The sequence below is a fragment of the Bidens hawaiensis genome, unplaced genomic scaffold (genome assembly GCF_021521415.1).
Source record: "Bidens hawaiensis isolate Kalapana, Puna unplaced genomic scaffold, B.hawaiensis_p1.1 tig00025760_1, whole genome shotgun sequence".
Classification (NCBI taxonomy): domain Eukaryota; kingdom Viridiplantae; phylum Streptophyta; class Magnoliopsida; order Asterales; family Asteraceae; genus Bidens; species Bidens hawaiensis.
Window position 1 is genome coordinate 15965 of NW_027505059.1, and position 66348 is coordinate 82312.

At 34.8% G+C, this 66348-nt stretch overlaps 4 protein-coding genes across 5 annotated transcripts; 2 read left to right on the forward strand and 2 right to left on the reverse strand.

Annotated features, from left to right (window-relative positions):
• Positions 1–14912: 14912 nt before the first annotated feature.
• LOC143610353 (3-hydroxy-3-methylglutaryl coenzyme A reductase 1-like) lies at positions 14913–19940 on the forward strand. Its single transcript, XM_077084857.1, has 4 exons — positions 14913–15853; positions 16789–16970; positions 17965–18311; positions 19617–19940. The coding sequence occupies exons 1-4, from the start codon at positions 14913–14915 to the stop codon at positions 19854–19856; spliced, it is 1710 nt and encodes a 569-aa protein (XP_076940972.1). The 3' UTR covers positions 19857–19940.
• A 14661-nt stretch (positions 19941–34601) lies between these two features.
• LOC143610343 (AT-hook motif nuclear-localized protein 27-like) lies at positions 34602–36124 on the forward strand. The gene is made up of 2 exons (XM_077084847.1): positions 34602–34970; positions 35704–36124. Exons 1-2 carry the CDS (start codon positions 34604–34606, stop codon positions 36078–36080), a joined length of 744 nt encoding a protein of 247 aa, XP_076940962.1. The 5' UTR covers positions 34602–34603; the 3' UTR covers positions 36081–36124.
• A 3700-nt stretch (positions 36125–39824) lies between these two features.
• Positions 39825–46337, reverse strand: LOC143610352 (pyrophosphate--fructose 6-phosphate 1-phosphotransferase subunit alpha-like). Its single transcript, XM_077084856.1, has 19 exons — positions 46254–46337; positions 44733–44905; positions 44451–44563; positions 44270–44344; positions 44070–44183; positions 43907–43974; positions 43724–43807; positions 43402–43455; positions 43081–43161; positions 42906–42999; positions 42627–42700; positions 42335–42445; positions 42209–42253; positions 42066–42122; positions 41875–41979; positions 41441–41557; positions 41231–41340; positions 40976–41141; positions 39825–40154 (listed from the first exon to the last, which is right to left on the reverse strand). The coding sequence occupies exons 1-19, from the start codon at positions 46335–46337 to the stop codon at positions 40041–40043; spliced, it is 1839 nt and encodes a 612-aa protein (XP_076940971.1). The 3' UTR covers positions 39825–40040.
• Positions 46338–50428: 4091 nt separating this feature from the next.
• On the reverse strand, positions 50429–55484 carry LOC143610331 (signal peptide peptidase-like). Of its 2 annotated transcripts, XM_077084835.1 has the most exons (13): positions 55389–55484; positions 55226–55310; positions 54120–54197; positions 53895–54010; positions 53662–53813; positions 53483–53568; positions 53248–53375; positions 53002–53052; positions 52811–52897; positions 52633–52702; positions 52414–52550; positions 51748–51825; positions 50429–50651 (listed from the first exon to the last, which is right to left on the reverse strand). In XM_077084835.1, the coding sequence occupies exons 3-13, from the start codon at positions 54157–54159 to the stop codon at positions 50571–50573; spliced, it is 1026 nt and encodes a 341-aa protein (XP_076940950.1). In that variant the 5' UTR covers positions 54160–54197; positions 55226–55310; positions 55389–55484; the 3' UTR covers positions 50429–50570. The 2 variants fall into 2 exon arrangements, with proteins under 2 accessions (XP_076940950.1, XP_076940949.1); XM_077084834.1 differs by lacking the exon at positions 55226–55310 and having other exon boundaries at positions 54120–54184.
• Positions 55485–66348: the final 10864 nt, after the last annotated feature.

Sequence of the window (66348 nt, forward strand, 5' to 3'; positions counted from 1 at the left end):
AATCTACATATTTTAGTTTATTGTTCATATTTGTCAAGTTCCATGGTATTGGGTATGTGGTGACTAGCCTCGGTTTCATCCCGAGTTGAGAACCGAACCAAAAACCGAACCAAAAACCGAACTTTTGTTTAAAAGCATTATTGTTAACTTTTTGAATGTAAAACTCGAGTATTATTATTTATAAGTTATTTTACAAGTTCAATGGTAATTGGGTATGTGGTAACCATCCTCGGTCTTATTCCGAGTCAAGGACCGAACCAAAAACCGAACTTTTGTTTAAAAGCTTTATTGTTAACTTTTTGAATGTAAAACTTGAGTATTATTATTTATAAGTTATTTTACAAGTTCCATGGTAATTGGGTATGTGGTAACCATCCTCGGTCTTATTCCGAGTCAAGGACCGAACCAAAAACCGAACTAAACCGAGTTCACTCGCTTAAGACACACAAGTGTGTTTTTAGCCACCAAAACTCATATTTTTCTTCAAGATTATATTTTAAATCAATTTTAGTTAATTTCTAAACATACTTGGCATATCGGTAACCAACTTGATCTTATAACAAGTTCGAACCGATAAGGTCGTATACTCGCTTAACGAACGTTAAGGTTCTTCACAATATAACTACATACTTGGTTAAGTCTATTTTGATTTTATTGAGTTATCTCATAACATTTATTATTTTGGGAAGTTAACTGTGAGCTTGGTCAATTATCAAGTCTCGAACCGACAAACCCGAACACTCGTTTAAACCTCGTTTTGGTATTCTTATAACCAAGGGTTTTGCAATATCGCATTTTAACCCACATTATTACTTAACATAGGTTGAGTAAAAAAAGAAAAAAACTAATGAATAGAATACCAAGACCCGGTTTCGAGTAAACTTATTTTACAAAACTCGTTTATTTAATTTCTCAAATATTTACATTTTAAATCCTAAACTTTATTTATTTACTTTATTTGTCATGTATTTTATTTTAAACCCTTCCAAGACTACCTACTAACACAAGACCCGTTTAATATAGGCCTTGCTCGTTAAACCGATCTCTCCGATTATTCACGACACTATCTTTCAAATTACTTGTTAATGTGAGTAGTTTTTTCATCCCCCGTTTTCCATCTTGTGTTTTGGGAGTGGCATTGCATACTTATTCAAATTCAAATGATTTATACTTGAGTCTTAAACAACAACACGTATTGTATATGTTTACTTAAATAAATGCTCGATTTGGTGTTATATGCTTTACATGATTATGTGCAAATTCTTGAATGCTAAGGCGGGTAGCCTCTTGAATGCTAAGGCGGGTAGCCTCATCAAAGTATGATCATACGTTAATTCCGAGTATGTATGGTATCCCCATATAGAAAGGTGTCGTCAATGTATTCTTATTGACGATTTCATTATTGTCGTCAATGTATTCTTATTGACGGTTTTATTATCTAAATTGTTGCTATTATTTATTGTTTTCATATACTAGTTGTGGATTTCATACTATATACTTATTGTCCAAAACTATGAAAATTGCTCACCAACCTTCGTGTTGACAAACTCTATTTTATGCAATGTTACAGGTTTGATGTTAGCTTGATTAGATTACTTGAAGAAACTTATTATCTTGGTTTTAGAATATTAGAAAATAAAAGAACAAGTTATTTGTTTATCTATCTATTTGGCATTTTGTATGAACAATTTGTTGTGTTATTTATGATGATATGGATTTAAATGAGTTGTTTAAATATTGTAACTTTATAGTGTCATTGTGCAATGAGCAATCATGTCGCGCCTCGACGTTTCCGCCTTCATTGGTCGGGGTGTGACAACTGTAAAGAATAGAACTGACAGGCACGACTGATAGAAGATTGGAGACATAGTCATTAGAGGTGATCTGATGGCTCAGATATTTTAGTTAAATATTGTAAAGAATCATATTTTGAAATAACAGGTATTGAAATAACAAAACGGGTATTCTGACCCGACATTTTATGAATGAATATTAAAAGGCTTCCGCTCATATTTTGTCAAATATTGAAATGGGTAATTAAACTCATTATTTTATTATAAAACTATTATTTAAAGACTTCCGCTCAAACAAACCCGCAACTCTGATATATTTTCAAAACATGTACCAACTAACGGGCGTCGCACCCAGGCCCTAAGTCGGGGTGTGACACTTTCTTTTCTGTTTGACTCTCCTTCTCAGGAGATCCACAATTGTCAGTTTTATGATTAGATAAATTAAAAAACACCTTTAAACTCATTTTCCTTTTCCCAAACCTCATTCTAGCCGTTCCCTCAGCACAATTAATAATAGCCTTTGTCGTTGCTAAGAACGGTCTTCCTAGAATAACAGTCGGTTGTGCATTTTTTACGCAATCAAGCACTAGAAAATCCACAGGATAATAGAATTCACCGGCTTTTACAATGACATCCTTTAAAATCCCCCTAGGACACGTAGGAGTTTGATCAGCCAACACCACTGTGGTTTTAACTTTTTGTAGTGGCTCAAACTCATACTGATCATACAAACTCCCCGGTAAAATACTCACACAAGATCCAATAAAGCCATGTCTAATTTAAAATCACCTATTTGTATTGAAATAATAGGTGTTCCTGGATCTTGAAGTTTCGAGGGAAGGGTACCCATCAAAACAGCGTTCACACTAGCAGTTAAATCAAGTTGTTTAGGAAATTTGTGACGTCGTTTTTGGGTACTTAACTCTTCTAAACACTCAATATGATCAAGACTCTCTTTAATTTTTTCAAGCAACAGTTTATTGATTTTCACTTTTTCAAAACTCTCCCACCTTTCACCCTTAGGTGGTTCCCGTTTACTTCAATTTTTCGGTGCAAGTAAAGCTAATGGAAATGGAACTTTCACATTCAAATTACTACTTTTAGCAAACTGGTTATTTGAATCGTTTTTAGATTTTGTAAAACTTTTAATTTCCTGATCATGTTCACCCTCACACTGAGACTGAGTTATATCATTCACCCCACCCTCAACACATTGTGATGAATAAGTTTCAACAACTGAAATTTCAGAAAGAGGACGAGTACTTGCCTCATTTATGCGGACACTCGTCGTGTTAGAGGATTTGTGAGCTGGACATATATGAGTATCACTACAAAACTTACCTTGATCTCTTCTGATGTTTGCCACTTCTTTAGTTAATTGTGTAACCTGCTGTGACAATGCCTTGATTTCCTTCTCTCTCATCTCGTTGCCTTTCTGAATATCCATCATTAACTCAATAATTGTATCCAAGTTTTCATTGATGGAGTTATCATCCAACCCATGCTGACACTCTTGCCAATTTCGTGAAACTGATGGACAATCTTGATAGTGATACGGGCCTTCACAATAACAAAAATCACCATCATTGCTCATGGTGACAATAGCGTTCTCGGGTTTATGGATATTTTGTTAAAATAAACCTGCAAAAAGAACTAAAATACCCAAGGTAAAATGGAACAGAAATAAATAAAACAAAACACGAAAATTCTTTTTGTATTTTTGATTTTCGTATTATTATTATTTTTAATTTTTTTTAGAAAGCTCAAGCAAACGATATAACACAAAGCGCACTAGCTCCCCAACAACGGCGCCATTTTGATGACCGTCGTTTTAGTCATGCAAAAACCTAAATAAACTATATAGATAGAGTAAGTAGGGTATCGTATCCACGAGGAGCATGTGGTCAGTGTTACAAAATTGGTTTGATTATTTACTCCAGTATTAACTAACTAAGGTGGACAAACGATATCAAGCAAAATTTGAAAGATTAATTTTAAAAACAATTTAAGTAAAATGCAACCTCTTCTGGGTTTCAGGTTCTAGGTGTCACACAAAACTTAATTTAATCAATTAATTAGACACCACATAAACATGGTGCTGGAAAGTTGGTTAATTTAAGTGGTAATTAAAAATAGGTTTTTGTCATCAAATATTTTACTTCTCGATACCCTATTTACTAGTGTGAATCAACCTACTTTATGTCACCCAACAAGCTACTAGGTTTTGTCATCAACCGAACAAGTCGTAAAGCAAGGATTACTAACACATGCAAATAATTTAAATAAACCAACACATTAATTTGTTTATACAACGCTGTCAATGTCAAAAACAAATCCAAACATGAATAAAACTGAGAAAAGCGTTAAACCCTAGACGAACCATTCACCAGGAGGAAGTTACCGTAAGATTAGCCCTGTCTCATCATGGTTATTGCTCATTGATTTGCGTGCCCAGCATCAGCAGGGGCTGTTGCTCCCTTTGGCGGCTCCACCCCCTCGTTGCCCAAAACTCCTGATAATTCCCGTGTCCCCAAAACCTCCCGTATGATATGCCCTTTTCTTGTGGGCTGTCATTTCCTTCATGTTGGGCCGGTGATGATTTAATTCTACAACCCACTTGTTCTAGTCGGTTTAAGTGCACAAATTATAAAACCATATTATATGACCACATGTGGTCATCCACTATTGCATCAAATGTTACCTGCTCAAATAAATTAATGACATAATGAATTCATCTCCACAATAATTAATCAAACTAGATTTACATTCATATTCAATTCAACATATATGATGTGATCAAGGTTACAAGTACCAATATATAATAGTGAGTAAAGTTTAAACTTTTAAGCATCGTTTTAGCTTGTTTACTCTGTAACCTATGAAATATAAAAACCACTTGTATAAAGATTGTTTAACATAAAATTATGAATAAAAGCATTCATTAATATATATTTGGAATGTGTAAAACAACCACTCATCACAACCATGTTTAATAAGTTGGATACGCTTAAGAATGATTGTTTTCTCAAGGTCCGTATATTGAAGTTATTGCGTCTAAAGGCCAATAACAAACCCGGTGAATGTTGATGAAGGAGAGATGTTTGGCACCTTAAAGGTTGATATGTGATGGACGTTTTTTTTTTGCCTTTCAGTTTTGGTGTGTTTTGTTTTCTAGGACAATTTCTTCATGTTTCTAATTTGTTTTGATTTGTGTTGGATATTTATATATCGTATAAATTTATGGTTTGCTTTATAATTTAGTTATTTTATATTCTAAGGTAATATGTCAAAATCTAAGTCTTTAACATACCCGGTGTTTGGAAAAGTAAATGTTTTTTAAATTTGTTACACTTAATTGTTTTAATTATCTTACTTTTCAAAACATACTTTTATAACATTTGCATTTTGTTATCTTTTTTGTGTGGTAAAAGTTAGATTACCCATGGTATATGATTATCCAAATCATTAATAATATTAAACATTTTATTGAAGTAATATAGTGATCACCTCGATAATTTGTACTCAACATGTTATCTACTATTTGTTAATCAACAAAAAAATTTTTATACTCACAAAAACCATGAGTAATGAAAATGGATTATTTATCAACTATAAGGTGTGATGTTTATAACAAATTTTTAATTCATGTTGGTTAAATATGTAGTCCGTTGAGCCTTAGTCAATTTTTCTTATCAAACGTCTCTTTGATTTCCTGGTTGAATATGAATATGAACTCATGGTAGACACATGCCTTGCTTTACGCTTACTACACACTTATTAGTTTATGAATTTTAAATTTTTAACTTTTAATTGTGTTTCTAAACATTATACTTCGTATATTATTTTGGTTTATCTTTATGTCTGACAATAATTTCCTTTCATACCAGTATTATTTACAACTAAATATCATGTTGTCGTACTATAAAACATATTACAAGTTACAATATAATATAAAATTATATATGTTTGTTAGACGATTTCTATACGTCCGCCCGTGTCGTGCACGGGTTAATAACCTAGTTTGATATAAAAAGAAAAATAAAATAACAAAATTTTAGTCAAATAATTGAGCATGGATTAACTCATCATTAAACCAATTAAATTGATTTTAAAAACAATTAATAAAATTTAATTACAATGTTGAAAATGAACAAAATGAGTTGAAGATTTCTTCACATTTATTTGACTATAAAACTAAGCTAAAGGAGGCTAGAACACAAAAAAACACACATCATTTTCCAACATATTGATGAATTATATCCAACATATTGATGAATTATATGCTTGGTGGTTAACTCCGGCATTACAACAAAGTGCTTCTTGCTGTTGTATCCTGTAAAATAAGTTTGTGAGTTGGTGAATATTTTTTGAAGGGAGTGTGTCAAACATGTGACCTCAACAAAAGCTTTCATGATATTGTTCGTTTAATCTTAGTAGATGATGATTATGATGAAAAAATCAGCTAAAATTTAAAAGTACTCAGGATTCACCCAAAGAGATGTGAGGATGGCGACTAATTTAGACTCAGTCTTATGAGAGGTTCATAATTATTTATACACACACACACAATTAGCAACTTAAGGTTGCATAGATAGTTGTAACGTATGCTTAAATGATTGTACTTACTTTTAGTTCTTTTCATTTTTACTTAAAACTTTTTACTTTTTAACCATCATACTTGTATATCTTTTACAATTTAAGCTTAACTTATTTCACCTTCAACTTTGGTCTATATACTTTTCATCTTTTACAAATTATTCGTTTTACATTTAGGTCAAAATTTTGCGTGTTAAAATGCCACAACGTACAGTGGCGAAGCTTGGATTAAGACACCAGGGGGGGCGGACTCAAATTTTTGGCCGAAAACACCTAAATTTACACTACACATAAAAAATTTTGGATGAAAACGGGTAAATTTACACTACTACGCGAAAAAACCGGGGGGGGGGGGGGGGTCTCCCCCGGCCCTAAGTAAGCTTCGCCATTGACAACGTAGGTGTGTGGTTCAACGCGTTTACACATATTTTTCCCGTTTAACGGCTCCTCCACAACCCGCGGGTCCTATATTAATTTAATTATTGTTTTCTATGTTTTATGTGTTTTTGCGTACTTGGTTCACCTTTTTACGTCTACTTTTCGTTCTTACTTTAACTTAGTTGTTGTTTTCTATGTTTATCTTCTTTTATTTATTTCTTTTCTATATGAGCCTTTCCAGTGTTAGTGGTCAATGGCGATGGTGTGGCATTGGTGATACTTGGCACAGTTTAAGTCCCTGGTTTTTATAATGGTTCACGAAAGTTACTCACTACGAAAGAGAGGACGTTAAATGAAGGACAGTGATGATGAGGATGGTGATTTCATGTTTTAAATGAAACGAATGTGCAAATAACGGTTTTACACTAGCCGTCGCAAATAACGGTTTTACACTAGCCGTCGCAAATCAATAAAGATTTTTCTTAGTCTAGAAAAGTTTTCTAAATCCATAAAACATTAAGATGACAAGACGCCAAACAGGCACAGAGTCACACACACAGAGCTTGACAAAAAACGTGGGATTTAAGTCTTTTAGTGGACTAAATCTTCACACACGTCACCATACAAAAATCGACAACTGTTATCTAAAAATTATAAGTTATATATTTTTTATTAATAGTTATTTTGATTACTGACGGGTCACTGACCAATCCAATATTCACTATTTCACGTTCAAGTGTATGCTTATCATAGAGAGAAAGCCGTTTAACTAAATAAATACCTGCTTTTCTACAATAGATGAGACTATAACTCAATATATCCTGTTTTATTTTTAATAAAATTAAAAGCATTTTGTTCGTAGTTGCCACCCCGGGTTAATGTCATGAAACCTAAAAGCTCCTTCCGGACTTGCTAACCAGGGTGTGGCAAAACTGCTTCATAGTCGACAACCACCGGTTGTGTGTGGTTAGTATACAATGCACGATTTTCACAAGTGTTGTGCATGGTTTCATGAGTCTTCATTGTGTGGCTCAGCATTTACATGAGACTTTAATGTCATGTCTTTACTTCTTTGGTCGATATTTTGCATGAGACATCAAGAGAAATGTCGCATTCAATGAGGATAACATGCTTTACAAGAGACATGGTTGGTGTAATGAGATTGAGACTTGAGAGTGTAAGAGAGTGTTTTCAACGGCTCTTATAACCCTATACGGCACTTTTAAGTCTCATGCAAAATATCGACCAAATAAATAGAGACATGACATTAAAGTGTAAGAGTGTACTAAGGGGACAAAGAAACAATTTTTTTTGCAGCCTATACGGCTCGTATAGGGTTCCTATATAGCCCGTATAACCCTATACGAGCCATATATGTCTTTAACAGCTCGTATAGAGCCTAATACAACATAAAACCTATACGACTTGTATAGAGTCTATACGACTGTATAAAAACTTTCAATTAATTATATAAAGTATCCATACGGCTCACATAGAGCTATACGAGGCATCATAAATAAAAACCGACAAGTTCCGACACAAACTGACAAGACTCTGACCCATACAAGTTGTATAGACAAAAAATGATGTTTGAAGATACAAAATGATATCTGAGGATACAAAATGATATATATTAAAAGGGCAAGTGATAAAGTTGTTTTCTTTAGAAATTTGCCACTATACATTTCTTATTCCAAATTTTGCTACAAAAGTTTTGTGCATTTTGCATTCTATGACCCTTCTCACCGTAGTTTATTTGTTTTAAAAGTTTTGGCACCAAAACTTCTACTAAGCCAATTTAGTTACTTTCTTTAATTTTTTCATATATTAAGTTCAGTAGTTTTAGAGCTCGTGTTACACACGGGATAATTCAAATTATAAAATTATAAGTAAAACAAATAATTACATGACGTATATAAAAAAAATGTATTACATCTATGCTTGTATCTATACAATGTGTACATAAATTGATTTTATTTATATCACAAAATGTTTTTTTAAATGAACTTAATAAAAAAAATGTCCGTGCAAAATCGTACCCGAGAATGCTTCTTTCTATTGAAAAATTCATTCTCGGTGTCATATATGTATAATTGAAAGAATTTTGGTTATGAACCAATTTCGAAAATAAGACTTCTCATACGATAGTAGTTCTAACCACTCAGCCTAAATACAAAAGAGGCATTATCTTTATTGATATATTTATCAATTGACTACCCATCAAAAGAAAGTAGGATATTAAATTGTAACAATGGATGTTCTTCAAGAACTATGTTTTTATGAGCTGCACCATAAAAAAATTTTTGATAAGTTTCAGAGAGCTTCTCGACTTTGTCATAATGACAACATAAAAAATAGCATGTTAACCCATTCAATTTTGTGAATATTTTGTTTCATTTGAGCATAGTTTTGCATGACATGCTTCCCATACAACGTTCTGATCACCATTGAAGGAAAATTAATGTTAACATAAATAATTCAAATTTGATAAAAGTTAGAAGCATTGATAGGCATGGGGGTGGCATGTCGAAAGTGTTCACAATCTTTTATTAAGTTTTAATAGTTGAGGGAAAAATAGTCAATTTGTCAAATCCCATACCTTTTAATTATTTCAAAAAATGCCCTTAAAAATAAACTTGAAACCCGAATCATGTTTAAAATTATAACTTTCATACTTTTGACATTTTAAAGTCAACACTTTGAACACATAACAAATTTGATGATAAATCTATTTTGCATTCTCAAACTTTTAAAAATACTCAAAATTTTCATTTTTGACCCATAACAAAATTTGACCTAAATGTAGTTAACTTGTACCAAACAATCTATTTACTAACTTTTGACCCATAAAATCAAATTTAACTTCCACAAAAAACCCAAAACAATTTTCATTTGAGAAACATGATTTGTTGTTGATTTTTGGAATTCACCAAGTTTTTTGAAATATATAATAAAATAATATGTTAATATTTATATTTATAAAAATATATAGATATTATATAAATATAGTGTAAAAGGAAAGTGAACAATTATTGATTTATTACATATATTAGGGTATATTAATTTTGGAGGGAAAAAATTATGAGAATTAACCAAAACATGACAAGTGTCCCTATTTATTTACTTTATTAGAATAGGTAGATATGTATCAATATTTATAAGTATACAAAAACACTAACCATCAAATCGTTTATTGATATTTAGTTTCTTTTCGATTTTGATGTAAAACACATGCTAACATCCTTTTGAGCATATCATGACTTTATTGTTTGGGTTTTCTTTTCCGGTTGCCATACCAAGTGTCGTTACCGTATTGATACCGACCCCCCTCCCCGCAACACACAGGATAATTTTACTTGTTTTATATAGAAATAAATTATGTCATATGAGTGGGATCATGTACGCATAATTTATTGTGAAAATATACAAAGTGAAGAAAAAAAGGCACGGTGGTAACCGATAAATATATCAAATTTAGTTAAAGTGTAACTAAAGTAAGTATCATTGCAGTGTGATTGTTATAGTTATAAGAATAGTAATTACTATTGTTATAACTAACGTAATTGTTAGTATAACTAGAGTAATTCCACAAACAAATCATAAAATATTATTCATACTTATATACACACAAAAAAATTACTGAATTGAACTTCATTCTAAAAACATAAAAGCATATTTCCAGGAAAATTTAATTAGTTTAAAAACATTCGGATTGTAAGTTCTGTTTCAGTTTTTTGTTTCAGTTTCAGTTTGAGTTTAGTTTATCTGGTTTATGGTTTCAGTTTCGGTATTATTTTGGTTCGGGTTTTTATTATTTTGGTTTTTTGATGCGTTACAGTTTTAGTTTTTTCAGATTTCGTATTTTGTTTTTTGTTTCTTTTCGTTTAGGTTTCAGTTTGCTCGGTTTTTTATTTAGGCTGCTTTAGTGCTTGGTTTTGTTTCAGTGTAAATTTTTTAGTTGTTGGTTTTGGTTCGGTTTCAGTTTTTATGGTTTTTGGGTTCGGATTATAAGTTCCATTTCGGTTTTTTATTTTAATTTCAGTTTGGTTTCAGTTTATTCGGCTTTTGGTTTCGTTTTGGGTTTGATTTTCTTAAGTCTTTTTGTGTCATTTTGGTTTTAGTTTTTAATAGAACCATAGGAAACTTGCAAGAATACATTCAAAATAGCAGGTATTACCGAAGGTGGCATTTTCAACCACAACTTGTATGACCGAGGAGACCGTTAGCTGCAACTCCATTGTCTTATGCATGAGACTAAGAAGATCATTAGCTGCAACTGCGTTGTCTTGTGTCTGAAAATGGAGTTGGTGATAGGTGGCATTCATTCTTAAGGTTGTAGCCATAAAAAAAACACCAAATACTACCCAACAGCTACATAAAGAAAAACAAACAAAATAAAACTCATATACACAAAAGAATAGTAAAAAAACAAACTAAAAATTGGGGTAAATTGGTGTATAATTACCAGGAAACAGGATGGCATTTGGTGGTAGTTTATTATCATGAACAACAAGAGAACTATAACATGAAAGATGTGATAAGTGTAAATTCACTACAACCATTATTTATGAAATGCAACATAAAAAGTAAGTTATAAAACTTCCAACATGTAAATGTGACAAGAAATGAGTTTGTATTAACATGTCTAGTTGTATGGATTTGCTGACAATAACACTAAAAAAATGTAATTAGAAGAATATTATGATTTGATCCATGAATATATAACAAAACACTTAATTTGCATGATAACTAAAGGCAAATTTTACCTCAGTGACTTTAACCGGTGATCTGTCTCATGGAACAAAACTATTAGAAATCCGAAACCTAAAATTCGATAATGTACCTGGTGTGTCCATAATGGCTTCTGCTGGGCTTATAGGCTCTACATCACAGTCGTAACCTCACTCCACCATCATCGGTTGATCTCACTCTGCCATCGTGCCTGATTGAAATTAAGCAGCGGTGGATGAGATTGATTTGATAACGGATCGTTCAATTCATCAATCAAGTATTATGATTGCAAAATAAATTCAATCAATTACATAAGCGTTCAATTCAATTGATTCCACATTGATTGCAATTGAATGCTAACCGGATATGAATTGTAACTTATCGCCGGAGATGAATTGTAAGACGCCGTGAATTAAATTTTAGCGGCGTCTCGTTTAAGGGCGTCTTAAAGGGGTAAATTACAATCTTGTCCATCAAATATGTTTATATGTAAAATATAGATATAGATATAGATTAAGTTACCGACAAAGGGGTAAACGACCAGACCAAAAACATGGGTTTAGTCTTTAGACGAGATGACTGAATCTCTACACTAATCGATTGTCATCGTACATAAATAGATACATAAATTCTAATTTAAAATATAAACAAAATTTATATATTATTATATGAAATTAGTTGCATAAAAATTAAATAGTCCATATCACCATTTGATAAGGCTTGATACAAACATTACCTGATACGCAAAAATGATATATGAAATGAAACGAACACTTGTGAAAAATGAAAAAAAACAATTTGATTAGTCAAACGCTATTGAATCAACAAATACACAAGAAAACTATTTCACATAAACAAATCAAAACATTCATCTGTACCATCTTTTTTTTTTCTTTTTCTTTTTCCATTTCATATAATCTTTCAAACTACTTTCTCGACATCACCATCTAACCATCATATCCGCCATCGTCGCCACCACCACACCCTACTTTCTCGACACAACCATCGTCGTCGCTGCTACCACTGTCACTATCACCGCCACTACCCCCACCCCAATGCCTTACCACCACCAACACTTTTTTTGTCTGTTTCATTCCCTCGTTGATATCATTACTCCATACCAAATAAAACCTAAACTTTAAAAAAAAAACTATCGTATTATTTTAACCTTCACGACACTCTAAATATAATATTAATATTATAGCACAAATATTATTTTAGTATATATTTATTAACAGTGAGTGAAAATATAAAATATCTTCATATGAGAGGCACAAACTAACTTTAAAAAAATATCATTGAGTGGTTGATTTTGAAAAAAACAAAAAAAACCTCAAAAAGTCATTTTCAAGATTTTTAAAAGCATGGCTAGTTTTGAAACTAAGTTGTGAGCAAGGTTAATTTAACATGTTATGATTAAATTGATAACTTTTAAAATACCAAATAGATAACTAATTGTACATTTGAATAATTAAGGGACACAGCCATTATAATCTTTATTATTATAAATGATTAGTGGAATTTAAAAGTATATTACACCTAACAATTATTTTATGAAATAAAAATAGTGGGAAAATAGGATGTTACAACTTACATATTTATAGAAAAAGTGCAATCAATTTAACATGTGATCCGTCACAAAAGTAATAAAAGCGAATCAAAGGACACGAGGAACCATGAATCCATGAACATCATCTTATTATCATTTTTTACTTTTTCCTGTTAAAAGTCGAGTCAAATTAAAAACCGATTTTAACCATTTTGATCTGGTTCGGTTTAGTTCACGTAATCTGAACGATAATCAAAACCAAAAAACCCACTGGGAACTAAAAAAAGTTACACATTTTTAGACTTGTGATATATAACGAGCTTATTAAAGTTAAAGTTAGGTCTCACAGCGGTCAAGTAGTCGACCTTGGACATAGCCCTGAACATAATATGTTTACACGTGAGATTCTCAGCCATTAAAAAAAAAGTTTTATATCATAAAAAGTTTGAAACGAGTCATGCCCCAGATAAAGTTCGTTTAGTTATCCAACCAAACCTAAGCCATGAAGATGGTTTAGGCTTGTCGAACCTTAATGAGTCTAGTGTATTTTTATATTTTAACTCCTTAACGAGCTCAAGCCTTAGTTATGTTTCGATTCCTTAGCCATGCTCGAGCTAACGTATTTTTAAGTTTAATTATGTAATGCAATTTTTAAGTTTAATTATGTTTTAATTTCAAAGCTCAAAAAGGCATCTCCGAGCTGAACTCGAGCTTTAGAAAAAGGGTTAGACCGTTTAGCAATAACCGAACCGAACCAAAAATATAATCAAATAAACATAATAGATTAACCAAACACCGAATGATTCTTTCGATTAAGGGTGTGTTTAGGATTCCTTATTTAAGTTGAAAAGGCCTTTTTGTGATAAGTTGAAAAGGACTTATGACTCTCTAAGAAGGAGTTTTTAAAAAAGTGTTTGGATTAACTTATGAGCCAATAAGTTAATAAGTTGTTCTTTAAAAAATGTTTGGTTTAGCTTATTGATGTAAGAGTGTAATGGTTAGAGAGAGCTAGGTAGAATGGGTATTCCAAACCTATAAGTTGATAAGTTACCATATACCAACTTATTGAAACCCCCTTTTTAGCCTTGTTGATAAGGAGAAAAGTAAAAGTGTTTATGTGTTCCCAAACACTTTTTAAACATAAAACGGACTTATTGAACCTTCATAAGCCAAAAATAGAGGAAAACAAGGAATCCCAAACACACCCTAAATCTAAAACTAACGAAATCAAAACTAACCAAAATCGGTTATCAACTATTCTTTGTACCCTCGATTAACCTTACCAAACCCTTCATATTTTCACATATATCTAGCTTTTATTCCTTAATTTCATATTTTATACCACAAATTTCATGTACTTACACAGTTATACCTCTCCATTTCTCTTCTTTATACATTCTTTGACGAATCTATCCACCCGTTTCATTTATTTTTTTAGTAAAAACTGCCTAAATTTGATTTTGATTTTGATTATTAACCGAACCGAACCGAACCAAAAATATAATCAAATAAACATAATAAATTACAAAAACTGATTGACTGTATAAGTACATGATTAAGTCTAATAACCGAATCGATTCGTACTCGCCCGCCCCGTTCAAAAATAAATAAAAATAATATATAATTGGTTAAAACGACACCCGTGCCAACACTCAGAAACAAACTTCTGGTTAACAATAGCAGGTGGGTGGGTGCACACCATGTGTACCCTATCAGCCTAATGATAGTGACACGTCCATCTGTCCAAACACACGGTACAGCGCATTTTAGCATCAACCCTCACACTTTTTCCTATTTATACACCACCAACCGCCACTCCTACCTTCATAACACCACATCGGCGCATTTTAGCACCAACACACCCAATGGATCTCCGCCGTAAACTCCCAACAAGGCCTCCGTCATCCTCCTCCACCAAATCCGCCGTTGACCGGTCAACGTCACCGGTCCCTAAAGCTTCCGATGCGTTACCGCTTCCGTTGTATTTAACCAACGGCATTTTCTTCACTCTGTTCTTCTCCGTGGCTTATTATCTTCTTCATCGCTGGCGTGATAAGATCCGCTCATCTACGCCGCTCCACGTGGTCACGTTATCCGAGCTGGCAGCCATTGTCTCGCTTATCGCTTCGTTTATTTATTTACTTGGCTTTTTCGGTATCGATTTCGTCCAGTCGTTCATCGCCACGTCTCCTCGTGGCGATGATTGTGACGAGGTGGACGATAGTTTCGATACCGTGGCGGAGCAATCGAAAGATTTTATTAATATGAAAGATCCGAATTACATTATTAATACGAAAGATCCGAATTACAGTTACTTGTTGAGTGAGGACGACGAGCAGATCGTGAACGAGGTCGTTCGCGGATCTGTCCCGTCGTACTCGCTCGAGTCGAAGCTCGGCGACTGCTTTCGAGCAGCGTCGGTTCGGCGCCGGGCGTTGGAACGGGCGACTGGGAGGTCGTTGGTAGGGTTGCCTTTAGACGGCTTCGATTACGAAGCGATTTTAGGACAGTGTTGTGAGATGCCTGTAGGTTATGTGCAGTTGCCTGTAGGGATAGCTGGCCCTTTGTTATTGAATGGTTGTGAGTATATGGTGCCGATGGCGACGACGGAGGGGTGTTTGGTTGCGAGTGCGAATCGAGGGTGTAAGGCGATTTTCTCTTCGGGTGGTGCTACGGTGATTTTGTTGAAGGATGGGATGACGAGAGCGCCGGTTGTTAGGTTTGCCACGTCGGAGAGGGCTTCGCAGCTGAAGTTCTTTTTGGAGGATGCGGTTAATTTCGATACGCTGAGCGTCGTTTTCAATAAGTAAGGTTTACTCTTAGATACTTGTAGTCTGAGAATTTGTTACTTCTAAGTAATAATGGGATATATGATGAATATACCATGATGCATTTTGCTTGGGTGAGTAATTAGTTAGGTGAAAACGAACCGGGAGTACCCCGATGGGCAACCATCAGGAGTAAAGTGAACAATATCTTTAAAGCGATTTACTTGGGCTATTACATATGTTACATTTATACTATTTGTGTTTGGGATTCCTTATTTTACCTCCTTATAACTTATTTAAGGCATAAGTTATAACTTACAAAGTTGTGACTTATACCTTATACATTTATAACTCATACCTTATACACTTACAAAACCTAACTTTCCCAACTTTAACCCATAAGTTATAAGCTATAAGGCCTTAAAATAAGGACCCATTTAGTGATTGTATTTTCCAAGTTAACTTGAAATTTAAGTTGCTAGAAAGAAAAAAATGTTATGTAAAGAAAACAACTTAACTTGCAAGTTAAAAGAACACATGAGAAACTTGGTTACAGACCTACCGGTAAGATTTTGTTTATCGAATGGTTCTTATTTTAAGCAAACAAACATGCATTGAATTTTGTATGGTTAAGTTTGCATTCGACTACATAAGATGGTTAAAAAGACTTTTAATTATGGTAAATTTAGTGTTAGAAAAAGCTCAAAATATGAGTTCTAACATAAGTCTCAGTGTATGCCTTTGAGGCTTAAATGATTAAATTAAATGATTAAATACTCATTTACATATCATTTTTGAAACATTGTGATATGTTGAGGTGACAATGCATGAACACTAATTATTTGAGGTGATGGTAGTCAGTCATTTAAAGCTAGCATGTGACGGCAGTGGCGCACACATGTATGCATATATGATGTTGATAGGTCTGGTATTTGTATTTTGCGGTTTCTGATTGATGTTACATTATAAACAGATCAAGTAGATTCGCACGGCTCCAAAATATTCGATGCTCAATTGCTGGGAAGAATCTATATATTAGATTTACTTGCAGCACGGGTGATGCAATGGGGATGAACATGGTTTCAAAGGGTGTACAAAACGTGTTGGATTTTCTTCAAAATGATTTCCCGGACATGGACGTGATTGGTATATCTGGTAAGTCTCGGTTACTCTTTATCATATTTTTTTAGAAAGTAGGATTTGGTGTACAGGAAGCATAATTTTTCAATGCATAATGAAATGGCAATTTTCTTGGGGAATTTGATATAAAAGTTTATTGATCAGATAAAATGGGATATGAAGATATCTGAAAATGTGCAAATGTGCAATCTACTTGTCTTTTTTTATTTTTATACCATAATATTATCTCTTTGCATACGTCATTCAATACCTCGGTCGAATATCTGGCTTTTTAAATGGTCAAGATAAGAATAAAATCATGAAAATTCTAGTAAATAGCATGTTTATTTACAGATATAACTGATTAAAGTTCATTTGAATATAATCAAAATTTACTTATTTTTAGCCAAATATTCGGACACTCATATGTATTAAAATCTGTTGATGTGGGTTATGTTTTATTCCTAATGGGTTGTACCGTTGTAAAATCAAGAAAATAAATTAAAACAAAATCGGGTTGAAAGCCCTCTAAATTGTTTTTCTTGTGCATACAAACCTCTCAAAACAACTTTATTAAGAAAACAAATCATTGTTGTAATTATATAGTTTTTGTAATTATATTTAAAACATTAGAAACAACATATTTTCACATTTTATTGTAAATAGAATAAAATCACTAAATCAGTTGCTTATAACATGTATCAACATATAATGTCATCTTTGATTAATTATTGTGCTTATTTGTGTACTATGTTGGAAGGGTAAATATTATATTACAAAATTTAAAAGGACACACATATATATATATATATGTGTGTGTGTGTGTGTGTAGATATATATAGATATATTCTACCAAACTTGTTTGTGGGTCAAGTTCACCCACATGTTTTTGACAAAAAATGATCTGGCCAATTACCTTATGAAGTGTATGAGTGATTGATTGACAAGTTAGGTTCATTTGGGACCATTTCTTTTGGTTTCAATTATTGTTATTAGCTGGCAAACTGACTCATGTTTTTTGGTCAAACAGGAAACTTTTGCTCAGATAAAAAACCAGCAGCGGTTAACTGGATCGAAGGGCGAGGGAAGTCTGTTGTTTGTGAGGCGGTCGTAACCGAAGATGTTGTAAAAAAAGTGCTTAAAACCACAGTGCCTGCACTTGTAGAACTTAACATGCTTAAAAACCTTACGGGTTCGGCAGTCGCGGGTGCCCTTGGTGGCTTTAACGCTCATGCCGCCAACATTGTCTCTGCAGTCTTTATAGCCACCGGTCAAGATCCCGCCCAAAACATTGAGAGCTCTCATTGCATAACCATGATGGAAGCTGTTAATAATGGAAAAGATTTGCATGTATCCGTCACCATGCCTTCAATCGAGGTATCCATGCTTATTCTATCTTAATAGCCTTTTTATCTTCAGTTCTCGTATAGGGGATTAGGTGCGTTTAGGGGTGGCAAATGTGACCCATGGGTTGTATTAAAATGTAGATAATGGGTCAGAATGGGCCAAACTAGAAAAAGAAAATGATTGAAACGGGCCAAAATGGGTTGACATTTTTTTAATGGAACAAGAAAAACATATGAAACTTTTTAGTTTTTTTACTTTTTAAAACCCCTCATTAAAAAATTCAAAAAAAATAATTAAAAAATCATAACTCGAAATATAAATCAAACGCTTAAAAAGTAAAAAACTAAAAAGTTTCCTCTGTTTTTCTCGTTCCATTAAAAAAAACTCAATAAATGTCAACCCATTTCAATCGTTTTCTTTTTTAGTTTGACCCATTCTGACTCAATACAATTTTAATACAACCCATTCAACCCATGGGTCACATTTGCCACCCCTAGGTGCGTTTGTCTGTTGGTTTCGATGTTGGCTTTCAAATTGAGTTATGTGATATTAAGGGCGGCGTTTGGGATGGCTTATTAAAACTGCTTTTTTGAATAATAAGCAGTTTGATTTTGGCTGTCCTAAAACTATTTTTAAAGTTATGTGATATTAAGGGGGGCGTTTGGGATGGCTTATTAAAACTGCTTATTTGAATAATAAGCAGTTTGATGTTGGCTGTCCTAAAACTATTTTTAAAGTTAAGCATCAAGAAAAAAAGTTATCAAAAGGGTTAAAAGTGTAGGGCTGTTCACGACTTCACGTCCAGTTTTGACAAAAAGTTTTGGTTCGGTCAAAATAAAATGCTAACAACGGTTTTGAAGAATGACACAAATAAACGTCTGGTTTTATCGGTTTATAGCAGTTTGAACATATATTTTTAATTATTTTCAAAACATTAGTTTGTATTCAAGTTTTCAAAATAACTGTAGAAATTACGGAAATCATCTTTACGTTTAGGGTTTTCATGGATTTCGTTCTTTTAAGTAACTGGCATGTGATTTACTACTAAATTGCTCGTTTCTTGGTAACGAAATCTGACAAACTCTAAACGTAAAAGATGATTTCTGTAATTTTTGTCCTTAGGAAACCTTAAGGACCAAAATTGTATTTTTTAAGTTAAATGAACGGTTCGAAATGTCAAAACCGAATCTGTAAACTGCCAAACCTTCAAAACCAAATTTGGATCTCAAGCCGGCCCTTTTTGCTTCGGCTAGGACGATTATGCATCTTTTCGTGGTTCATAAACACGCTCGTTTAAAACACTATTAACCGTTTTTGGTTACCTATTTGTTTTAGGTTGGTACAGTTGGAGGCGGTACACAACTAGCCTCACAGTCAGCATGCTTGAACCTACTTGGAGCCAAGGGTTCAAACCGAGAGTCACCAGGGTCAAACGCTCGGTTGTTGGCAACAGTGGTGGCTGGTTCGGTGCTAGCCGGTGAGCTGTCGTTGATGTCTGCAATAGCAGCCGGTCAGCTGGTTAAGAGCCACATGAAATACAACAGATCAAACAGGGATATTGCATCAACAGTTTGAAAGCTTGTTATTGTGTGTATCAGTCAATGTATGTATTAAATTCCAGTTATTTATAAATTGGTTATTTTTTTTAATGGAACTTCATTTTTTTGGCTATTAGTTTTGGGATTTGTTGTTGTTATTGTTATTATTATTATTATAAATAGTTTTATAAAAACTTGTTTTTTATAATGGTTTGTATGTTTAACTAGGTTTATACCCGTCTTAGTCCAGGTAGCGCAATGTACTTATACGATAATGTGTGAATCGGGTTGTGAGGTAGTGACCTTGGTTTGATGAAGACATCTCTTGGTGCTTCCATATGTCCGCTCTACGCATTTAATCTTGGCTCTAGGTTTTTGACTGTTATTGGTTATTGTTTGTCTGTCCGCATTCTTAGGTTTGCCCTCTTCCATGCATGGGTAGAGGTGCACAAACCAGGTACTTTTAGAAACCGGAACCGGGTATGGTCAACAAGAGTCAAAACCAGGTTCGGGTATAGTCGGGTATTTGACTGGGTTTTTTCGGGTTTCGGGTAGGGAGGGTCGGGTTTTGACCGGGTATTGGTGAAACCGGTTCCACCAGGTCCGGGTCGGTTCTGGGTACAGCTCCAGGGAGAAACCCAAAGCCCGGTCCATACCCATGGGTAAGGTAGGGTCGGGTCCCGACCTTTTGTTTTTCATTATTGTGTGTAGGGTTTTAAATTTTAATGCGTTGTCGCCTGCCACGTCTCATCAATCCTTTAACGTTATCCTTATCCTTGTCACCAAAACTGACCTCTGTTTTTTGCAGTTTTTAGCTGCATATTTAATTAAAGCGACTATTATTTTGTTAATGAAGAAGCATGAAATGAATCTGACCTGATCCATGACGATGTTCCCCGGTCTTCGAGATGAACGAACCACGACTCGATCTTCTTCTCCGGTAGCTTGAGATCTGGATCGTCTTCTCCGCTCATATCTGCAATGGCTTTTGGGGGTGTGGAGGTGACTGCTAAGAAATCTCGAGGATCTCTTGTTTACAGACACAAAAATGGTTATGGTGGTGGCTCTTATTGAGAACAACAACAACCCTTAATAAGGAGGTGGAGACCTCCTTATATAGGGAGCCTTATGGCCATCATCATGGTACCCTAATGGGCCTAGCCCAGTTAGGGTTACCTCCACAAAACCCCATCAGCCCAATAATATTGTATTAGTCCATATAATAAAATAAGCCAGACATAATAAATAAAGGTCATAAGCCGGGTTTAGTACCATACCCCTACAAGCCCCCCAAGTCAAGTGTTGCTCCTAGGCGTGCAAGCGTTTAGGTGGAGCGCTGGACTTCATAAGGTGTGTTAGGATATGAGGCGGTTTTTTTCCCCTTTCTTCGGCCTTGTCTTTATTGTCTTTTAGTTTTGAGAGGTTTTCTCCATGATGGTGACATGTTGTGATCCTTATGATAATAATGGTGCACTGGCATGAATAAGATATAGCACGCATCATAACAATAGTGGCGCGGGGCCTGATAAAAGATAGAGCGCGCATCTTGATAATAATGTAATGCAACTTGCGCGCGAGGCAGCTTACGAGCTATAAAAATAATGAAGCTTGCGCGCGAGGCGACTTACGAGCTATAAAATAATGAAGCATGCGCGAGTTGCGGCTTATGAGCTATAATATGATGATAATGACTGGCCCACAAGGGCCTCTTCTACGCAGGATGACTATCCCGGCTTGTCTTCAAAATAATAATGGAGTCACAAACGGCCAGATAATAATAACAATGTCATAGGTGCTTGTGCCACTCGTAGCCGAACCTGCAAAAACATATCAACTAAAAGTGGATGTATTACAAGGTTCCCAGCCTCGGGAAAATTATGAGGTGTGCCCAACCTACGTTGGCGCGTGGCCGTTTGGGATATTATTAGGCTCCCGACCATTATGTTTGGCGCGTGGCCTTGTGGGATATTATTAGGCTCCCGACCTTTATGTTTGGCGCGTGGCCATGTGGGTTTATAAGGATTCCCAACCTTTAAGTGTGGCGCGTAGCCGTATGGGTTTATGAGGATTCCCAACCTTTAAGTGTGGCGCGTAGCCGTATGGGTTTATGAGGATTCCCAACCTTTAAGTGTGGCGCGTAGCCGTATGGGTTTATGAGGATTCCCAACCTTTAAGTGTGACGCGTAGCCGTATGGGTTTATGAGGATTCCCAACCTTTAAGTGTGGCGCGTAGCCGTATGGGTTTATGAGGATTCCCAACCTTTAAGTATGGCGCGTATTGAGGACCCGCGGATGCGCATACATGGCAGCAGAATGCTGATTCGCGGCGCGCATGCATGGCGGCATACTAAAGATCCGCGGATGCGCATACATGGCAGCAGAATGTTGATCCACGGCGCGCAAGCATGGCAGCGTAGTGAGGATTCGCGGGTGCGCATGCATGGCAGCGTATTGAGGACCCGCGGATGCGCATACATGGCAGCAGAATGTTGATTCACGGCACGCAAGCATGGCAGCGTAGTGAGGATTCGCGGGTGCGCATGCATGGCAGCGTATTGAGGATTCGCGGGTGCGCATGCATGGCAGCGTATTGAGGACCCGCGGATGCGCATACATGGCAGCAAAATGCTGATTCGCGGGGCACAAGCATGGCGGCGGAGTAAAATTGTCGAGAGTGCGCATGCGGCCCGCTATGGCGGGGTAGAATCGCCGGAAGCGCGCATGCGACCCGCTATGGCGGAGTAAAATCGCCAGGAGCTCGCATGCGACCAGCTATGGCGGAGTAAAATCGCCGGGAGCGCGCATGCAACCCGCTATGGCGGAGAGTAATCGCCGGGAGCGCGCATGCAACCCGCTATGGCGGAGAGTAATCGCCGGGAGCGCGCATGCAACCCGCTATGGCGGAGAGTAATCGCCGGGAGCTCGCATGCAACCCGCTATGGCGGAGAGTAATCGCCGGGAGCGCGCATGCAACCCGCTATGGCGGAGAGTAATCGCCGGGAGCGCGCATGCAACCCGCTATGGCGGAGAGTAATCGCCGGGAGCGCGCATGCAACCCGTTATGGCGGAGAGTAATCGCCGGGAGCTCGCATGCGACCAGCTATGGCGGAGTAAAATCGCTGGGAGCGCGCATGCAACCCGCTATGGCGGAGAGTAATCACCGGGAGCGCGCATGCAACCTGCTATGGCGGAGAGTTGAGCACGCATGCATGGCGGGAGTTGAGCGCGCATGCATGGAGGGAGTTGAGCGCGCACGCATGGCGGAGGGTTGAGCGCGCTTTGCCTTAGTTGTGCTTAGGTATTTTTATGGTCCAGCTGCGCAATACGTAGGATGGATGCTATGAGTAATTTGAGCTAAGACTCATATTATTGGGCTAAGGCCCTAACGTTTTAGAGTTAAAACTCGTTAACGCGTCTGAGCTTGAAGCTCGCGCATGTATGTTTTACTTCGTTTTATTTTTAGTTTGATGTCAATACAATGTTGTCATATTGCTCAAAATTAATAAAGGGAAGTGTGAAACATGTATGCAAAAGGTAATAGAACGCATGTTAAGAAAAAATAGAGCGTATCATTATTCATAATGGCTTAAAAAGCCTTGATTACGAACTTGACAACTTTTACATGAAACATTTTCTAAGTTGTGCTGCGTTCCATGTGCGCGGGATCTTCCATAGGTGGTGGAATGTTGATCCGCGGCTGTGCGCATGCATAGCGGCGGAGTGGTGACTCGCGGGCGCGCATGCATCGCGGAAAAGTCTTGATCCTCGGCAGTGCGCATGCATGGAAGCAGAGACTTGATCTCTGGTGGCGTGCATGCATGGCAATAGAGTCTTAACCCTCGGCACTGCGCATGCATGGCGGCGGAGAGAGGACCCGCCAGCGCGCATGCATGGTGGCACGCAGGTGTTGACCCGCGGTAAGTGACCCTCGGCACTGCGCATGCATGGCGTCGGGGTGTTCCTCCGATGCGGCGCATGCATGGCCGGGAGAGTTTGTCCGCAGCGCACTTGTATGGCGTCGGAGTGTTGATCTGCGGTGCGCGCATGCATGGAGGCGGAGTGGTGATCCAAGGTCGCGTATGCATGGCGGCGGAAGCTTGATCCTTGGTAGTGCGCATGCATGGCGGCTGAGTGGTGACTCGTGGGCGCACATGCATAGTGGCGAAGTCTTGATCTTCGGCACTGCGTATGCATGGAAGCGGAGACTTGATCTCCGGTGGCACGCATGCATGGTAACAGAATCTTGATCCTCCGCAGTGCCCTTGCATGGCGGCGGAGTGGTGACTCGCGGGCGCGCATGCATGGCGGCGAAGTCTTCTGCGCAAAACCAAAGGCACGACCCACATGGTGGTTTCCGCGGGCGCTCACGCATGGCGGCGGAGTCTTCTACACAAAACCAAAGGCATGGAGTCGTCCTCTAACCCACATGTTGTCTTCTGGAAGGTTGTCTGATGAGTACAATCATGGTTGTCCATATCCTGATTTGGATTAAACTATTGTCTCATTTGTTGTGTGTCGCTTACGCGCGGCCTTTATGCGCCTATCTCGGGGATGCGCAAGGTCTTCTCTTTATTCTCACACTAAATGTGTGTGTTGTGTGCATGTGATATGCGCCACGCGCAGATGTTTCATGCGCTTGCGCATAGGTTTTGGCTTTGTGTCTTCATGACATCCTGATTTCAAGCCTCTTCTTGTCTATATCTTGTGGGTTGACCCGCCCCGCTCGATGTTAAGGCGGGTGCATACCCCTTCAAGCCCCTCCAGTCTAATGTGTGTCTTGTCTCGCGCGAGCGAGGTAAGATAGATATTAGACTTAATAGTTTGATTTTTTTTTTCTTGTTTATAAAGCAGACAAATCTGAAAGATTTTTGGATCTACAAATTGAAAGTTAGATCTGTAATTTTCAGTTTTTGGATCGTGTAAAAATTCCTCCTCTAAAATAGATCTGAAGCTCGGAGTGGAGAGAATTTAAAACCATCACAGATCCGGAGGCTTGACCGTCCGAATCAGGTAGTTTCTTTTTTGGATCTACAAATCTTTTTCAGCTTCGTTTTTGCACAGATCTGGAAGCATCTTTTAGATATATGGATCTTTTTGAGCTTTAATAGAACAAATCTTGAAGCATCTTTCTGTAAACTTCCAGATCTAGATTTTTCTTGGGAGAAAAATGAATCACAGATCTGAAATAATGGATGAACAGATCTGAGAACCGAGACGAAAATCGAAGGGTAGCTCGTTGCCGGTCCCACGGATGGCGCCAATGAAGAAGCATGAAATGAATCTGACCTGATCCATGACGATGTTCCCGGTCTTCGAGATGAACGAACCACGACTCGATCTTCTTCTCCGGTAGCTTGAGATCTAACCAAATCTCGGATCGTCTTCTCCGCTCAGATCTGCAATGGCTTTTGGGGGTGTGGAGGTGACTGCTAAGAAATCTCGAGGATCTCTTGTTTACAGACACAAAAATGGTTATGGTGGTGGCTCTTATTGAGAACAACAACAACCCTTAATAAGGAGATGGAGACCTCCTTATATATGGAGCCTCATGGCCACCATCATGGTACCCTAATGAGCCTAGCCCAGTTAGGGTTACCTCCACAAAACCCCCTCAGCCCAATAATATTGTATTAGTCCATATAATAAAATAAGCCAGACATAATAAATAAAGGTCATAAGCCGGGTTTAGTACCATACCCCTACAAAGCACCTACATGACCTCCACATTGTTATATACACTTGTACCATTTATGCAATTGGGAAAAGATAATTTTTTTAAACCATTTTACATGTATACAAAAAGAGCGTATAAGTTATCGCTAGCGTAATCAATTATAAAATATCTATATATCTTATGCTATTATAGTCATCTCATATGTTTTAAGTCACCATAAACACATAAGTTTTTTAGTCTCTTACTCATTTTGGGCAAAATTATACCAATAAGATAAACCTTCATTTTTAATCGTCAAATAGCTATCAAAGGGCATTCAGCCTGACACAATGTGTCGTAAAATATAGCACAATGCCAAACAAAGTACAACACAATGCTAAGTAATATAACACAATACCAAAATAAAGGGTATGTTTGGCAAGGAGCTTCTAACTTTAAGCCTTTAAAAAAAGCTCATACATAATAAAAAGTCTTGTTTGGTTGAAGCTTTTAGGTTAAGGGAAAAAGCTTGAAGCTTGAAGCTCCTACTAGTATTGTTTAGAAACTGCTACAAGCTTTTAGTATTTAAATTTACTTAAATAACCTCCAAGATATATACATTTAATATTATGTTTTTTTAGTTATGCCCATTTCGATCATTTTATACATTTTATTAAAAGCTCCAGATACTCTGCCTAACACCTAAATATATCTAAAAGCTACAGCTACTAGCTTCCAGCCACCATGTCACCAGCTTCCAGCTACCAGCCACTGGCTAGTTTTGCCAAACATACCCAAAAAGACACAATGTCAAGGAAAAAAGACACAATCAATGACGAAAATAAGCAAAAAACACAATGATCTTTTCTTTAACATTGTGAATTTTCGAGTCTTTTTTTTTTGTGAACGAGGAAGACGGTGGAAACATTATTGTGTTTTCACATTTTTTGTTTTTTTCTATTTTGAGTTATGATTTTTAAAAATTTTTTTATTATTTTTTTGAATGATTTTTTTTTTTGCTACAAATCATTCGCATCCCTCTTTTTTTTGTCCCCATTTGTAGAATAATCAGTGATAGTGGTAGTAGTAGAATATGCATGCCAAATGATTTTTTGCACATAAAATTAAATTTTAATTTTGTGAAGACATTCCTAAGTTAGCTGATAAGTGATAATCATGTGGGATTAGTTGCTAATCAGTATATGACTGTTTGGCTCAACTAACAATACAAGTTACTTGCAAAACTTTCCTCATATCTTTAGAATGTTAGGTTTCACTCGGAGCAAAATGATGTCTTCGCGGTGTCAACAAATGCTTCGTTGGAACTTGGAAGCGAAAAGAGAGGGATGTGGCGAGGAAAGAGCACGAGCAATGATACTTGTGACGTGAATGAGAGAATGTGAGTGTTCGTTCTCTAATGCATTACGAATTCACTTTTTATTTTAGAAACAGTGACTCTCTTGTATTTAGGCTACCGCACTCTCATTCACGCTGGCCACACTATGTTGTCTTAACCGGGCTCACGCTGGCTTCAGAGTTTTGCTTGATATTATCTAATGTAAATGCTATAGAATATAAATTTTCTAAATTATATGATCTCTTGATATTTATTTTCAGCAGGGCCGTCTCCGAGAATTTAAATGTCTCGGCCGAGCTGAAATAAAAAGGCCCGTAGGCCTTAACAGGTAACGAACTAAAAAGACTTGTAGGCTCAACATCTCAAATGGGCTATGGGTAAAAAAGATTGGGCTCAATATCTAATAAGAGGATTTAGATTTGTAACTATTTTATAAAAAAATTAAAAAATTATATAAAAAATATAGATATAAAAAACATTTGTGCCCCAAAAAATTAAGTGCCACGGCCGGTCGCACGGATTGCCTAAATCTCCAACCGGCTCTGATTTTCAGAAATTGTTTCTAATATATACAAAGAACGAGTGTCTAGGTTATTGTTAGAATTTGTTCCCAACAAAATATATATAAAGATTATACATTGCCAATCTACCATGCTAGTACATAATGGGCCTATATATATATTTATAAAAAAATAAATAAATTTCGGGCCTCTCTCGATTACGGACCCTCAACGGCGGTTGAGACCCGACTACCCTCTTGGTCTGCCCTTAGCCGACCACTTCAATTCTAATCGAATGAGTGTTGACGGTTTGTTTCTATACAAGATGTATAATACGATTATTGTTAATTATTTTTGGGTTAAATATTTTGGGCCAAATGTATATTAATTGGGCTAAAATTTTGTTGGGTTACATGTTTGTTGATCAGACTGAATATATTAAGGTTATTGATTTAAAAAGTGTAAATATTAGAAAAGTTTGGGCCTCCATCGGAGTGGGCCTTAAGCGGCGGCTTTAACTTTATCACAAATACTTATGTGTAGAGGTGTAAAAAAAACTGGTTTGGGACTGGTTCACTGTAAACCAACCCAAACCGGTTTGACAAGAAAAACTGTTTCACCCAAACCGTCGGTTTTGGTACCGGTTCCTCTTTTAAACTACCAAACTGGTTTTAAAACCGGACTGGTTTGAGAAAAACCCGTTTTAAACCGGTTCTAAACCAAACCGACCAGGGGGTCTTGCTTATAAACCGAACCGGCTTGCATCAAATTGGTTTTGACTAGGCTTTGACCAAACCGGTTTGGTTTGGGAAAAAAGCCTGTTTTGTACACCTCTACTTACGTGTATTTGTAAGTAGAGATGTAAAAAAACGGTTCCACCCAACCAGGTCCCAAACCGATCCAGCCCGTCGGTTCCAGGACCGGCTTCCATTCTGAAGTACCAAACCGGTTCTAAAGCGAATCGTTTTGGACTAGTTTGACCTTTCATGTTCCTAAGCTGGTTTCTAAACCGAAGCGGTTTGAGTCAAAACAGTATGGACTATGGTTTGAGCAAACCGGTTCAGTTTGAAAAAAAAAACCGACTTTATACACCTCTATTTGTAGGTGATGATCATTTTTAAAGTCTTTGAAGGTACAGGGCCGGCCCTAAGGGCGCTAGGTGGTCGATGGCCACAGGCCCGAATTTTTAAAAAAAATTTATATGTGTATTTATTAAAACAATATGTATATTTAGGTTTAAACTCAATTACATAACCACTAGCTTGGTCTAGTCGCAAAGGGTATTACTCTAACCAAAAGGTTCTGGTTTCTAGTCTCATTTGAGATATGTTTAATCATATGTTTATACAAAGGTTTTTCATACAATTTAAATTATAATCAAGTAAGTCCATATCAAACTAAATTGTTTAAAACCAACAAATACTCCTTTTAATTAAGGCCCAAAAAAAATTCGCCTTCGGCCCAAAATAATTTTCGTTTCGGCCTAAAATTTTTTTGCTTTCTCGAAGCCAGCCCTATGAAGGTATTAAGAATAGATTTAACGATTTGTTATATTAGGATTATTATTTGTAATAAAATTGAAAGATGAGATTACCACTGTTAAAGTTGAGATTAATATTAATCATTAATTAATAGTTTGGATTCTTTTTTAAAATACAAATATATAGCATAAATTATTGTGTGTAATGTTGTGTGTGAATGGAGTCTAGCATATGTCGCATTTAACATATCTCACAAGTTAACATCTTTTAACTTTATGAAGGGAAGTACCATTGGACCTTATATTTTATTATATTTATTATGAAATAGACTATTTTATCAATAAATAATTAAATAGTATCCATGTTTGAACTCACGAGTACAATTATCACATAAAGTTTGAAAATGAAATCTAAGCAAACCAAGTAACACTCATCTTTTAATCCCCACATTACTGTTTACTAGTGCTTGCCAAGTAAGAATCCACTATCTTCTATTTAATAATTCTTTTCAACTTTTATCAAAAAAGAAAATAATAATAATAATAATAATAATACAAAAAATAAAATAAAAAAAAGTTATTAAATTTGTTAGAATACCCGCAATTCATTCTTTCCAATATGGTATAGTGGTAGCAAGCCTAAATTTTTCAATATGTATTTTTAAAAATCATAAACCAGAGGGGGCTAGGCTTAAAATTTCGGCCGGATAAATTTACATTATATAAAATTTTCGGCCGGAACATAATAAATTTACACTAACGAGCAAAAAAACGGAGGGGGTCGGGCCACTCCTGGCCCCAACTAATATACTCCCCTGGGACATAGAAGGCTCAATGAAGGAAGCTTGAGATCTTTGTGATTTCAAGTTCGATCCTGAGAACGTCCGGGTTTTACCATCAGCGGGCCTTCAGGTGAGTGGGTTTTTCCCGAAACTAGAGATAATTTGAAGACGCCTAAGGCCTCCGTATGGTTGTGTTAAACCAGTTGGCGGTGGCGTTACGCCGTTGGATAAACCCGTATAAAATACCTAAGCAATTAAGACGGCCCACAATCATTTGGTTGGGGATGTCGGTGATCTTGTTGTAGCTGACTGACGTGTAGGGTGAGAATTGAGAAGCTGTGGATGACCAAAAAGGTCATTTCACATTTGAAATAAGCTTTTCTGGGAATAAAATTTTATTTAGATTGAATTGTTTTGAATGTAGTTTTTTTTATTAATGAGAAATGCTACTTCCATCTAGAGCTGTAAATGAACTGAACGTTCAGTAAATTGTTTGATAGGAAATTCCTTTATGCTTATATATTTAATAAATGAACAAGAAATTTTGTCTAATTAACTAAACGAACAAACACGAACAACGTTTAGTAATGTGTTCGTTTGAAGGTTTATGCTTGTTAGTGTTTGTTTGTTAAAGGTTTTTAATGCTTTTTAATGACATATAGATCTAAACAAAATTATTATCATCTAACTAATATATTAAATCAAAACTAATTTGTTCAGCTGTCCTCCTAGGATGTCCACCTAATGTTCCATGTCATCCACTTTCCATGCTTATAATTTTCACATAACTAATCAATTAATTTTAATCCTACTGTTAATTAGCATTTATACCAATATATAATACACAAGCATTGGTCAAACTTAACATTTAAAGTTTTGAATTCATAACTTAACATTTTTTTAACCAACCTAAATATAAAAAATTTCAATGTTTAGATTACATAGTTACACAAGGCAAGCGGGCAACAAGCTGCGCCGCTACCTCTTTTTAAATTGTAAAACCCAATCTTTTAAAAACTGCATTTGCTGATATTCGAGTCATAACATTACTATGCATGACCCGCTGAACACGAGTAAGTAACTCCACAGCTTCAAGTGCGAGGAAACCAAAAGTGTCAAAAGCAAAAGGAATAAATATATATTGGTTGTCAAGACACGCCTTAACATTTACTTTGATTTTATTACATCTAACTAATATATTAAAGGAAAACCAATTTGTCCACTTGTCCTTCTCCTATGGTATCCACCTAATGTTCCATGTCATCCACTTTCCATGCTTATAATTTTCACATAATTAATCAATTAATTTTAATCATAATGCTAATCTTCTTACTATATTATTAAAGTAAAACAAGATATCCACATGGTCTTCAAATAGGATATCCACATAAGTTTACAAGGTTTCCATCTCTAGAATTGCCACATAATTCACTAATTATATTTTGTAAAATCATAACCTCACTAATTAATGCTTTCTAGAATCATAACCTGCTATTTCCTTTCAAATGATTTAAAACCGATTTTGACTACAATTAATTATTTATAACTAATTTTTTGCTACCTTTTTTAGTATGACTATTAATTTAGCAATTCAATTATATGTATATTTACATAGTTTCTCATTCACACCATTTATACATATTTTTTCCTACATCTTGTGGTTTTGTAGAAAACAATGTAAAGAATTCTTATGATAGCTATATACGTGTGTGTGTGTATGTGACGCTTGAAATTTTTTCCACCCGTGTGTAACACGGGCCACTATCCTAGTTAATCATTAAATTAATATATATGAGCATCATGCAATTTGTTATATTTAAAGTTAACATATGAATATGAATGTTAAAAAAAAACATTCTTTCTAGTCAACACTGTATGTGTTCATTAGTGTTTGTGAACCGTTCACGTACAAGTTTATTTCTTTAACGAGCGAATACGAGCAAGAAGTTTACAAACATAAACGGATGTAAGAGATACCCGAGATACGCTTGTACCTTTGTCATGTAAACTAGCCCAAAAATTGTAAATATATCTTTGTGATAATACTACAATAATAACCTATCAAAATTTGAATTATTTAAATCAATATTTATGTCTTCGAATCACTTTTCTTAAAAAATATGATGACAGTCATCTTTCTCTGACTCAATTTTTCAACCAGACATTAGGATGAGACGTACAACACATGGATGACAATTTCAGACTCATTCAAAATTAGCCAGCACTACTCACTAGCCTCCAAACCTATAATAAGAAATATTAAAAAAAAAAGAAAAAAAACAACCCTTCAAATGTGAATACTCTATGACATGTATTCCGGAGGCTCACGTCTATACGAATACGAGTCGTATAGGAATCGTAATAGTTGATTATATAGATGTCTATATGGTCTATATGACTTGTATAATTGGATTTTGTTGGGTGTCTTTAATACTTTAATTTTACATTTTTACAATGAAAAGTACGAGTCTGTATAAACAATTACATTTAACTATAGAAGTTTATGCCAGATTCCTTTTTAGTTTTAATTTTTGGATCTTTTGTCAAAGCTCGAATAAACTAGCTTGAGGTTCGGGCTCGTGGCTCACTCGATAAAATCTTGAATAAAACTAGTTACAAAAAGTTAATTTTGAAATATCCTAAGCTGATTTGGATCATTTTTGTAACCAAGCCAAAATCAACCCAAGCTCGGCTCGATCTTAAGCCCGTTTAACTTCAAAATCGAGCTAGAGTCTAGCAAAGTTGTCTCGTTTAATTTCGAGCCCGAGCTCGAAACTATCCTGGCTCGACTCATGAATAACCCTACATAAGATAGCCTCCCAATTTAACTTATTGCATAAAACACATTTAAAATAAATAAATAAAAATAATACGTAAACGGGCTAAACGTGAATGGGTAAAAAAAATTTAATAAAAGTAACACGTAAATGGGTTAAAGGGGTCATCCTGTAACCCCGAACCGTGTATCAAAACGGGTTCAACGTGAAACTAACACAAACTAGTTTATACCCAATCCATGAATTTCATGTTAGGTTCATGTCGTGTTATAAATTCGCACTCCTAGTTTAAGTCTAGGCCTGTAAACGAACTGAACGTTCGGTGAACTATTCGTGAACCGTTCGGCGGGAAGTTCGTTTATTTAATAAATGAACGAACTTGAACAAAAAACTTGTGTTCGCTTAATTAAACGAACGAACATGAACACATGTTTCGTTCGTTCATTTATGTTCATGAACATTCGTTTATGTTCGTTTATTTATGTTCGTTTATGTATTAATAGAAAATAATTAAATATTATCTAGATAGGTCATCTGCTTAAAGGTTTTATATTTGTTAATTTGTGTTCATTTAGGTGTTTTCATTTAAGTTCGTTTATGTTTGTGTTAATAAAACCATACGATTCTTCAGAAAAGAGGACGATAGCTACTTTTTTATGCCTAACATTTGTTCATGTATGTTCGTTTATCTTTGTTCAGTTATGTTTGTATAGATTTTAAACAAACGAACACAAATGTCCATTTTTAAATAAACGAACATAAACATAAATATTTGTTCGATTAAGTGTTTGTGTTCTTTTAAAGTTAAATGAAAGAACACGAACATGCCATTTTTCGTGTTCATTTGATTCGTTTACAGGCTTTCATTATTCACACTGATGAATACATCAGTCTCAATCTCTAGGCGTTGCCGATTTTATTTGTGTTCGTTTGTGTTCGTGAACATATTAATTTCCTTAATGAACGAACACGAACATAAAATCTCGTTCAGTAAGTGTTCGTGAACCGTTCGTGAACACATTATTTTCTTAACGAACGAACATGAACAAGGCTTTGTTCGTGTTCGTTCGGTTCGTTTACAGCCCTAAGTTTAACCAATGCTAAATTTGATCACAATCAGTCAACTTGTTTGCTCAGTTATTTTAACATTTTAGATTAAAAATATAATTTGTAAACCTTTTTTTAAATGCCCAACAAAAGCGTAGCCAACCAGGTATACCCACTGGTAAAAGGCCATTCACACCCACGATCGTAAATAACATTGGTGACCCGAGCTGCCACCAATTCCAGAAGAAACCCACCGTCAGAAGGCACATTGTAGTAAAACCTCTAACTCACACATGACATTTGTCATGAACGAGACTCAAATCCACAACTTCCCATAACAAAACCCATGAGGCTACCATTGTATTGAGCTAAAAAATCAAATCTAAGACCGTGCATGAACGCCCCCACCTTCAAAGTTCCGGCCCCACCACCTTACAAAACGAACGTTGTCTACCTAACAAAACAAGATGAGCCAAAACGAGATGCTAGGGCGGTGTGCTACTCGTTTTGGACTCCTAAACGAGCCCACAACATTTGGTCCAACACAGTGTTTTAAAACCGATTCAAACCAGCCGGTTAAACCAACTTTCACATAGTAGGCCGGTATATTGAGCCCGGTATTTTTGACCAGTTTGCTAGAACTTTGAAACAACGATTTTTTCTAAAATACCGTTTTTTACCGGCAAACTGGTTTTAAGTCTGAGAAATTTTTTATATTTGCGGCTCATATTTTTTTCGAAATTAATTTTAACCCAACAATTAACATTGAAACGTATAAACTTTATGACTATTTTGTTAAAAGTGAGTGCTTTAGTATTATTTTTTTAGTATGGATTGATTTTTGGATGATTTTTTATTCTGGTATAATTTTTCTAGGATTATTTTTGGAGTTAAAGCTACGTTTATAGGAGATTTTAAGATAAACTATTTAACTGGTTGAATTTTTCTGTATAGCCCGGTTCAACCGATTATACTATTTTTTTAACTCAATCCGATACCACCAATAAACTGTTTTTAAAACATTGGTCTAACTCTTAAACTTATTATAATAAATAAATAAATAAAAAGTAAGTCAAATTTGAGATTCACATTTATATATAGGATAAGATAAAGCATGGGAAGACTTCCATACAATGAAACGAATACATTGATATACATTAATAATAAACATTGTATTCAACATCTTCAATGGCAGATTATGATGACCACCAATCAACTCCCAGCCACCTCCACCACTTACTAGACGTCCCATCACCTGACGGGAGCGGCGGTCCAGTCTGCCGCTCCCGTGGGCGGCCACCTGGCTCGAAAAATAAGCCAAAGCCGCCTGTTGTTGTGACACGTGACACCCCGAATTCTCTTAGGTCACATGTCCTTGAAATATCCGCGGGTGCGGATATTGTTGAAAGCCTCTCTGTCTATGCTAGACTGAGAGGCAGAGGAGTGTCTGTTCTTAGTGGAACAGGCAGTGCGGCTGACGTCACGTTGCGTCAGCCGACTGATGTCAAGAATGTTGTGACGTTACATGGACGGTTCGAGGTTCTTTCGATTTCCGGTACGGGTTTTGGAAATTGAGTGCTTGAAAATTGTTACGGTGTGCACGGGTCGGGTTGAGTCGTGTTGGGATAAATTTGAAATAACAACTGGAATGTCGGGTTTTGAGTTTTTGAAAATTGTTCAGTTTCAGCTTTTTAGGTTTTTTGTTTGGGACGGTTCAGTTTTGGGATAAAACCCAAACAAAAACTGAAATGTCAGTTTATGAGTTTTTGATTGAAAACCGTTCGGTTTCTGTTTTTTAGGTATTTTGTTTGGGTCGGTTCAGTTTTGGGTTAAAACTGAAATTTCAGTTTATGAGTTTCTGAAAACCGTTGTGTTTCTGTTTTTTAGGTATTTTGTTTGGGTAGGTTTGGTGTTGGGCAAATCCGAAATGTCAGTTTTTGAGTTCTTAAAAACCATTCGGTTTCAGTTTTTTAGGTTTTTTGTTTTGGCGCTTTCGGTTTTGCCAATTGTTCTTGAAAAATGTTGGCCGGAAAAAAAAATTGTCAAAAAAAGGAATTTAGGCATAATTTTTTTAATTAGAAAGTGATTAATTGATTATATTATGCATTTCTAATTAAATATTTGGAATAAACTTAGTATTAAACTATTATAAAGTACATAAAATTTAGAATAAAAAAATAAGAATCTATAAGTTTGGTTGGTTTTTTTTTTTTTTTTTTTTCTATTTGATTATTTTATTTTTTCAGTTTAATGTACACCCTAGTAACTAATTTGTTGGTGTATTTAAGGTACGGTGCTTCCGCCGCCCGCGCCTCCTAACGCTAGCGGACTATCGATATTTTTGGCTGGCGGAGAGGGGATGGTGGTAGGAGGGATTCCGGTTGGTCCGTTGATCGCATCAACTCCGGTGGTTCTAATAGCGGCTTCGTTTGCGAATGCTGTGTTCGAGAGGCTTCCGGTGGAGGATTCGGAGGAAGACGGTGGAGAGGGTAACGCGCAAGTTCAACCGACCGCGTCCCAGGGTTCGGGAGTAACGAGCTGTGGAGGGGGAGGGGTTTCGGTGTTTAACGCGGCCACGGTGGCCTGGAATAATAATGATGGTTCTGATCACCCTTTTTCTGGGGATGTAATAGGTTGGGGATCAAATTCAAGAACTCATTATTGATACTTATTTGAATAATGAAGTTTGAAATTGTGTTGTTTTATGATTTTGTTGGGATTAATTTGGATGCCTTGATATGAAATCGAATCACAATGTGTGAGAGGATTTGAACTCGGGTAAGAAGCGAATATATTATAAAAGCTTTTTTTCGTTGACCTGCCAGTTAAACTAATGTCGTTCAAAAGAAAAAAAACGTATCGTGAAAATAGTTTTATGAGTTTGGAACATACTGTCATGTCATTTACTCTCTAAATTACCCCAAAGCCATTGAACTAAAGGCAAACACTTATCTCAAATAGCCTAAAGTTAACTTTCTTTTCGTTTTTTAAGATAAGTTATAAAAGGTGATTGATGACTGAGTATGATACATTAAGCCCACAAATAGTTAGAATTTCCAACATTGACACCTACGTTTCATAACGAGTAGAGGTGCATAAAAAACTCGAACCCTGAACCGGACAAAAAAAACCTGGAACCGGGTTTTTTATACCCGAATCGGACCCGATTTGTACCCGGTAATACCCGAAAACCAGAACTGATTCCATACCTAGAACCGGGTTTTTCCAATACCCGATCTATACCCAAAAAATACCTGAAAAATACCCTTAAAAGTGTACCCCTTAAAAAATTCAATCTATACCATAAATACCCGGAAAAAAGCATGAAAAAACATGAAATAAGGTTTTTTCAATACCCAAAAATAGGTTATTTAAATACCCAGTTTTATACCCGATCCGAACCCGATGCATAGAGTATGGTTTATAAACACAATACTCGTAACCGAACCCGACTCGGGTATTGCCAATACCCATTCATACCCGAAACCGGTTCCCGAGTGTTTAAAAAACCCAATTTGTGCACCTCTAATCACAGGTACCAGCACCCGATTTTAGGTACCCTAACTTATGGTTAAACAACATACGGCAGCGTTCTCTCATGCGGGTATCATATCCGCATCCCGGGATTTTAGGTGACCTAACTTATGGTTAAACAACATACGGCAGCGTTCTCTCACGTGGGTATCATATCCGCATCCCGGTACCCGCAGGCGCTCCCATCGCTCTAAAGTTCAAGTAAATATGTGATTTTTTTTATTGGTTTTCAAAGCTAGATATAAAAGTAAAGAGGTGATGGTAACAAATCATGAAAGTAAAGTGCATACTTTCATGAGTTGGGGAACTAAGTTTTGTCCACTTAGGAAGCAATTTTGATGATTCATAAAGTTCATGTACCACTTATAATTTTTATTGTTTTCTATATAAATGTAAATAAATGACAGTTACAAATCATGAAAGTAAAGTGCATAGTTTCATGAGTTTTGAACTAAGGTTTGTCCACTTAAAAAGCAACTTTAATGTTATCCCAAAAAAGAAAAAAGAAAAAGAAAAAATTTTGATGATTCATGAAGTTGTTGTTTTAAAATAAATGAAGTAAACTGTGGTTTTTGTTCCTGTGGTTTGTTTAAATATGCGGTTTTAATCTAATAGTTTCGAATTTACGATTCCGTACTTATGATTCACTAATCTCATTAAGTCTAGTCATTAAACCATCAGCGTGTCCTACACGTGAGGGGCAGTTTTGTCATTTTTCTCTCCAAATAAACCTCAATCCTAATTAGCAAGCCCCCTCATGTGTGAGGCTGTGGTGTATTTTGGGGGGGAAAGGACAAAACTTTCCCTCACGTGAAGGACAAGCTGATGGGTTTAATGACCAGACTTAACGGGATTAGTGAATTTGTGTTTAATTGCAAGTGAAATGAAAATACGGAGACGGAAATCACAAATTTGAAACTATTAAACTAAAACCGCGATTTTGAAAAACTATAGGGATGAAAACCATAGTTTACTTAAAAAAAAGGGAGTGGGTGTGGTGTTTTATACTAAATGGTAAATGTTAAAAACAAACCTTTTTATATAAAAACTAGTTTTTAACCCGGCGCAACTGGTAAATCCGAACATTGGTAAGACACAAGCATTACCGGTCCTAAGTGTTGAGGCGGTAAGTTGACGTGAATTCGGTCAGTTTCTGTTACATGTGTTATTGTACGGAAACTAAAACAAAAAAAAGTTATAAAAATTGAGATGGAACATTGGGATAGCGTTGGTCGGTGAAACTTGAACGTTGTTGGTCCCTGGCGGTGAGTCTATGCAAATTTGGTTGGGTTTTTCACGTTCGTTATAAAATCGGACTAAAAAAAGAATTGTCATTCGGTCAGTTTCATTATGGTACTATAACTAAAACAAAATGCGCTAAGTCTACGCAAATTATGTCAGTTTTTATCACATCCGTTACGGTATATTGGTATTGGAACTAAACTAATAAAAAACAAACACAACAAAGATAGTTAGAAATATAATTGTCAAAGTTTAAAACAAAAAACAAACAAAAAAAAAACAAAACAAAACTTGGTCCAATGAAATCTTGCTAAATGAACCAATCATAGTCCAGCTTTGCCAAAATTCTTTTTTATATATATTAGTAATAACAATGGTGATCAAACCACAAACAAAAATAATAGTTTATACTTTATGAGTGTCAGTAACGTAATGTGTCATTATTATTTTTATATATCCTAAATTATACTATTTCTAAAACTCCATATTTTTTTAGGTTTCTTTAAACTTAGTCAATAGAAACTTAAATATTCAAAGTTTGAGGCTACTAAATTCTTCTTAAAACCCGTGAAAGAAAAAGAAAAGCGGCAGAATAATAAATACATAAATAAAGACTTTTGAAAATAATAAACCAAAGAAGTTTCCGCCGTTAAAAAAATTAAATTAAATTAAAGTTTTTAGCTTTAAGCATTTTTAATGCGTTTCAACCATTGTATTTAGAGTTTAATAATACTAATTACATAAATTATCATACCATAAATTCAAATTTTACGGTTTATCATTGTTTTATAGAAAGATGCCAACAATGTATCAATGATTATCATGAGATGTGATACTTGAAATGAGAGCGCATGTCACCTTCGCACATTTTTCGCGAAAAACATTTGTATAGAAGGCGTGGTTCCACGTTCCAACATGTCCATCATATGAAAACCGTATCATTTTTCTTAAATAAAGTTAACTTTCAAATTTTTTTATTCTTATCTGCATAGCAGATTGAATCGGAAAGTAAGAAGTTTCAAACTTTCCATTAAATATCCGTTCCAACCAGTATTTGGGTGTTTTTGCGTGGGCAGTTGACAACTGAATCCGATTTTTCCCATTCTTTTCATATCGCAATAGTGCGAAAAGAAGGCCCGGCCCCAAGTTGTTCCAAGAATAGTGTCGTTGAGTTCATAAAAAGGACTTGTTAGTCGAATTGAAGGATGGTGATATGTTCCACTAAAGCCATGTGAAGATTGTTTTGCGTTTCATGGCTGCGTATTTGCTATCAGTTAGAACACTTTTGCTGATTGGCGCTTCAAACTCGTTATGATTGAATTCGTAAATCATGTGGCCTGCGCCACTCTTTCAGTGCCATTTCTATCAGCTTCTTGGAGCTATAATAAAGCATTTTTTTGTTTGGATCTTACGAGCACATAAAAGAAATAAGTAACCCATTCGAGACATATGCCATCTAAAATAAATTGAAGAATCGGGTGCTATATCCCTCTTAATTCGCTTAGCTTCAAATGTTTTTATCCAATACCTTATATGTTTTTTCTTCGTGGGAACCTTAATTGCCACTCACAATAACCCAATATGTTACCAACAAGACAAAAAAATGTTTCCCGATTCAACAAAACACCAACCGTTATTTCTCATTATAAAGCTCCCACAAACAAGACCCAAAAACAAAACAAACTTAAACGACGATGAACGAGAAGCAGAAATCTAACTGTTTGCCTTCAAATAATAAAAAAGAAACTCTCACAATATAAAGGAAATCTGAAAGAGGGTCCTGAGTATTGAGTTGAGGAGGCACCGCAGAGTTGGTTTTGCCAGATCAGCGACACACGTGGAGGATAACTTACTCCAGGCGCTGTGAGGTCATGACTGAAAGAATATCGGTCACGGATGACATGGCACTCAAAGCAGCTTTTAGAACATCCTGAGAACAACCTGGTTTCACAATTGTTCTTACCTGTACAAGTTAAAAGAGTAATATCAAAATATGAGTTAAAATGCTAAATTCAAGAAAGCCCAAATCGAGACAAGCCACTCGAGATCAATCTCCTTAAGATCGAAACAAGCCAGGTGTAAACGAGCTCGGGCTTAAACTGAAGCTCATTTAATAAAGAACTATGATTAAAAATATATATAAAATAGCTTTTATTTATATTTATGTGTGTGCGTGTATAATAGCTTTTATTTAATATAAAAACATACAAGTAAATAATAAATATATTATACACAAAATGACAAAATTATGATAAAAGTTATGAAATAATGTATATGAAATGCATAAAGAACTATGATTATAAATATATATATATATATAACAATTTTGTAATCATAACCGACACTATAGGGTATTAAAAATAAATTGGACCTTAAGATCGAAACAAGCCAGGAGTAAACGAGCTCGAGCTTAAACTGAAGCTCATTTAATAAACGAGCTTTAGCCTGAACTTCACATACCAAGCTTCATTAGGCTTATGAGCCTAAACAAGCCTATAATTTATTTTATGTGTGTGTGTATAATAACTTTTATTTAATATAAAAAACATAAAAGTAAATAATAAATATATTCTACAAAAAATTATGATAAAAGTTACTAAATAATGTATATGAAATGCATAAAGAACTATAACTATAAATATATATAAAATAATTTTTGTAATCATAATTGACACAATTGGGTATTAAAAATAAATAGGACCACTAATGTTTTGGGTCAGCAAAATCCGACCCATTTTGACCAGTCCCGAGCGCCCAATTTTCAATTTCTAGAACAGTGTATACCTTTTCAAGATATTCATTCAATTCCTTGATCCGGCCCATGTAATCCAAGTCCTCTACACACAAGCTGACAGCTTTAGAATCAGCACCTGGCCCGTCAAACTGAAGGGGCCCGGGGTTTCTGTAAATATCATCCATCAAAAATCTTGTTGCATTTTGTCGAAGAAGCCTGCACCAATCACCACACCATAAATCACCACAATTCAGATAATTCCCTCTATTTAATATCCTAAAAAAATATAAGTAATTTTCACATACTCGTATACTTTGCCTCTTAAATCTACGGTAGCCGGATGAATTACAGGTTTCCCGAGTGTTGTAGCCCCTGACCCTGACCCGCGGCCATAATGCTTGACAGTCATCATAGCCTAGAATGTCCAGTCAAAAGTAAGATATCATTAGTCCACTATAGTCCACAAAATTAAAATATAATAAAACAGAAAAATTAATAATAAAGATAAACCCTACTGTTATTGGAGCAGCACCACAGCGCCATTTGTTTGAAGGACTTTTGAGGTTAGTGACAGTTGCCATATAACCATTTAAACCAGCAGCCAAAATATGGTAACTGATATGTCCAAGAACCTACAATATAAATGCTTTGAATTTAGTTAACCAATAGTTGATATTTAGTAGAGACGGTAATTATAATCACATGAAAACCATGAAAGCCAGTTGCCCGTTTACTTAGAACGAGTGGAGCACATCCAAGGTAATAACAAATGCTTAAAGCCTCCTAAATCATCTAATTAAAATACTGTTACTATTGAAATAGTCTAACTTTTGTAATTGTATTCAACACATTAATAATTGCCTAAACTGCTTCAACTCGTTGATAAAAGTCAGACGCCTTGACCTGTTACCCAACCCACCCATTTGTCCGAATAAGTAAATAATCTTACATAGGCATAGTCACAATCAAACTTCGATGGCAAAGAACCACGAGCTTGGTAGCCAAAAAAGTGACAGATGGCGTTAAATTTCTTCCCCTTGTATGTTCCTGCTTTCTGTAAACATATTAAAAGATATACATAAGTATGACTAAAATTTAAATATACATATAAGATCTTATAGATTCTAAGTACAAGCATACCAGTCGCTTATTAATCTCAGCTTCCACAAGTTCAGCAAGAAGCTTCTCGGTTTCAATCTGAGAATTAACGCATGCAAATGACTACTGTAAGAAACACAGTTTACAAAAACATTATGGTGTCGAGAAGGTTGGCAATGAAGTACCTGAGACAGCTGGGCGGAATCATCTGACTCGGGATGCAGAAGAAGCTGTAGCAATAGAAAAAAATTATACGCGTTCTGACATTAGAAAAAAAGAGGCATAAATTCAAAACTGGGTTTAAAACAGACCTGTTTCCTGATAAAAGGAGGCATAAATTCAAACAAGGCAGATGCCCAAGGTGACAGTTGGGTGGATATTTTATCAGCAGAAACACCTTGTCTTAGAAGGCTATGAATTTCCTGAAAAGATAAAATATGAGGACTGAATGCTGCATGTATTGTCTTGAAAACGTTTATTAATTGCTTATATTATAAAAGACACCAAATTGTAAGTAATTTCATTTTTTTTAAAGAAAATATTTTGTACAGTGACCAGAAAGAAAGAAATTGCAAGTGTTACAAGAACTAGTATTTAGTTTACCTGTAACAGCGCATAAACTTCGGGAATGCTTTCTATAAGTCCTTCTGGAAGTAGAATGACACCATGATTCTTGCCTGAAAGATAAACAAACATTAAAAGATATGCTAATGTTTACCACCTCCACAGTACTAACAACAATCAGGTCAACCGTAAGGATAGATACTTGTGTCCATTTGTATTACTTTCCAAAATATAACTCACATGTTAATATTAACTACATACACAATAATTTTATTGTTGTTAAGAAACTATTTGATCAGTTTTGAGGATAAAACTCACCTTGCTCTGCCCTGGCTTGCACGGCATCACAAATCTGTTTGGTTATGTCAAAAATGGTAAGCTTTGAAGCAGCAACTTCTTCGGCAAGGATAACCTACATAAGAAAATATAAAAGTTTAATCCAAATATATTCAACAAAAGGAAGTAATTATTATTGAATGAGATGGTAATGAACCAAGTTAGGATGGGACTGAAGTGTGCATTCCACAGCAACATGAGACGCTTTCCTGCCCATGAGTCGGATAAAATAGTAATACTGCAAAGAAATTAGACCAATTAGAGTTTAGCTAGACTTTGGTACGTTAAGCAACGTAATCACAAAAATAGCTATATCATGATATTGAACAGCCATAGCAAGAACGGGTTAGCCATATTAGATTTTTTTTTAAAGAAATTTAATCGGCCAGCTTATAAGTAAATGAGACAAAATTGCCACCTCCAATATTAGTGTACGATGTCTGTGTGCTAAGAATATAGGAAGTATATGGATACTCACCTTTTCAGCAGAAAGAGCATCTGTGCAGACGTTACTGATGAGTTGAGAGTTCACCTAAAATTTTTTTAAAAAAGGTAAAAAAAAATCAGTGACTACAAAAATACTTCATAAAAATTTTAAATTAATCACAAAAGGGCATTTGTATCCAGTATCCATAACGAACTTGAGCAGTTGCCAGTAATAAAACTAGTAGTACATATTCATAATAATAATCTTAATACTATTTGCATAAATCAAGACCGCAAGAATATGCATCTCTGTAGCATTTGCATACGCTCAAATCGTTGGTATACCTGTTAAGTTAAAATCAATGTATCTATACCTTGCAAATAGTATCAAAACCAACATTTGCTTCAACAAACTGATTTTTAAGATCACCGTTCAAGGTCACAGGTACTCCAACCACCTGTGAAATTAAAAACAATTTCAATAATAATTAATATAACGTAAAAGAAGTCTTAGTGTATCAGAGATCTGTATAGCAAACTAGGGCACAATGCACGACCTTTGTAGAGCATTTTGCTTCTGCAAAAGTCTCAGCAAGCTGAGCGGCATCTGTGTTAGATGTTACCCCTTCAAGAAGCAAACCATGGTTAGTTAGTAAACAACAAAATACAAAGTGCGAACTTTATAGCAGATATTTATTTTTATTCACATTTAATATATACCTCCAACAATCACTAAGGCATCCAATTTCAAAGCCTTGCATGCTGCCAATGCAGAATTCACTTGTTCCGTGGTGCGGATTTGATCCTTGGTCCGTCCCAATAAATCATAACCACCTTTAAAATATTAAAATAGCCAAAAATGAAATTTCTTCAATAGAAAGAGAACCAAAATCACAAATCTATATATTTTTCATAACTACCTTGATTTTTGTAGGTTGCAAGAATATCATCTGTGATCTCAAGAGTTTTTTGAGCAAATAAACCTTCAGAACCACCTAGTTAAATGCATAACACAAGTATTAAAGAGTAAATATCAAAAGTTCGACTGAATAATTAATCCCCACAAATGAAAAGAAGCATAGAAAATGATAATATATTTACCAAGAAATCCAAGCAGAACACTTTTAGGGTTGTGGATTTTGAGAGCTTCATGAAGTCCCCATACAACATTATGTCCTCCAGGAGATTGTCTACCACAGAAAACTAATCCAACCCTGAACAAGAAGATAGTAAGCAAAAAAGTCAAGATAGCTAAAAATAAAAAAAAAATACAATATATAACTTCTGGTAAGAATACAAATCATAAAATAAAATAACATTTTTTGTGAATTTAGTATGTGAAGTGTAATAAAGAAAAGAAATTGAATGGTCTGAGCATTATACCTTACTGCAGGATGCTCGCTAATGGTCTGAGCATTGGCTGTTTTAGATTTTTCTCTGAAAAAATGGGCCAAAGGTTGACCATAAGTCAAAGGAAATGATCGCTCAATAGCATGAGCACCAGAAGGATCAGCCGCAGCAGTTGCATCACCATATTCTACTCTCACAGTTGTTCCCTGTGCACAAATTCATAAATCATGGTTCATAAGCCGGATATATAATAAAAATTACAATTAACAAAAAACATTCAAAACTGATTATTTTAACTCCAGGTTAAATCCACATCCAAACAACCCTAAATACATGTGTAAATTAAAACCAACCAACTAAAAATCAGTAGTAATAAAAGTCAACGATACACCACTCTAGAAAAAAGTCAAAAATCTTCATTATGTCAAATAACATCAAAATAATATGGTTCAAAGGCTTTTTTAAAGTTTAAACATTTCAAGCAGTCAGACTGAAGCACTCTAGAAATGAGTCAAACATCTGCTTCATTTTGTCAACTTCAAAATCACAGGGTTCAAAAGCTATTTTAAACATCTAAAACAGTCAAACTGAATAATAGAATATTCAAAAAGCAAACAAAATAGCAAAAACACGAATCTATGCGCGTCAGATCTACTAATCGACTTCACTTTTCAATCCCATCTCATCATCAAACACTAAATATTCAAAACCTATAAACACTAAACCTAGATTCGATCCACGACTTGCAAACTTCAAACGCGTCAAAATCGATAAAATGTCAACCGATGCATGCATGCACATATCCAAATCAGTAGTCAACCATACATCACTCTAAAAAAAATACAAGCATCTGCTTCATTCTGTCCACTTCAAATGCTAATTTAAACATTTAAAACAGTCAAACTGAAGAACAGAATATTCATAAAACAATCAAAAAAGGCGAAAACACAAATCTACACGTCAGATCTACTAATCCACTTCACTATTCAATTTCATCGAATCAAATCGGCGAATGCCAAATATTAATAACCTGCAAAAACTACACCTAGATTCGATTCACGATCCACGACTTACGAACTTCAAACACGCCAAAATCGTTAAAATGTCAACCGATGCATGCATACTAATATTCAAATCAGTAGTCAACAAAAGTCAACGATACATCACTCTGCAAATAAATCAAAATCTGCTTCATTTTGTCAAACAACATAAAAATCAAAAGCTATTTAAAACATTTAAAACGGTCAAACTAAACAACAGAATATTCACAAATCAATTGAAAATTTAAAAGCACGAATCTATACACGTCAGATCTACTATTCCACTTCACTTTTCAATTCACCACATCGAATCGAATTAATAAACACCAAATATTCATAACCTCTAAACACTAAACCTAGCTTCGACTTACGATAAATAACATACGAACGTCAAAATCGATATAACGTCAACAGATACATACACACGTACATTCAGATCTAACAAAAACAACTAATAGCTTCTATAACTTCCGTAACTTGTGATTTAAGCTTAGAATAAGTTGAAAATGGCTACCTGAAGGCACGGCGGAAGCTCCGGCGTGTAGAGAGATCGGTTCTTCTGCAGATCGGAAAGCTCCACGCCGTAATCCGAATCCATGACGAGAGAGTAACTGTAACTTTGGTTTGTTCGCCGAGAGAGTGTAACTGAATAAGTACGGAGTAGGTGATGGTAGTGGTAGGTTAAGAAGGGGCCGCTCGATGGGCGATTTCACCAACCAACTGATGATATTTTGGGCTTTTACGTTTTGGTCCTTGCAGGGGTGAGCAGAAAACCGAATCGAAACCGAATTAACCGAAAAAATCAAACCGAAAAAACCGAATCGAAGCATTAGCCGACGGTTAATTTTTTGTCTTTTTGAAAAACCGAAATTTCGGTTTCGATTCGGTTATCCGTTTTTAAAAACCGAAAATAACTGAACCGAACCGATTGATGATGATAACGATTATCAAGATAATGAGGAATGGACTAAACTTTTAAGATAAGTAAATAAGATGATAAATAAATATCAGGACTAAACTTTAAATGCTTTTTTAATTTTTAAACTCTATTTAACAACTCTGTATTTGTATAGTTCCACGTAACACGTGCCTATTTTTGTTTTTTGAATTCAATATATGTGGACTGTAGTACTCTAACATATTCTTATACAAGCTTAAAATATGCATTTTCATTTTTAAAATTTTTTTTTGCAACGTCAACACATAATTGGGAAAAAAAACCGAAAATAATCGAACCAAAACTGAAATTAACCGAAAACCATAAAACCAAAAAACCGGAAAAACCGAAAACCGAATGGTTTGCATATTCAAATGACCGATTACTTCAGTTTCGGTTTGGGTTTCTCCTAATAACCGAACCGAACCGAACCGTGCTTAGCCCTAGTTACTTAGGACCACCAACACAATTCTCTTAAGAGTAGAGGTGTGCGTAAACTGGTTTCAAATCGTAAAATTGGTTTCGTTTGATCAACAAAAGTCAAAATTGGTTTATGATTGATTTTGGTTCAAGTTGAAATTGGTTTCCTGGTTGGTTTATGACGGGTTTTTTGACTGTTTTGTGTCGTTTTTGGTTCGGTTGACTGGTTTGAAACCAGTTTTTGGTTCGGTTAACTGGTTTCCATATGAATTACAAACTTTAACATTCAGCCCCTAGTACCACAAATATTGTCTGTTTTGCCCATGAATAGCTCACATATTTGTTTTTTTGGTTGCCCAGATGGAGACTTCTCATCATGATACTACTCCCACATGCAAGCTTAACTGTGAAGTTCTCCTCTCGTTCACTAAAATTAAGCTCAAAACGTGTTGGAGATTTAGGAGGCGGGGCATTTACTTATGAACCAAAAATCTCTTCTGTTCACGGTTGATGTGTGATTCGCCTAGGACATTACACAAATCAGTTCCGAACCTATGATTTCAATCAGTTCCAAGTCGGTATCTACATAATCGGTTTAAAACCATTTTAGTTTCGGATTGGTTCGGTTAACCGGATTTTTTACCCGCCTCTGCTCCTGAGTTGTTTATTAATTGGATTTTGGAAAATGATATGAAGTTTTATTGGTTTTGGTTTGGTATAAACGGGTTTGGGTTGGGATTGTGAACGTGTGTTAGATGAATGTGTGTTGTTGTGTTTACTGGTTGATGGTAGGGATGAGCTCGGTACCGTACCGGTACCGAAAATCCCGATCCTGAAATTTGCAAATTTTTTGTACCGGTACAGTATTGGGACGGTACCGGTATTTAAGGTAAAATTCGAGAAATACCGGTACCGTACCGGTCCCGAAAACTCAAAACCTTGGTACCGATGGTACCAAATCGGTACCGATTTCGGTACCGGTACCAATCGGTACCATACCGATTTTTGCTCATCCCTAGTTGATGTTTTAATCTGTTTGTTTGAGAAAATGTTTTTTTTTACGTTGTAACGTTTAAGTTAAAAAAAGATATCGGTGTCTCGTTTTAAACTTAAGTGTAATCATTTTGTAGGTATTTGTATTTTTATTTGTAAGTTTGTGGTTTTAGAGTAATATGGATAAGGAAATAATATTTTTTTTATTACATTTGTCATGTTGTGTCAACTTGCGGATACTTGTTTCGTGTTTGACATCATAGTGCAACATGTTCTTGAGTTTGTGTCGGCATTTATGGCGCATGTTGGGTTTGACACACAAGCACGATAGGTTTAACATAGTTTTTGAGGTTCTCTCTAATCGGATAGTTGCGTGTTTATGTCGAGTATTGACAAAGTGTATAACTTGTAATACATGTATGAGTTTGTTAATCGAGTTAATTGTCGTTTCGACTACTATGGTTTTTCTCATGAAGCTCAATTCAACACAAAATGCTAACATATTACGAATTATATATTAACATTTAAAATAAGCTGCATTACTTTTGGCCACTTATCAGATATTTCGTCCACTGATGTCGTTAACATGTTGCACCTTCAAGGGCAAATTCATCTTTTGTATTTTAACCTAATTGCATGCCATAACATTCACGACAAAACCCTCGGGCGCATTAGCAGTTGTAATCACGATTAACCTAAACTTTAATGTTTTGAATTTTACTGATCGCCCATCCCTCATTCAACACATCGGTCAGCTTCAACATCCTTTGTTTGTGGCACATGTATTTTGGTGTAAAATACGAAACTCTTCGTTGTCTACGTGACACTTTTTATTCATATTTTACTTTCAATACAACGAATATGCTTTTTGAGACAATTACGCTGGGTTCCTGAGTTTACTTAACGAAAGAATGGGAAGGAAAAGAAACTATTTTCATTCCTTTCCTTTCCTTTCTCTCCCCTTTCCTTTCTTACCCTTTATTTTATTTTCCTTTCTTTTCCATCCAATTCCTTTCATTTTGGAAAGAAACCATTTACTCTTCTTTCTCTCTATATTTCACTTCATTTCCTTTCTCCCTTTTAATGAAACTCTGGAACACACTATCATCTACTTTCCTTCCATTTCTTTCCCTAAAAAAACTCAGGAACACCACCCTCTCTTTCTTTCTCTTCATTTCCTTTCCTTTCTATCTTTAAGTTGAACTTGGGAACACAGCATTAGGGAAAGAGAATATTCCAAGAGAGATTCTCTTTTATATATATAGTGAATCATAAAGGCTAATGACTTTATTTGATATGGGCCAGTTTGGGCTAATGTTATATTTGTAAGGTTTGGACATTAAACCCATATATTGAACTTGAACCCACTAATATGACCTCATCCTTAATTTTTTATTCTTGTTTTTTTCTATTTTTTTACTTTTGCTTTTTACCAACTCATCTTTCTAATGTAATTAAAATGGAATGTCATAAATCATAAAAAAAATCTAGTTGTCTTTATCATCAATAGTGTAAAGTTAACTATATAATCCAGGAAAAACTTTAACATAAAGTGTTTTTAAAATGCTAAAACTGAAACCGTGTAAATAAATCACTTGTTTCCGTCTTCAAGTGCATCTGATTGGCGTTACTCTTTACGCATAAGGCTATGGTAATGGCTTTGACTGCATTGCCATGCACGCGTCACATATGCAGTCACTTTCATCATCTACAACTCACTTGGCAAAGGGAACAATTATTAAAGAAATAAAAATTTAATGTGCGTTGTTTGGATTCATGGACTGCATATTTTTTAGAAATAATTTGTTTAGCATAAGGGTAGAACGCTAGTTTTTTTTTTTTTTTTGGTATGTTTCCTGGGCGTTTCTAGCTCCTTGCCAGAGTTTTAATATAAGTTTCTTTGTTGGTCGTTAAAAAAAAAAGTAAAATTTTGAAATGTATAAAGTAAAAAAGCTTACAAATAAATTAGTATTAATTTTTTATTGGAATACACTAGATTATTTTTAATTAAAAACACCTCTAATTTATTTTGAAACTGTTCACACCGATCTGGTACCGAAACTCAAAACTTTGGTACTAATTATGTACCGACGGTACCAAATACCGGTAACAATCAGTACCAGTACCGAAGTTGCTCTTCCATACTCAAAACTAGTTATCCATTGAAGGCACCAATTAACTAGAACTAAACATGGTTAGGGGCATACTTGTTAGATATATATTTTAAACCGACTCGATTATCCTAAATCCGATCAAAATCCGGATCGATAACGTTAAATTCAGCAGGGAGAGGGTGGATATGTGATCATTCAATAAAAATCAAAGCTAAAATGCCAGAAAAAACATTAACTTAAAAAAGTCTATAGCATAAGTTAAACCAAAAGATAAGGGTTACAATGCCATTAAAAAAAGTATATAAAAAGAAAAAACTAAAACATAGTTTCTCCTACTGCAAATAACTGTATTTTGTAAGCTCATATCTCACTCTACTTTCTTGCTTTTATCCTCATCTGCATTGGCATCACCGCTAACAGCCGTCTTAGACTCGTCAAACTCCAACAACTGCCAAAGATCAAAACCGTCATTATTTGAATGCTGCAAGCTTATAACAAGTTGTTTTGACCCGTTTACTTATGGCGGGTCGATTTGAGTAATGTTTTATCACTAACGAGTCAATAGTCACACTAGTCACTTGAACTAAATATTACATATCATGAGTTTCATAACAGAACTCCTAAATTATTTAAAAACTAGAGAAAATTGTTGTTTGCGTCCCTGTGGTTTTAGGGCGGAGACACGAGTCTCTGAAATTTTTTTTGAACTGGTTGAGTCCACGTGGTTTCAGAAACGAACAATTTGAGTCCCTGTGGTTTCATAAACGAACAATTTGAGTCCCTGTGGTTTCATAAACGAACAATTTGAGTCATTGTGGTTTCAGTGTCCCTGTGGTTTCATAAACGAACAATTTGAGTCATTGTGGTTTCAGTAAAATGAAAGTTTACCCTGAAAGTTAAGTAGCGGCAGGGACTCAAATGCCTCATTTTTGAAACCACAGGGACTCGAACCAGTTCAAAAATTTTTCCGGGGACTCATTGTACCTCCGCGTTAAAACCACAGGGACGCAAACAGTAATTTTCTCTAAAAACTATTAACAACCAACTTTAAAAAAATGAAAATTGTATATTAGTATTACGTAGTTTTATCACCTTTTATATGTAAATTTACGATTACAATTATGCAAATTATTTTTTACACGCATCTAATTTCTTTTTACGCAAATGTAAATTTGTTATTACATAAATTTTACACATATGCAAACTTGTGATTTATATATGTAATAAAAAATTTATATATAAAATACGATAAAACTACTCTCAAATAATATATAAAAAAAATTAAAAATATGTTTGGTTGTTAAGAGTTCCTAAAAGTTCTTAACTTTTTTGGAGTTCTTAAAGGAAACCAACCCATATTATATAATTTATAACTTTATCCGATATAACTTATAATTATAACTTTTTCAAATATTCTATAAATGAAAAAAATATAGATTGATAAAATTTTTTTTTTTTTTAATTTTGCTGCCTCAGCTACAAATCTTCTAGAAGCACAGGCTGGAAATTAAATTTTATCATTTTATATACAGATAAACGCTTACCGGTTTGACTTCGCCGTTCCAAATGCAATGAGCACCCAAGAACCCAATAACACCAGGCACAATATATAACAGAGCAGGCTGAAACAAAAACCAATGTTAGATTATACTACATTCATTCATTAATAAAAAAACATAAATGTTGAAAAATCCCTATGGACACTTTTTAAAGTAACAAAAAGGTATTTTTTATGAAGTTTAGAGAATAATCATGCAGCAATGAAGGCCACCTTTTTTTTAATAAAAGTTGAAGATTTAATCACGCAAAAAACATAAAAAAATTTTGTTAAAAAGTTAAAAATATAATGTACTAGGACACGCAACTTATAAGACATTGAAGCCACCCAACTACTTGTATGTAGCTTCATTTATGCCAAATCTGACTACAAGCATGTTAAACGACGAAGCTAGTCTTCAAATTTTGACCATTCTATTAACTTTTGACTTCACAAAATACAAAAGGTAACAAACGCTAACTCATATGGTTACATTCATTTTTTTAACCAGATACGTACTTCGGTGAGAGACTTTATCGTCAAAGTTTTAAAAAGAGAGGTTTAATCACGTATTACCAAAGTCAAAGGACTTGAATGTAAATTTAACAAAACTTCATACGAGTCCATGTTGAGGTGGAATTAATTTATCCGAAGTAAAGTAAAAATTACAAACCTGTGCAGCTTGAAACCAGTTCATGACAACAATAGTAACCACCACGCCAACTGCATACCCCAAGAAAGCACTCTTGAAGTATTGGTTATTTCTCCCTCTTGACACATCAAATCTCAGTGCCAATGCTACAAAAATGCCTGATCACAAGCATAAAAATATGTAAAAACAAATAAAGCAAGCAGCTTTTGTAAATAATATTCACTAACAAATATGGCATACCTGGGATTACGATGTCACCTAAACCGAGCATAGAAAATGGACGTTCGGTGACTCCTGTTGGGAATAGAAGCTGAAAATAAAAAATAAACTATTTTGTTAGAAACTTAGAATTCAGAAAAGTATATAAGATTATAAGAACCGCTCAATTCCAACAGTGAATCATGGTATCATGCATTACCTTTATAGGTGCATCAAATGATTTGGCAACGCTGACCATAACTGGAGTAAAGAAGACCCAGAATATATCATAGAAAAAGAGTCCAACCTGCAGATTTAATCATGTTTCGTGCTACTGTAAAAATTATTCACAAAAAAATAAAAAATAAAAAATAAAAAAATAATAATAATGGAAAAAATAACCTTCCTTACCAACAGAATGCTACCAGTTGTGAATGAGCCTAGAGAAAGCATTTCAATTCCCTGCAAAATGTACAAAAGTTAAAATATTAATATGGGATTTAATGAAAAAAAGTAAGGGTATATCTAAAATCAAGACGAAAAGCAGAACAAAGAACAAAAGATTAACAAAGATGATAGCTTTAAAAAAACGACGGATAACTCTAATAGGAAAATATGTATGTTTTTTCTTTAAGAAATGTAAACATGTGATCAAACCTGAATGCAGAATGCAAGTCCCAAAATATTGTTAGCGAGCCAATGCTTCTTTGCAACATACCACACACAGAAAAAGGACCCGGGAATTGCTGCAACGACTTGAGACCTTGTGAACTCAACGACTAGAGCTGTTACACACACGTTTACGAGAAAATATATGACATAACAAGAAGGCAGATAAAAGCAATAAATATATGTGGATGACGAGGGAAATTATTGGATAAAGAATGCATACATTTAAAATACGGAAAATGCCAATGAAGAACATTTTCATTCCACTTGGTAGGTAAAAACCGCCTGATTGCAGGTAAGAGCGTCGCCCTACAACAAAGGTTTAACGGATAATGATTGGCTGATTTAAATAATGTAATAATAAATGAATTATTACAATTCCTAATAAATATAAAAACATACGAGAGTGCAAGGATTCCAAGCACAAAGAAGTAGCAAGTCAAGACTGCATTGACCAGGTCTTTTGACAAGAACTTAAACAGCAAGAACAAAGACAACAGCATTGCACTGCCAACTAGAGGGAAACGCATGGCATGTGCATTAGACATCGTCTCCTGTAGAAAAAAAAATTATTTTTAAGCAAAAAATATGACAAACTTGAAAAAAATAATCTGAACAGGGTGCTTTATAATTACAGTCGGAGGTGTTGACTTGACAGAACGGTAACAGCCCACAAAAACAGTGAGGCACGCAGTCAAAATGACATTTATATTCGGGTCAACCTTCAAAACTAGCGGCGCTAGCGTTAGACCTGCAATCCAAAGATGTAATAATAGATCAGAATATAACTAAGAACATATAAAAGTTTTAGGAAAATAATAATATCATAGAAGTAATTTCACTGGAAAATAAAACAAAACCTGCTAGTGCAATATTTGCAGCTCTCTCACCACCCTTCATCGTCAAAGCTAAGTAATAGCAGAATCTGCAGCACGCATGTCACCCAAGGTGAAAAACAATAAACAATATTGTATGTAAAAAAAATTAACTCTTTAACGGTTGTTAACAGTTATCCTTCTACCATAACTTAAAGAATTATAAGAAATTATAAAGTTTACTCCTTTTATTGGTCTTCATACTCTCATATTTCAGATCTTGGTTTAGTTTGTTGACAATTTTCTCTTATGTAACTATTAACTTGGCAATTTCATCATTAGCAAAAACACTTGTCTAATACTCATATTAAGCTCAAGAAGAATATGCAAAGAACTCATGCACCAAAAGAACCTCAATGCCATTCATGAACAACTTGACTAAAATGAAGTTGCCTGTCAAATACACGGTATTAACTTTTGGTGCATCAAACTTCATTACAGTCTTCTCAAGCATAATACAAGAATCACACAAATAATTTTGCCTAACCAAGAAATGCCCAAATTGACAGTTAAGTAATAGAAAACCATCAAAAAACTTAACCAAATATCCAAAATTTAACAATATGAAGAACAATAAAATCCCTCTCTCATCAATATAAATGATAGTTCAACTCTTAAAAATATAAAACAAAAATTGCAGAAAAAAGATGCATAAAAACTATTGAGTTACTCTACAAATTAACATTTATATTATGCCAACAAATCAATGTTTTTATAAATTATAATTCTCTATCCGAAATATCAAAAAATTCTAATAAAAATATTATTATCCAATAATTAAAAAAAATAAAAATTTCCAAAATGCCAATCCAAACCCGAATCCGAAAAGGCAGATATTTCGACTTTCGGGTACGCAATTTACGATAATTCAGGTTCGGTTTCGTATTTTTTCGCACACCCCTACACCTCTAACACAATCACATTCAGATCCAACCAAAAACACCAAACCAAATACCAAATCAAATAAAAAAACTCACTCAAAACACCAAAAGCCAGCAAATTTAATCCTAAATCAAGTTCAATTAACAAAACCCTAACTCCAATTTCACAAAAAACCCAAAACCAAAAACAAAACCAACCAAACTTCCAAGATAATAACAACCCCAGATAGATACACCGGATCGGTTGATCAATTGACCAATTAACCGATCGATCGAAGTCAATTTCACTTTCCGTCTGAAAATAGACAAATTAGGGCACAAATTCAGAATTCAGCAATTAACGGTGAAATTAAATCGTGGGTTTTGAAATTACCGGCGTGTATGACGGGTAGAAGTGAGAATCGGCGGTCGCCGGAGAGTTTGCCGGAGAGTTCGCCGGAGTTGTGTGAGGGTTTAGAGGGTAATTGTAACCCTTGTCTTCGTCTAGTCAACATATACTTGAAGTTATTTATGAGACTATTATAACATAAATTGTAACGGAAATAATAATAATAATGTTATTGCATTGATGATGATTAATGGTTAATTGATCATATATTGATTTGTATTACTATTTTGAAAGGGTATTTTAAGATATCTTTTTATTAAATGTGTTATATTTGCGGGTCAAAGTGATGTAAATGTGAAGATTATGTCATATATAATGCATGAACCTAAACACAACATGTTTTTTACAGGTTGATATGATCATGACTTGTTTAACATAAGTTCATGATAGAGGGCTTATTGGTTGTTTTAAAGCAAACAATTATTGATTATTTAATGACCCGGCTTTCCACTTGAGACTAGTTTCTGTAAGTGTGGGTTCTGACCTGATTCGATGCGCACGTGAGCCGAGCCCAGCTATTAAGCGCTAGTTAATTTATGCATTTTTATTGTTTTTATGTTTTTTTTATATACGTTTTAGTTCTGTTATCTAGTAGTGGCCCTAGGTAGCTAGTTACCCATGTTTAGAAGTAGTTCATGTTCTTTTGTTTTTTTTATTGTATCAGAACCTAGGCTGGTTTACTAATCATATATTATAGAATGAAACCATTGCAAAGTATGTGAATTGTCCCTCATCAATTGTATAAGCATTAAGCAATAAGCGTGGGGTTTATAAACCAAATGGCTGACCACACATACCAGACTAGTCTTTTAGGATGGTTATCTTGGTGGGTTGTAAAATTTGTATCAAAACAAAACTCAGAATGATGCCTTAGAGGGAACTGAATGTGACCAGCGAGGTCGTTAACCCTTCAAGAGGGTCGAATGTTACGGACTGGAACAATTTCAAGGTATGTGACTTGTCACACGTCGATTGATGAGCAACAAATGTGAGATTTATAGACGAATTTGACTCCCTCACTCACCACACTAGTTTTTTGGCACGAGTTATTTTATTTGGGGTGTAACAACGACCCAACTAAGCAAACAACTTCTCTCTAGGAAATCATACCGTCAGCTGCCACTTGATAATCGTTATGCCACCACAACAGCAGAACTCTCTTGCACAACACACATGTGACACCCCGCACTTTCACGTTAACACAGTTAACCTAAACTCTGTTATCTCACACATCATGCATAACATTTACATGAGTCAATAAAAGAGTCACACACATGAGTCCGTCAGTACGTGTTGGTAATTAATGTCGAATCAGATATGTTAAAATAATTTGGATATAATAGTTATGTGATAGATGATTTTATATGTTACACGATTTGGTAGATTATGCTCGCTTAATATGCTATTAGTTATTATATAAAAATAATACCTCAAGCATATTTAAATCTCCGGAGACGGCCCTGCTAGCAGGTGAAACTACAATTAAGAAGCTAAGATGGACTTTCCTAGTATACTATTAAAGCAATAGCATATATCTATTAGTCAATCGCTACCGTTTACATGCATACTAAGGCTTCTCAAATTTTCTTGGTAATTAAATAATTTAAAAGAAAATAACAATTAGTTGTTTAATGGTTTTAAAAGGTATATATGGTCTGTTCTTTAATTTCTCTACTTTCATTATTCGAACAACTTTAAATGATATATATGGTATATTCTTTAATTGCTCTGATTTCATTCAATCCTTTTAGTTTTAGATAACTAGATATGTATTTTAAATCAAATCAATATGAAATCACTTTTCACATTTAAAACCGTTTGATAATTAATTATATATTAATTTGTCAGTGATGTAAAAGAAAGATAATACAAGCAAAAGTATGAAAAGAAAATTATTCACTATTAAATATCAACTTAAAGTGTGGGCCTGATCCTGTTTATAGAATATCCATAATAATATTCAAGACATTTTTTGTTACTCCATGAACAACGATTACGTTCACAATTTGACTCTCTCTTTAGTAATAGCATATATATATATATATATATACACGTGTAGAGTCATTGTTTGTCTACATAGAAAACACACGGTATCATCAGTATCACCACAATTTTAAACTTCTACTCCTTTAAAGCAAAGAAAAATGAAGTTTTTACTTGCAGTTTTTGTGTTTTACCATCTGATAGTTATTGCTACTTGTAAGTCTTTTGAGGATTTTGTGTTTCTTACATTGACATGTGTATGCATATGTTATGTACATTATGAACTATCAACCTGATTTGTTAATATATGCTTTAATTTTGAATTGGATATATGCATCTACGAATAAAAACGAATAATCAAAATAACTTTCGATGTGTGTATGTATGTATGTATGTATGCATGCGTGCGTGCGTGCGTGTGTGTCTGTCTGTCTGTCTGTATGTATGTATACACACCTGTGTGTTTATATTTTGGTATAGAAAAGCAAGAAACAATAATAATTATTTTTATATCATTTTAATTTACTTTTATATTTTTTATTGAAAATGAAGATTCATTTCCTTGTTTTTGTCACTGTATAACTGGTATTTTGTCTTCATAATCCTATATATGTAATCTAACTTGTATGTATACATGTATTGGTATAGTTGCGGAAGAAGAGATTGTGGTGCATTCTAATGAAACATGCACTTTTCTCAAATGGCTAGGGTCTTGTCTAGATAGCAAATGTGAATCCGCATGCTTGATAAGTGGATATGACGCTGGATTTTGTCGAAATGATGCATACCCTGGGTGTTATTGTTTAAAGCATTGTAATTTTGTAGACAAGTAAATGCAACGATGTCTTCATTTGTGGTTCATGTGTAATGTCGCGATAAAAAAAATCAAAGAATCAAATTTTATTTATATTATAACTGGCATTGATATTATTTAATTGCATGTCCATTATTGTTATAACTCCTCAAAATGATACGAGAATCATTCAAATGTATATGTAACCAGTCAGGTAACCACGTGTTGCGGTGCTGGTAAAGTACGTGAAGAGAATCACGCAAAGTTGTAGCGATCCCAGACTAAAGTCGCATCTCACCTGTTGAGGCAAGGAGAAGTTGAATATCAAAATTTTTTCTTTTGGCTTGTTTCAATGATCGGAAAATCCCGTTATGAACAAGAGTAGACTTTCATGGACTTCATCATCAAGTATCTCGAACTTTTAGCGGATACGACACCCTTTGAGTAAATCGTAGTTCAATATACTGACTTCTGATGTGCTAAATGTAGTTACTAATTTATTAACTAAATAAATGCTAATCTAGACACTAAGTAATAATTATAGACTCTTAACTTAACTAAAACTACTAACCCGCAAGTGAACCGGTCGATTCTAGTACAGCTAAGTAAGTCCGGATATCAAACCCACGTGACTCTTTTAATTACGTAAACCAGCTAAATTAGACTCAACTACATACACGATTATTTATTTATATTATTGGGGGGTTTACTAAAAACTAATATTAAATTAATCACTAAGACTTAAAGACAACTTAAGCCTAAACTTAATTCAGATGATGATGAGATAACTACCTAGGCCAGAATCCCCTAAATTTCAGTTATCAATTAACCGGGAGACTATTTAGTTATGGAACTGGGATCGTAAAATAGACGCTTAAGAGAAAACCCGAACAGGACCCCTGACCCTTCTCAAGAGACACCTATGGATTTCTAATAAGTTTTAACGCACACCAGTATTAAAAATCAAGTTTCCTTACGGTCACCTAATTAATTACAAACTAGTTCCTTTATACGAAATCCTACCTTACAGCGCGAAAATCAAAGGCAATCTAATATATTCAATTGACTCGATAGACAAAACGAATCAATCAAAACCTAGACGGACTCCTTACGAAGAACTAAATCTAGCAATCCTGATCAACAAAGACCTATCAATAACCTAGCACCTTACAACTATTTAGGTTAGCAACACACTTAGGTTTATTTAATTAAATAATATTATTCCTATGATCTTATTTGAAATCAATAATAGAATAGTCAAGAAAACAAAGTAGATGACCTAATAGCAACCTGTCATAATGACAAACAATAATCAAGGCAACTATGGAATAATAAAACTCAACAAACAACCCTTAGCACACATATGCATCAATTTAATATAATTAAACCTTTACTAGTTCATAAAACCATAACGATAAATAAATCCCAAGTCAAAATAAAACATCAAGAAAGGTTTATCATAAGTCTAGGCAGTCTATAAAGTTTAGCCTAGCATCTTAGAGTAAAACAAAACAATGATAACTGAAATCATGGTGGAAAATAACAGAAACGAAAGATTAAAGGCGATAAAACCCGGGGTCTTCGTTCTTGATCAATATGCTCACCACCGTATGATTCCAAGCCTCCAAAACCTCCAAAAGATCACTTCTAAGGCTCCCAAATTCGTCCTGGCCGGCTAGGGTATTCAGGTTATGTTTAAGGTTGAGTTTAGGGATGTTTAAATAGGAAAACACAAGGCCTAAACCCAAAAAAACGATGGAATCTTCTGGAATAGTCACCACCGCGCCGCGTGGCGGGCATGCGACCCCCGGTCGCGCGGCGCTCCGGTAGAGGGGAGGGGGTGGCCGGCCTAGCCGGTCCGGTTCACTCCTGGTTCGGTCCGGGGGGTTTCCTGATGCTCCGGTTCACCGGTTTAGCTCGTTTTTTTATCGTTTTTCGCCCTTTTTAACCACGAACAAGTTTGGGGCCTACATTTATTCAAATATGTTAGCAGTATACAAATCCTAACAAAAACCGAACATAAACTAATAAAATATTATATAAAATATACACGGGAATTATGTATATTAAGCATTATATCGACTTCGCACACTTTCTTGTAATTATGGCGACCGGTAAGAAAGAGAAAATGAACCAAACCCTTGATGCCTCTCCTACAATTTTGAATACGGCAAGCCGCTGATATTTACAGAATAAATGACGCAATACCTGACTTGGGTCTTCACACAAGCCATTTATTACTTTTACGTGACTTCTTGGTTTCAATCAAAATTTCTTTCTTTTTAGAAACCTCACTTACAATGAAATTATCCTCCCCTTTCATGGCAACGACTGCAAGTATTGGTATCTCATGTAAACGAACGTTTTAACACCCGATTTGGGCTACTTTAACTTCAATCACTTTGAATAATTCCTCGAGTGCCTCCATCTCGTGTAATCCTAGAAATTGGAAGATCTTGACTCTAACAAATTATCGTGTCAGCGATTCTGGTACGACCTATCTCATCATCCTTTCTTTCAGATCACTTATCCTTCGTGTCCGCACGGGTAACCTCAAATACACGCTGAAAGCATATACTTCATGAAGCTTTATATACTTGTTATTCGGATCATTCTGTGATAACTTGCCTTTTACATTTCACTCAAATTCAATGTGTGTGGACACCACCCTAACCCGACATGTTACATATGTCAGTCATGCTTCTATAATCGTAGGAGTGCTATTCGCCATGGCCTAAAAGAAAATTTAAAACTTCCAGCTTATAACTCTATTGGACAAATAGATTTTATTTGTACTAATTTCTCATGAGGATCCATATAAGGAACTCAACAACTATTGTGAGTAACGCCTGTTACTACCGTAACTTGTTACAAGATTTCCCATTCTTGAACTTCCAGGATTTCAACTTATACTTCAAACCAAGTATAAAATGACTCGTATCGGTAATTCTTCGCTCGATAACCTAGCTTGATCTATAATTAAATTACTAATGTACGAATCCATCTTGATGTACCACATTCTCTTGAGACAGAGTGACTTCACCTACTAAATCTTATTTAGTAATGTTGTTATGACAGCGATAACTATACCTAATTGTTACTCATGTCATGAACTCAGTCTTACCCATTAAAGGAAACTGGACTATCGGGATATAACCTCTTAGTGCCTCGTGAAGTCATGATACTTTCTTGTTTTCGTGTATGCTTAATTCCACAGTTAAGTGCAGCAACTTTTATGAACATTGATTGATTACAATTCCATCAAAGCTCTAGGCTCGTATTCTTTTAAATATTTGTTTTGGGGGGATACTTGAATCTCAGCTGACTTCAGGCACTGCCATAATCATTTACGCTAGACACCTTTTGTCACTTTGAACTGTCAGGTGTTTTGAATCCTCCGTTATCGATAAACTGATTTATAGTTTCAAAGTATCAAAAACAAAATTTCGGGACGAAATTTCTTCCAACAAGGGGATGATGTGACAACCGGTAAAATTTTTCTTAAGCATTTGCAACACTGTCGAAACAATTGTGACACTAACCAATAGACGGGATATCTACTAAATTCATTTTGATATTTCAATGGGCGGGAAGTCTATTTAATTCATTTTCGTCATACGTATAGACGAGAAGTCAACTTAATTCATTTTGATCAAGCACATAGACGAATAGTCTATCGATTTACTTAGCGGCACTTATCAATTTTCAGGACAAAAATTCTTTGAACAAGGGGATAATGTGACACCCCGCACTTTCACGTTAACACCGTTAACCTAAACTCCGTTATCTTACACGTCATGCATATCATTTACATGAGTCAATAAAGAGTCACACACATGAGTCCGTCAGTACGTGTTGGTAATTAATGTCGAATCAGATATGTTAAAATAATTCGGATATAATTGTTATGTGCTAGATGATTTTATGTGTTGCACGATTTAGTAGATTATGCTCGCTTAATATGCTATTAGTTATTATATAAAACTAATACCTCAAGCATATGTTTATAACATTATATGTGTGAAATTACATGTTAAATCATTATGTGTTTAGTTCATAGATTGTTTCGTGAAATTGCGAACAATTGCGCGTAATTGATATGATTTCAGCTTTTACAAGAATAATATTTTACGAAGTAACAACGAGGCGTAGTTTTATAGAATTTGGTTATAATTTTAATTATAACGATTCGCTATAACCCGGTTTGTCGTTAAAAAAAGTTTGTTTAAAGCGAAAACTCATTCTAAAAGGACCATACTTGTAAATATGATTAAATATAATATTAATAAAATAATCAAACCTTAACCCACCCCTAAAACCATCGATCTCCAGCCCCCTCCCTCTCTTTCATGACTTCACACCACCAACAAATCCTAATCACCTTCAATTCAATCTTAATTCTTGCAATTGGTGATGTCTTTGAGTGATTCTCGTCATTCCTAACACTGGTTGGTAAGTTTTATGCATTGATTTCATGTTTTTAATGAGTTCTTGATCAACCCTAGATGTTCAATCTCTGTAATTTTGATTATTATGATGTTAATTAATGAATTAGAACCCTAGGGATGTCATAAACATGTTAGGGTTTGAGTTTTGATGATAACAGTTTGATGACAGATTCGTTCTTGTTTATTGATTGGTCTGTAACTTGATGTTAAACGATGATTATTGATCGATTATTGATTCTAGGATATAGTACTGTGAGTCTAGTTTCCAGAAAAGTAAATTTTGTATTTTTTTTTTGGACGAGTTTTGAATAGTTTTTATAATTTTACAAAAAGATGTGTCAAGGCTGATGCGGGGAGTCAAATTCTAGTCTGTCTTCCCGACATCATAACTCTTTTATGACAAGTCCAAATGGGTTTGTTCCACTTCTGGAACTTCATATTTTAAGTTAGGATTCTAACCCAATTGGAATCATTTAATTTGGTTTGGTATTTATTTTTAAACAAATAAAACTCTTTTGTTGCGCACTGAAATAGCTGCACATACGTTTCTGTGTTGGATGAATTTTTATGATGTTTGTGTGTACTGGAAAAATAGAACAAAAATAGTTTTAGAAACGTAAGACATTTATGCAACTCTGGTAAAAATTTCATAATTTATTTCTATGATTTTCCTATGTAATAAAATACATCTTTGCATTCTAAAATCTGTCTTATAATCCAGAATCTGTTCATGTGTTATATGATGAGATGCTTGATTATTTGGTCAATACTTGATGTATGAATTATGTTAGAACTTGTTTTCACTCATGACATTAATATAATCACCAACGGGTCAAACTCGTTGCATTGTGAGTCATTACACGAACCGTAGGACTATATGTTGTTGAACACTTGAGTTGTCTGGTTGCATGAACGCATTCTCATAATTTAAACGCTTGTACTAGGTAAAAGTAAGCGAGTCAAGTGCATGCATTTGGTTTTGAGGAAAGTCTATTGCATGCGTCGCCAGGTGAGTTCATGCTTTTTTCTAGTTGTTTTCTGGATTGAAAACAACAAAGCATTTTCCTTACTTGTTTTCTGGATTGAAAACAACAAAACATTTTCCTTACTTGTTTTGTGGATTGAAAACACAAAACATTTGCCTATACTTGTTTTCTGAATTGAAAACACGGACATACTTACATACTGGTTTTCTGGAGGAAAACGCAGCGACTTACTTTGGATTTATATAGTTTCTTATATATCGTGTTGACCTTTGAGTATTTATACTTGTCCAGGTTGCTAGGCATGCTAAGGAGCACTTGCTTGCATTTGTTTGGAGTCGCATTATAGCACGGATACATGTCTTATATGGTTTCACACTTGGAAGGGTTGTACATGTTTGAGCACATAATACTTTGTTTTTAAAATGTTTATTTCTACGCTTCCGCAAACGCATTTTATACTGTAAAAGTATTGTCCCATTTAATGAGAAATAATAAATGATACATTTAAATTTTAAATGATTGTTCAGTATGACAAGTGGCTAGATCTTGATATGTCACGCGACTTGCATTAAAACCTTATTAGTTATAATTTGCACGGATACATGTCTTATATGGTTTCACACTTGGAAGGGTTGTACATGTTTGAGCACATAATACTTTGTTTTTAAAATGTTTATTTCTACGCTTCCGCAAACGCATTTTATACTGTAAAAGTATTGTCCCATTTAATGAGAAATAATAAATGATATATTTAAATTTTAAATGATTGTTCAGTATGACAAGTGGCTAGATCCTGATATGTCACACGACTTGCGTTAAAACCTCGTTAGTTATAATTTGAGGGTGTGACAACACAGTGGGCATAAAACCATGTGGGCTCAAGATTCGAACTCACAGTCTCGCAAGACCAAGCTCAAATCATTTATTGTCAATATTCAAAAAAATACACAAGTGAGGGTTACGTATTTATAGTTTTCACATATTATGGTACCACTTGTGTTAATAATTTTAGTGTATTGTTTTTTATATCCTTGGTTGTTAGGTCATGCATTAGTAGGGACATTATCTTCATGTTATGTGTTCATTACGTGTTGTAATATCACACTAACATGTTATAACAAATTATGACATATCATATTTTATATTAATGAAATAACTAAAAAATAAATAAATTGAGAAAATCATTCCAAACAATATATGAAAAATCGAAAAAAAATAAAGTATGTAAAAAATGTGTTGTAATTTAACTAAAAAGTGTATAATTCTCTAGTGGCTCTGCCACATATGCAATGGGTTTTAACTAACCTACTATTTAACTAGCACGTTTTTGGTTAACTAAAAATTAAATAAAAGAAAAAAGTGTGATTGGTTTATCAGGTGGACCCAACAACAGTACCCCTCTAACACTAGTACTTAAGGGGCTAGCACACTCTCATTTTAACACCCACGGTTAGGTGTTATGACTTGTTAAAACAGTTAAAAGCGAAACCCATTTGGTTAAACCCATTCACTAATGTTGATTATTTCATGCATGTGTAATTATTTTAGGAATAGAGTATATGTAGAGCAGAGAATGCGTGCTCGTCAGCAATAAAAAAGTTATATGTTGTTTGTTAAAAAAAGGAAAAAAAGATATTACTAAACAATAGAGAAACTTGTATGGCTCACAACTCATGTAAGAACAAAAATAATAAGATTTTAAGTTGACTAATACAATATGTTTATTAAGCGAGTCAATTTGAACACGACTTACTCAATAAAGCGTTTGACCCGTTAATGATGGTGAACATGTTAGCGTATTTTTTAAAAATAAAAGTTGTTATTTAGATTTGTAAGGGGTTATTATTTTAAACACTCCCATGTATAATTAGAGTTTGCTATATGTCATTATAAACTTTTTAAAGAACACAATTCAAAATTAAAATATCATATAGATTTCTTTAGTGATTAAAATAATATGTTTATCCAATATAATTTACTTGATTAAAACAATTTAATTTTGTTTGTTCAAAAAACTAAAATTCCGTATTTATCAAATTCTTTTTTAATTATGTTCCCCTTTTAATTTGTTCTTTTTTTAAATATCATATTCATTTTCCTTCTATAATTTGTTTTCTTATCTTGTACCCAAACCAAAGTGATAATTCGATTAACATAAACTTTGAGAGCCAAACTTTTGTCTATATAAAGAAAATTTGATACTAAAATCGAAAACTTTTTTCAACCGGAAGACGGTTCTGGTGGAAAATGTAGCGGGCGATATTAAAGCATTGAGTTATCTATAGATAAAGAGTTAATCGGGTGGGACGTCAATATTATGGGGGTAGATTAATGTGAGTTTAAAATGTAATCGACTTGAAAGTTTAACGGCATTAGGTGGAGTATATCCGAGGGTGGGATGGGACCTGACGGTAGCATCTTGCTATGCGCAGTTACCTCTACGTTGTAATTTTGATGGTTTATTAATATTACATGATTTGTTGGTCTTTAAAAAAAACTTGTAATTACACCTGTAACCTAAATAATTTGGTGTCTGAGTACAAACATATTATAAATCAAACAAAATAAAATTTTAAAATAAACCTAAGAATAAATACACGTAATCATGCTGTAATTATCTAAAAAAAATAAAAAGAAATAAAGAAACAAAATTTAAATAAAGCATGATCATCCATTTTATTACTAGGCTTAAATATATTGTTTTAAAATAAATAAATTAATTAATTAATACACGT

Coding starts and splice junctions, on each gene's coding strand:
- LOC143610353 (XM_077084857.1), top strand. CDS start 14,913: ATGGATCTCCGCCGTAAACTCCCAACAAGGCCTCCGTCATCCTCCTCC. Junction 15,854..16,788: donor CTGAGCGTCGTTTTCAATAA/GTAAGGTTTACT, acceptor CATTATAAACAG/ATCAAGTAGATTCGCACGGC. Junction 16,971..17,964: donor GGACGTGATTGGTATATCTG/GTAAGTCTCGGT, acceptor TTGGTCAAACAG/GAAACTTTTGCTCAGATAAA.
- LOC143610343 (XM_077084847.1), top strand. CDS start 34,604: ATGGCAGATTATGATGACCACCAATCAACTCCCAGCCACCTCCACCAC. Junction 34,971..35,703: donor CGAGGTTCTTTCGATTTCCG/GTACGGGTTTTG, acceptor GGTGTATTTAAG/GTACGGTGCTTCCGCCGCCC.
- LOC143610352 (XM_077084856.1), bottom strand. CDS start 46,337: ATGGATTCGGATTACGGCGTGGAGCTTTCCGATCTGCAGAAGAACCGA. Junction 43,162..43,401: donor ATGCTCTTTCTGCTGAAAAG/GTGAGTATCCAT, acceptor ATTTCTTTGCAG/TATTACTATTTTATCCGACT. Junction 41,980..42,065: donor CTGAGATTAATAAGCGACTG/GTATGCTTGTAC, acceptor ATATGTTTACAG/AAAGCAGGAACATACAAGGG.
- LOC143610331 (XM_077084834.1), bottom strand. CDS start 54,159: ATGAAGGGTGGTGAGAGAGCTGCAAATATTGCACTAGCAG. Junction 54,011..54,119: donor TGCAAATATTGCACTAGCAG/GTTTTGTTTTAT, acceptor TTTGGATTGCAG/GTCTAACGCTAGCGCCGCTA. Junction 52,898..53,001: donor CAACTGGTAGCATTCTGTTG/GTAAGGAAGGTT, acceptor TTAAATCTGCAG/GTTGGACTCTTTTTCTATGA.